The 71,870-nt window shown below is 45.4% G+C and overlaps 1 protein-coding gene across 5 annotated transcripts; it reads right to left on the reverse strand.

Moving 5' to 3' along the window:
* Positions 1-6,326: 6,326 nt before the first annotated feature.
* Positions 6,327-48,152, reverse strand: MRAS (muscle RAS oncogene homolog). 5 transcript variants are annotated; one of them, XM_062004828.1, is made up of 7 exons: positions 48,060-48,152; positions 47,651-47,822; positions 25,829-26,039; positions 15,885-16,038; positions 12,589-12,688; positions 11,214-11,293; positions 6,327-7,279 (listed from the first exon to the last, which is right to left on the reverse strand). In XM_062004828.1, exons 3-7 carry the CDS (start codon positions 26,019-26,021, stop codon positions 7,180-7,182), a joined length of 627 nt encoding a protein of 208 aa, XP_061860812.1. In that variant the 5' UTR covers positions 26,022-26,039; positions 47,651-47,822; positions 48,060-48,152; the 3' UTR covers positions 6,327-7,179. The 5 variants fall into 5 exon arrangements, with proteins under 5 accessions (XP_061860812.1, XP_061860809.1, XP_061860815.1 ...); XM_062004825.1 differs by having other exon boundaries at positions 25,829-26,042; XM_062004831.1 differs by lacking the exon at positions 47,651-47,822.
* Between the last annotated feature and the right edge of the window lie 23,718 nt (positions 48,153-71,870).

A 71,870-nucleotide genomic window follows, 5' to 3' on the forward strand; every position in this document is an offset into this window, starting at 1 on the left:
ATTTGGCAAAGAGTAAACTTTTTCTTCCTAAATGAACTTGCAAGCTTCTCCATTTTTCCTCTTGTCTCTACTACGTGAACAGTTGAATCCCCAAGTAGTAAGGACGTGGATTGTTTAGGTAATAAAAAAAATCTGGGATCTGTTTGAAAGCAGCCTATGTCTAGCAGGTATTTACAGTTTTTATCAAGAACTGAATCTCTCAAGATAGCTGGCCTTAGACCTCTTCTTTCAGCATTTAATATTTATTTTCAGTTAAGTCTACGCTAGTTGTAGTTTTCACAGCTTGAAGCAAATTGAGCACAACTCCCAGCAGTGCTAGGTGTTTGGGCATCTCACCAGCTTCAGCTCTTTCCTTTTCTATGCTTCAGATCTCTGTGCTTTCATTTCTGCAGCCTACAGAACAAAATCTGCCATCTCTGAGTGTCCCGATTGCAAAGTGGTTGTTGGATTGATTCATGAATGCTTTAAGATCCTGAAATGGAAAGTCATTAGTGCTACTTCTCTGTTCCTACAGCAGCAGGTATCGTCTGAGTTTTCCCAGAATAATTGTCACATACAAGAGTAAAACCACCAAAAACCTAGCAGAGTGCCACCTCTGACTTCAATTATTTCATGCTGCTGGCATGACTGCTTTGCTTTCTCCATCTCCTGCTGCACTTCCTCTTCTCCACAAACCACCTTTGGCCAAAGGCTGCCCAAACACTTGCCCACCAGCAAGCCAACCCTTCTGGCCAAAGTGTGCTGAGAGAGACAAAGAGACCACTGAGCTGAGCAAAAACCACATGGGAATGAAACTGTGAGACCAGTTCTGTGGGAAGCTTAATGCCAGAAACCAGCTTAAGCTCTCGTAAAGGTTTGGAGCCAGGGATGAGGGTGAGGCAAAGCAGGAAGCTCCTGGAGGGAGGGTGAGCAGCACACTGTCCCCTGCTCACACCATTGTGCTTTGTTCGACCTCCACAATTGTGTGAGTGGAGCCTGGCGCATCAGCCTTCACTTTGAATTTCCTGCTTTTTGTCAGCTCCCATCCCAGGAACTGCTGCTGGAAACACAGCTCTTATTATGGGGCTTGCAGAAAAGAAACTCCTGCCCCATAAGCATGTGCCCAGGCCTTTCAGTGGGTTCCCAGTGCCTGGGCTTCTGCTTTAACGGGATGTGGGCTATTGAGATGCAAAGAGGCATGCCAAATACACCACTGGGGCTCAGGCTGGTTAGGCTTGAGTACTGTCATCAAGAGGAGCTGCCGTCACAGAAGCCACACCATAACCACCTCTGCGTGCCCAGGTCCAAGGACCACCTCGTGACTTGTTCAGTTGGGCTGACTTACCAGAGATTGTCTTAATCACTGACTGTACAATGTCTCTTACCCAGATTTGCAGAGGATTTGGCTTTACAGAACAGGGTCCCAATTCACAGAGCTCCTTCCTCCTCCTCTTGCTCCTGCACTCTTATTAAGCGAATCCAGGACTTTACCCGAGTGGCTCCTGAACCTGACCACATGCCCAGTCTGAGCTCTGAGGCTATGTTGTACATGCCCTGGTCTGCAGGAGACAGACCTGGGAGAAGGCATGGAAGTCAGAGAAGTACTAATGCTTGTGGCAAGTCAGGCTGCTGTGTTGGACACAGTCCTCCAGGATTTGACAAAGGAAGACCTCAAATCAAAAGAAATAAAGCAGCTGTCTCCAAACTGCCACTATTATGGGATTTTGCCTGTCTGTAGTCTGCACTGCTGGACAACTCCATCGCTGTCATGAGCATTGAGCCCTGTGCTCACCAACCTGGCAGGTCTCAGGTGCTAAGCGTGACCCTTCCTTCCCACCCACTCCCCTTGGCACTGCACACAGTAGTGATGCAGTGCCCACACGCTTCTTGTGCCTCGGGAAGTCTTGGCCTGCCTGACCTGCTGGCTACTTCTGCATGACTTCTTGGAGCTGCAGAGATTTTCCAGAGTGGTGGGAAAAAAATCCCCCCAGACCAGAGCATACCTCTGTGCTGCTGCTGCTGCTCCTTGTCTCTCCCTGTTGTGGGATGCAGCACACGCAGAGCCATCTCCTTGCTCTGTTCTGCTACAAGCAACAACGTATCATCCCAGAAACTGTCTGTGAGATCGCCTATGAAATATTTACTGCCCTTGCATGCAAGTGGAAAAGAAGCAAAAAGCCTGTGTAATATCGATGGAATCCCTGATAGCCAAATATTGAATTATTTACAGCCTAATTGTGAGTGATACTCATGAGATCACTTAGGCTGCAAGATGCAATTAATGCATTTTGCAAAACTGGTGACCTCTACTTCAGACTTTGTTTTGATGCATCGGTGAGTCCTTAAAAAAATAGGTGAGATTCGCAGAAGAGCTGGAATATCCACAGACACTTGAAATATCCATGGACTTTTCTCAGAGTGCTGCCGTGAAATAGCTAAAGGGGTCTCAAACCAGCAACTAGCTGCCTGAAGATACATGCCTGGAGCCATTTCATATGCTCAGATGAACCTTCCCTGGCTGCTAGTTGTCACCCAGAAGGGCACAGATCTCCTGTAGGTCTTTTGTTACACCTGAAACTCCCAGGCAAATGCCCTGGGATACCCCGAGGCATCCCAGGTGGCATTAAATACATATACACAACACAGAGAATTGAGCGCTGGCCCCAGCAGAACTCCCAGCACAGGGAGCAGCAACCAAGGACTGCAACACTCCCTGTGCTGCAGCATCCTTCCCTCATCTCTTCTGCTGTAATGTTTGCTGTGCAGCTGTAACGCAGTACTTCACATGTGCCCTAAGGGTCCTCCTTTCTGCCCAGCCTACAGTGGACTGGCCACTGATTGGCCCCAACTCACGGAACCCAGATTTCCAGACACAGAGCTTTTCTGTCCAGTTCCAGGTACACAGGTCGGTGTGGCAGCTGTCACAGGGGCTGGGCTATTTCTGTAATGCCAAACCTCTCAAGTCCTCTCTCTCTTGTTAGTAAACACGTATCTGAACCCTGACATCTGGAGTAGTCCACAAGTTGTCTCTTAAAACACTCTTAATGTTCTGCATTCTTCATTGTATTCCATTCCTAGCAGAGCTTTGCAGGAATCGCCTGCTCCTCAAGCAACATTTAGTGACTATCCCTTGAAAACACCTAACAAGGCCCTGGGTGCTCCATTTTGGCCTTAATATGGCAACAAGCAAAATAAAAAGGAAAAGCCTAAGCTGGTTCTACAATCCTATCTTCTCAGTGCCTAATAATGCTCATTTCCCTTCAAGGCGAGACACATCACATATGCATAAAACCCTCAGCCTATCTCAATTTACAATTTCTAGTACAGCTGTAGGTTTAAAGAGCCAGACAAAATTAATTACGAGAGATAAGGAACAGAGAAATATACTGCAATGGCCTCTTGTAAAACTGAAAGATCTGATCCAAACCAAGCAATTTCAGTCCCTCATTAAACCTTTGCTTGTCTTGTTCACTATCTCTGGCATTTTTCTGCTGAGCACCACCATTTGAACATGGTTTACCCAAACTGTCGTTGAGCAGCTTTGCCAGGGATAACACTGGCCTTGGTGGGGATGGCCCAGAAAGCAGGTTTGTTGGTATCTGATCACCTCCAGGCTTGCATGGGTGGGGTTTTATGCTTCGTTTTGTTGTTATCAGGCTTTGTTCCATTTAGAATTGGCAGGCAGAGAGCGTCAATTAAAGCCTCTGGTCATGCTAGAGGAAAATGTATTTATCTCAGCCAGGTACTTTTCCTTCTCTTTCTCCATTTCCCCTTCCCTTTCTGCCCCCGTCTTTTCCTTAAATGAAATAAAAAGATAGACAGACAACTTTGCTTGTACAATACATCTCAAAAGCTGCTAAAAAAAACAAGCCTATGTCTGCTTTATAGGCAGAAGAACCTGAGGGAGGAAACAACACCACTATTTACCCGATAGCAGTGGTACAGCTGGGATGAGATCCCAGGTTGTGGAGGTGATTATGCCTTCACAAAGCTTACATAGCTTAAGATTTTGTTGTTTTAAAAACATAAACCCTGTGTCTAAAACAAAAAGGAGGCCATTTGGTTATAAAGTACAAGTAAATCTGCATGGTTTTACCCCCTAGTCTTTGAAAGCAGACATTGAGAGCAAAGTGGCCATGGCTAGATTTACCTCCCATTTAGTAGGAGAGGAACCAGACTGCCCCAAGACAAGTGATTTACCTAGGGGCTGAAGATGATGTTAGGTCATGTGAATCATCAGCTCTTTGGAAAATAAGCCCCAAGCATATCCTCAAAGATCCTCTCCAGACTGTCTCCATCCACAGGAAAAAAGTCCCTATCCCCTGGATGCTCCATAAAAAAACATGAACCACCCACCAGCGTGGCTGGTGCTTTCTGTAGGGTACTTAGCACCAATTGGTGTCTCACACCCCAGGGAGCTGGTTTCCTAACAACCCTGAATAGGAAAGGGTGAGTTAGATGGCAGTAGGCTTTGTAAACCTCACTATTTTGAGCACCCTAGACTTGTCAGAGATGCAATTCCTATTGGAAAATGCTCCTTGCTAGAAACCAGCCGATGAACACAGAATCCATTTGCCACTATCCATATTCAGCTGTTAATCTGCTTTCTCCTCCTCCTCCTGTTACTCTGCAATAGCTGCTAGTTGCTAACGAAGCTGAAGAAACAATTAAGATGTTTCAGAAAAAGCAGATAATTTCTCACACGCAGTGCTGAGTACCCAGCAGATGTGACTCAAGATACACACATGCTGTTCTCAGGCAAGTGTTCCCAAGGGTTTAGATAAAAATAATAGGGATGAGGGGTTTCAGTAGAAATCAGGTTATTTTTAAGTGGAAAGGCTCTAGGGGGTATTAACAGGACTCCCTGAAAATGCCATCATCCTCTTGTGTGAGGGATCCTATAGCATTAGTTGTGTAAGAATAAAAAAAATAAGCCAGTAGTCAGGCTAGACAGAAATTCTGGCAGGAACGTGCTAACGGGGCTTCCAGCAAATGGGGTTGGTTGCAAAGATCAGACACCTTCTGATTTACTAGAAGTTTTACAAGGGAGATCGAATGAGATGCCTACAGGGAACTCTTCACCCCCAGAGGACAGTGGCAAGTCTCAAGAGCAAGGAAGTGACCCGGAGCTTTTCGGTCACCACAGTTGAGCCAACAAGGAAATGACTGAGTGGGAGCAAAGCTACGACGGTCTGGAGCCAGATCTTGGTTGACACAGGGTGTTGCAACTTTTCTGAAGCACGTGGCCCACAGCCAGTGTAAGAGTCCATGAAAGATACTTCTTTCCAACATCTCTTTCCTTAATCCATCCCCAGCATCTGTCATCACACAAAAGGGGAGGGAGGCAGTAGAGCCAGCATTACAGTAAGTGGCTTTCCCAGCCAACCTCAGAAATTTGCCATCTTCTAGCTGTGATGAAGATTGGGGAAATTAGTAAAATGTTTTCATTAGCCTCCCTCACCTGAAAAATAATCAGCAGCCAGTTCCTATATTAAAAGTTGGCCTGGCAAAGAACCAAGAAACAAAAGCTGGTGGCAAAACGGATTGCAAAGACAAACATAAACAACAAAGTCTGCGATGATCCCCCATCTTGAACAGATCTTCAACATCCAATACCAGCATTTTCTGCGCTCAGACATATAAATCTCAGGCATTCATATGCTGCCAATATTTTAAGTCATGCCCATAAAGCATATTTGAATAGGATTCAAGCTGATGAAAAGCAAGTAGTTACTTTTAAAGGGCTTTGGTGACCCTGTGAATTGAGCTGATGGCTTTGGCCCAGTGGGTGACAATCCATTAAATTAAACTTTGCCACCGCAATTCTTAGTGCCAGGAAAGGGGTGAAAGAGAATGTGTCCCCTCCAGGATGTGCACAATCATATTTCTGGTGCCACAGATGGTGGCCTGAATGGCTGCAGGTTTTTTGCCTTTTCATAAGGCATAAGGAAATTTAGTCTGCTGTTTTCAAGGAGACATCATAGATACAGCAGGCTTATGAAGAGACACATTCCACTTGAATCATTCTCGAAACACCTCTTCCTTACAAGTCATCAACTTTCAGCGAAGGAGGGAGAAGAAGAAACAAAGAAACATTGAGCAAAAGCCCATAAACAGATTCTTTTTGTGTGAATATGAGATGAGCCTGGGAAAAGTAAAACAATTCACCTACCCGAGAGTGGCTTTACAGAGAAAGGTTAAGGAGTAATAAAAGAGAGATTTAGATTGCAGCACTTTACATATGTTTATGAGGGAGAAATTCAACACCCAGAAAACAAATTCAGTTCAGGTTTTACTTCCTCTCTCCCTTTCTCCCCGCAGCCCTTCCCCCACAAGATGACATACCCTTCCATTTGTAAATTGCTTTAATTTAAATACTTCCAGGTTAACAAACCGTCTTGACGTTCACATGCCCCAAACTACAAAACAGAAACAAAATCTCTTGACGAAGGGTAAGGGGAAACAAAAAATATAATCCAAGCCCAAACCTCCTTTGCTAAGCTGGAGTTTACGGTCTGTGAGCTGGCTGCCCTCCAGAGTCTGACACAATGTCTGGAGCACCCAGAGCAGCTGGAATTCATTTTCTTCCTCCAAATCTATGCACTCTCATACGAAGTCGTGTTTTGGCACTGCCGCCTAAGAGAGAGTTCAGTGCAAAAAATCTAACCCCGGCCGTGTTTCTTTGCAACCCAACACTCGCTGAGCAAACAACGAAAAAGGAGAAGAGGATTAAAAAAACCCCCAAAACATTTAGAGAAAGAAAGCAAAGCTCTTTCCCTCCCTTCCCCCACACATACACAGGCGACTGTACCAAACAGGGGTCTATTCATGGCTGTGCAGAAATGGGTCACAAGGAGAAATGTTTGCAGATAAAACCAACATTTTTTCCTTTGTTTTTTCTTTTTTTCTTTTTTTTTAAATAAACAACATGGAGGCCCCTGGAAAGTGCTGGGGATGTTGGGAGAGTTGAGTGAGGTCCTGCTGATCCCTTCCGCCTCCTGTTGGCGCGGCTCCCAACGTGCAGACCCTCCCCAGGGAGCTCTGGACCCCATGGAGCCACCTCCTCCGAGCCTTAGGGGATGGGGGGAGCTGTGCGGGCATCCTGCTGCTGCTGCTGCTGCTGCTGCTGCTCCTCGCCTGGGCTGGCAGTGGGGCCGGGGGGGAGGAGGGAGTCGTCCAAGGCACTCCCAGGTGGTCCCATCACAAAATCACACACTGCAGTTTGTGGGAGCCTGTGGCTCTGTCCCCTCGCCACTTAGTCTTTTTCTTCTTCTTCTGGCTTTTCTCTGGGATCTGTTGCCTGTTTTGGGGGACAGAGAGGAAAACTTAGCAGGTGAGACACAAGGCTGGGCACTGCCTTCGGCAGTGAGCAGAACAGCATCTTGGTGGTGCACATGTATATAGAATCTTAGAATCATTTTGGTTGGAAAAGACCTTTAAGATCATCGAGTCCAACCACTAAGCTCACATTACCAAGCCCACCACTAAACCATCTCCTCCAGCCTCTCATCTATGCATCTTTTAACTGTCTCTAGGATTGGGGACTCCACCACCTCCCTGGGCAGCCTGTGCTAGTGTCTAACAACCGTCTCAGGGAAGAAGTTCTTCCTAATCTCCAAACTAAACCTCCTATGGTACAACTTGAGGCCATTTCCTCTTTTCCTGTCACTCATTACTTGGGAGAAGAGACAAACCCCCACTTCACTACAATCTCCTTTCAGGTAGTTGTAGACAGTGATCATGTCTCCTCTCAGCCTACATCTATATTTGCGTATACGTTTCCATACATCCTTCCACCACCATGAGGCTTTTCATGCCACACAGCTAACAAGACAAGCAGTTGCATTTTTAAGGAAGAAGGAAAGAAGCCATAAGCAAATATTAAGGCTAACTGCAGGGATGTATGTCCTGCTGGGGCTCTATGCCTCTGGTTACCCTGGGTCAACCGCTGCCTCCTCCACTGCCAGGGTCCTGCTCTGGGAAGCAGGGATGCTCTAAGCAAGGCGATGCCATCCATCCCACTGCTGCTAACACTCATTAGGGAACTGGACGAAAGAGATACAGAATGCAGAGAGAAATAAACTCTTCTGGAAAGACTGTTTTTGGCTGGTGTTGCTCTTAGGCAGCTGCACTGCTGTGGACTTGGTGATGGCACAGGTGGCAGGCAAAAAATAATAATGAAAAAACAGTCTGCTGCTAGTGGGGTTCCCCTGGAAGTTGTGAAGAATGAGCTGAGCCCAGGAAGATGTCCCTGGCTGTCTGAAGTCACAGCCACCAGAAACACCTGGCTGTGAGCACTCCTGCACTGCATCGTGGCAGCCTCCATGAGTCGGGTCCTGAAGCAACCTCTAGAACGTTTCATGAGCAATTTCTGAAATGCTGTGTTGAGGTTCTCCCTTTCCATTAAGATGAGGCACTGCCCAAATGCCTGTTTGCAGCTGTACCTGTTTGCAGCAGCCGCTCAGCTAACGTGGCAATGCAAACACAACAGAAGGTGGCTTTGTAGTTCAAACTCCCAAAAAGCAGCCCATAGACTTAGATTTTATTGCAAGATAAACGATACAAACAACAGCAGCTTCTGTAGATTCAAATAGCATCTAAATAACCAACTTGAGAGTTTCCAGAGTTCAAAACCAGCTTGTTATGTAACATGCCAGGCACTAAAATAAGCGTTTTGACCAAGTTATCCTGACCAAGATGAGGCATATCTGAGGGACAAAATCAGCTGCTTTCTTACAGCCTCAGCTCCCAAATGCTTGCAAATACCTGAAAAACTCAGCTTTGATTAATAGGATGTATTTCATGGAGCATGAAGACTGGAGGCATGAAAAACCTAAAACTTTAAAGATCAAGACTGGAAAATTGAAAAAAAACCCACTTCAAAATGAATTGGGATAAACATTATGGGGCTGCAAACTGTTCACAAGCGTTCTGGTGCCATTTGAGAGGCCCAAAAGACCGTGTCCCATGCCTGCTCAAGATTTCTGCCATGTCAATCCTTGCATGTGCACTGTGGCAGGACAAAAGAGGTATTAGGAGATTTAAAAGATCTCTTGGGTGGACTCAATCACTCCACTACTTTCTTCTTACTTCCAGGTGACAGTTTCTCACACGAAGCACTCCATGAATGACACAGTTATTAAGGGGCTGGAAACCTAACATTTTATTTGAAAAAGTTCACTTAAAAAGAGAAAAGCTGTACTTGTGGGTGATGTCATCCTATGGCTGTGGGCAGTCTGCAATAAGAAAAGACCAAGCAAAGCTCTGTGGCAAATGACCAGCTATATCACACAGCATCTCTCTGCTCTCTGACTTGACCCGAGTTCCAGCTCTTGTGAACACCTCTGGTACCCTTGATGCCACAGTTTCACCTGGCTGGAAACGACTTGCATGGTCACTGCTCAGTGAACTAAGGTACATCACCTATTTTTGAGGTTATTTCAGGGCTCGAATTTAGTGATGTCTCATTACAACACTCCTTCCAGACTGTCTTTTGGCTATGCTATTTTCTTGCCCCAGAATAGAAGAGATGTTGGTAAGAACTCCCTGTGACACAAAAGTAATATCTAGCCAGCTAACGCAGAGTTACGGAACAGTTGACAAATAGCTTGGGACATTTCCAACTCAGCTTTGTAGTTCTCCAAAGACTTTCTGCCCCCTGCTTTTGAGACATGTGGGAAGAGTGGGCAGTGCCATCTGCTTTTGATGGAGCCTGACTGGAGGCTGCGCTAAGATATTCACAAGTACAGATACGCTGTGAATAAATGCCTCATGGTTTAACTGCCGAGAGAGGCACTTTGCGTGGCAGGGAGCAGCACGATTTCAGCTCAGCACCCTCCCAAAACATGAAAAATGAGGGCCTGGGAAAATCTGGCAGACAACTGATGCCAGCAAAACAAATCTCGAGGAGATGTGAGGTTATCAGCCGAGACGTGCGTGCGGCTCTTTTCCTGCAGGGCAGCGGGGGCTTTGGGAGGCAGTCCCTCCCCGCCGGCAGCCGCAGCACGGCTTCGCCCGGAGAGCAGCCCTGTGCCAAAGCGAGAGAAGCCAGCTCATGCCAAAACTGGGAACAGATCTCTGCAGTCTGAGGAGGAAACCTGTGGCTTAGCCATTAGGTCATGCTGCTTCTCATATAAAGAGGCTGATTTTTTTCCATTTAGTGAGCAGGAAATGCTAGAAGTCACCTACAACATCAGAATTCCGTACAAGTTTTTTTCGCCAGTCCTTTGTAACCTTTAGCAACTGAAGATCCTGAGAAGACAAGGCTATGAAACCCCAAATGACTGGGTTGAGAGCTTTTAATGTCAGCCTTTTAAAGCTGATCATTATAGTAGAATCATAGAATGGCAGGGGTTGGAAGGGACCTTTAGAAATCATCTAGTCCACCCCTCCCTGCAGGTCCACCTAGATCAGGTCACACAGGAACGTGTCCAGGAGGGTCCTGAAGACCTCCAAGGAAGGAGACTCCACACCTTCCCTGGGCAGCCTGTGTCAGGGCTCCCTCACCTCAACACTGAAATAGTTTTTCCTTATGTTTAAATGGAACTTTTTGTGTTCCAGCTTCATCCCATTACCCCTTGTCCTGTTGCTAGATACCATTCAAAAAAGTGATGCTCCAACCTCCTGACACCCACCATTTAGATATTTGTGTTAATAAGATCCCCCCCCCCAGTCTCCTCTTCTCCAGACTAAACAGCCCCAGTTCCCACAGCCTTTCCTCATAAGGAAGATGCTCCAGTCCCCTGATCATCTTGGTGGCCCTGCACTGGACTCTCTCCAGCAGTTCCTTATCTCTCTTGAGCTGGGGAGCCCAGGACTGGACACAGGACTTCAGATGAGGCCTCACCAGGGCAGAGTAGAGGGGAGCAGAACCTCCCTTGACCTGCTAGCCACACTCTTCTTGATGCATCCCAGGATGCCATTGGCCTTCTTGGTCACAAGGGCATACAGAAGTATGTTCATGGTGAGTTTATTATCAACCAGGAGTCCCAGGTCTGTAGTAGGCTTTGCATTGTTAGTTGAATAATACTTTTTCATCATGGTCACAGCTAATTCTCAACCTGCCTAGTCCTGATGTGTTGAAAGGGTAACTAAATGCTAGTAACATCTCTATGCAGACACAGGACAAGAAATCTCCCATCCCCAAGCAAACCACCTAGCCCCTGCTCTCCAAAAGTTGGCTCCTGGCACATCCCACCCACAGACAGTGAGGAAGTGAAGAGTGTACAGCTTACCTTATTACCCTCACGAGATCATGGAAGGCCTTGTCAACGTTTAGAGGTGGGTCCTTGGCACTAGTTTCTATATAGGGAATCTGGAGGAGAGAAGTGTGTCACGGAAGATATTAGTAACAGCCTACATGTTGGTAGCAAACCAGTTTCAAAATGAAAAGCCCTAAAGGGTTGAGAAATGGGGTGCCTACGAGACCAGGGAAATACAGGTAAACAAACTGTTGTCAAGACACTGCTAACAACACCTTCACACTCAAAGCAAGGTCAGAAAGTGGTTTACAAAAGGTCTGGAATAAGCACTAGGCAGACCAGCTGCCACTGGAGCTCTTGGGTTTGGGGAAGAATAATCATGGACTTCATGTCATCAGATGTTCTCTCCCCCTAAATTGTGCTTGCAGACACGAAAATAGCCAAAGGTTGTTGAACACTTGCCAAAAATTTTTGCTTGCCACATTTTATTAGGACTACTGCATGAATATTTCATGACTACAATTCCCTTTCAGTGCAAAATGATCTTCTCCTTCAAAGCCTGACAGCCAGATGGGGCCTCCTAGAGAGCTTGTCCAGCATGCTGGCAGATTTATACAACTGCCTCTGATAAGGTATTTTTGTACACGGCCATTTCCAAAGCATGCGTGTACAGATGGGTACAACATGTTGTGTGTCAGTCTAGGTGTCCTGGCTCCTACAGAAACTTCCTGCCTTCCTTGGGGAGGAGAGGGAGTGAACCTGCCTTGCCAAACTCCCATCATGGCTTGCTTAGAAACACTGCACAGCTTGCCGAGGTCTCAGGCTTGTTTGCCTTCACCTTTCCATTCAATTCCTCCTACTAGAGTTGTTGTCTCCCTCTGGGTATTCGGGACTTCTGGCATTTAGAGGTGATTAGTGGAGTAGCATGTGATCTACACCCATCCAAGACCAATTTCTCAGGCTAAATGCATGAATAATGCAGACCTAAGATGGTGGGCCAGATTTATATAGGCTTAACCATCCTGTAACTTCATTATCTTTAACAAGTTCACTCCCTACAGACACCTGGGTATACTTCCTAATGCCTGATTCTGCCTTTTCACTTTGGGAGAGCACTTTCTTCTCTCATTTTGAACATTTCAGGTTTCTTACCACTTGCAGACATTTTACACACACTGCTTCATGGTAGCCACAGCTTTGCTACAGTGTGGTGCACAGCAGAGGTTCTAGTTTCAATAATGAACTGGCCCTACTGAAAGGAAACTGCACACCTACTGCTTTGTAGTAGTCAAAAATGTAATTGCAAATGTTTGACTGTAAGAGAAATAACTTTAATTCAGCTTCAAATGAGAAGACAATTCAATTCAGAATGCCTGTGATGAGACTTACAACAGCCCCACAAACTTACATTATGTTTTGTTGCCATTTCTCTTCCCTGCTCTCTTGTAATTTTCCGTAAATGCATTAGATCAACTTTGTTCGCCACCAAAATCATTGGAAAGGACTCTCTGGAAAAAAACCAAAACCACCACCCAATTATTAACAGACTACAATAAAAAACACTGAGAGTTAAGTTTCACTTTCTGATGCCAACAGCATCTAACATTTTCGGCTACAGACATACCACATACGTGTGAAGAAATATAAAGAAAGACCAAATGAACACACATCAACCCCCAGGCTGTGCTACACATATGTTCATATTGTAGAAATGTACTTGACAAGCTGCACATATTCATTCTTATTTGCAGGCACTTAGTGTCATCGTTTTTGCAATACCTGATGAAAACTGAGCCTGAAGATCCAACTAGACGCAGAAAGAACTGCAAAACTAGTCAGGAAATTAATGGATACATGCAGAAAGATCTTGAACAGGAGTTTGGGGCAATATTTTAACATTAAGGCATCTCTGTAACTGTATATTTTGTCAGCTGCTCGCCACTGCAAGGTAACAAAGTGTGCTGGAGGAGCTAGTGTCAGCTCATGTCCTGGGCATCTACTGAGAGGAACCATGGGTGAAGAAAAGATGGGACTCTGGGAGCTGGTGCTTAGAGGGACATCGAATTGGGGAGAAAATGACTGGGAGGAAGGATCTCCATCAGCTGATACCTCTGAAAGATTGGCAGCCATAGCTGGAAGGAGGCTGGAGGGAACCAAAGAGTCTTGATAAGCTTTCAGATGCTGTTACATACCATCTCCTGCTTCTAATACCAGGTAAAAAAAACATGCTGAACAACTGTCCTTTTGTACCAAAACCATCTCTCTCTGTCATAATAGTCAGGACTCCTCTAACTTTACCAGGCATGCAGATGACTGTGTCCAGCCACTGCCTGTGAAAAGATCCATAGATCCACAACATGTCCAGTGCAAGGCTCTTCTAATCAACTGTGAAGGTCAGGCTCTCCCCCGGCAGAAATCCCCATAGCTCTGGTGTTTAAACAGAACCAAGGCAGCTCGTGCCCGGGAGGTCCTGGCAGAGCAGCTGCTGCCACCTCCCATACAGGAACCTCTCCTCTGACTGCATGAGATAGCAAAGTCATGTTGCAAGGCCTTTACCCACTGCTAGAAGGGAGGAGGTCCCTTCTGGTAACTGTCAGTTATTGCAGTATTATTTTCCCCTAAAACGATTCCAGTGTTGTTCTCTGGTGTAACAGAGCCGATTTTATTGGGGTAAGGAGCAGCTGGCCCTATTCATTTCTGCATGAAATTCCTAAATAAATAAAATTCTACTTCTCTGAGTAACTCTGGATTTTCAAACAGCATTTCTGTGTCATTTTTCATCGAGATAATAAGGGCTCCATCTTCTCTCTGGCATGTTGCCCCACTGCTCTGGCTGGAAAAATACCGTACTGCACTCTGCATTTTAAATGAGTCTTACAGTTATTCACTCTGATAAAGTGGCTTTGATTTAATTTTAATACCTGAGCATTGATATATCTTGACTCTGATCATTCCAGAGCAAAACACTTTCTTGTCTGGATTATTTGACTTCTTTTTGGCTTGCAGCACATTGATAAGAAAGGGATTACGTTTGGGTAATATCTCATTTGCCTTGTTTACATCAGGCATAAAATTCTACAGGGACTTTGTTCCCTGTTGTAATCCGTCAGACAAAGCTACTATAGTTGAAAGTTTTACTGTCATGAAGGTTATGGAAAGAAAACAGGAGAAAAGCTTTGAACAGCTCTGCTAACACAGCAGCCTGTAATTCCCTTGGATTTTATGTTGCCAAAACTGACTGCCAGCTTGAAAACCAGGGCAATGCTCTGGCTCCTAGCTCCCCTGCAAGTCCAGCAGGATGGTTTCTTTACTCATGCTGCTCCTACTGCTGTGATTTTGTGACCAAGCTCAGGTTTTGGAGGAAGTGTTAAGCTCCTTGTGCTCTGCGCTTCGCTGGTGTTGAGCAGGGAAACAAAAACAACCTCAGCAGCCTGTTTCACTTCCTGCTTCTCACACGCCGGCCGCGGTGTTTCCACGGCGTATGGAGGGGCAACAGTTTCAGTCCACAGTAAAACAACAAACACCACATATTATTTTTCACAATGTTAAAATTAGATAAACCCCACATTTTTGAGTTTGGGGCAGGTTACAGGAAACGCTGTCCTGTCTTCTTGAGATTGCAGAAACACTGAATTTGCCCCAAGCTGAGCTGGCATTGAAGCAAACAGTGTCGCGATCTGAGAAGCAGACCCCAGTGACTGCCGTTTTTTTGCATTTAGCTGAAATCAGAGGGTGGCTTTCCTTTAACTTTTCACTCTTGTGGGCTCCGCTTTAGATGCTGTGCTGGAAGAGCTGTCAGCTGTGAACCTCACATGACATGAGTCCACCCTTCCTGTGGGGAAGTTATTCAGAGCTGTGAAAGGAAGCCAGCAACAAGGCCTGAACCCTCTGGTGGCTTTTCTTGATGACTTCCATAATTAAAAGCCATTATGAGCGGAAAAACTGTTTCAAAGCTACAGAGGTATAAGGTCTTAATTCACACCCCACCCAGTGAGGATGGATTCACTGCCTCTGGAACTAAGAAGGGAAGAGGGAGTTATCTTGGAGATAAAAAACTGGCAGCTTCCCCTCACTCTGTCAGGACACATTTGCTTACTGTGATTAAATTCTCAGCACTACCTTCCCCTATGCATGCACAAGGAGGGAGCAGACGACTCTTGCAGAGATGTTTTATTCACTGAAGATGGTTGCTGCAAAGCATAATGCATTAACTGCATTACACCCCTTGTGAGTTCCTTCTGACGTGAGGTGCTTTCCTCTTCAGACACTTGTTACAGCCCCATATCACGCAGGACCTTCTAAGGTTTGTTTGGCACAAACTGAAGCCAGGGAAAGGAGGATGCTGTCAGGATACACAAAAAGACTCCCTGGGGGTGTTCTCAAAGTGCCTGCGCTGTGCACAGGGCATCCTTCCTCCCTTTTCAGAGCCGAATTGGTTACTTTCAAAAGTGTCTGATCTCTGACAGACCATTCAAGCAGGAGTTTCTCCATTTCAGACTCCAAAACAACACTACTGAACTTTTTCCATGTTGAAAGCACTACCTATCAGAAGAGGTAAAACACATCTTATTCCTCATATGTAGGTCCACAAATCCACCCACAAGATTTGCCCCGGGACACTGGGGAGGCAAAAGGCAGGGCAAGACATGCAATCCCCCTCACGGCACGGTCCCCAGAGCGGAGGGAGCAGGGATAGGCACCCACCTGTCCTTGACTCTGAGGATCAGCTGGTGGAAGCGGTCCACGTGCTCAAAGCTCGCCTTGTCCGTCACCGAGTACACTATCAGAAAGCCATCCCCGGTCCTCATGTACTGCTCCCGCATCGCACTGAACTCCTCTTGGCCCGCAGTGTCCAGAACTAGGATGGAAGAGACAAAGGGTTTTACTTACTGTGAAGACCTGCAGCTGCTGTCACTGCTATATGTTCCTATGTGGTCTTTGTGCCTCTCCTGAGCTTGGTCCTCTCAAAGGCTGAAAGAATTGACCAAAGCATGTTGCACAGACGAGCTGGTTTCTTGTTACAAAACAAGAAACACTCCCAGACCCAACTTACAACCAGGTGCCTATGCTGGGAGCAGATGGAGGGAAAGAAGCCTACGTGGATTTTACTTTCCTTTCCCAGTGCAAATGCTGACCACTGAACTTGGGGAGTTGCTCCTCTGGCAAGATATAGCTTAAAGTATTTCACAGTCCTCCATCTTTCCCTCTCTTAGCTCTCTCTGTTCTTTGCATGGACAAACTCCATGAGTAAGAAAATGCCAGTTTAAGTGTCAGGGAAAATCTACAAACTGCATAGTGAAACAGAGCTAGGAGACAACCCAGACTAATAACTACAGGCATTTTCCTTTCCTCAGTACCTGGGTATTATTTCTACACAATGATGTGCTTTCAGAGCAAGGTGCTACAACCTCTAGAAACTCCCCATAAATATTTAGCCCAAGCGCTGTGCTGATATTGAGAAGCTAATTAGAACAAGTGACTTGCATATCCTATATAGCAATCGTGTTTCTGTGCATTGACAATGCCTAAACCTATGCTCAAATCCCTTGAAACACTCCAGTTGTGCCAGCAGCTGTTCTCCTCTCTAATGTGACCATCACTCACTGGTTCTGCATCACTCTGCCTCTCGGTGGATCCAGTTGGCTACATCATGGACTACATGCAGAACAAGCTACACTAGCCTTCTCGGTAATCTTGACATACTGAGCAGTGCCAGTTCTTGGGCCCTAGCTTTGTACACTGCCAGGATTTTGACTGGCAGGAGGAGGGTACAAGAGGAGTTCACCAGTCAGGGCTATGTCAGTACAAACATGGTGTGAGCTCAAAGTGCAAAGGCTGCTCAGAAGTAATAGTCCTAATGCACCACTGTATCCTACAGGCAAATGTGGGACATCAATGATGACTAGGAATGTTTTCACCTCCTAGTCAACTGGCTGGGTGGGAAAACTGTGCCTCCACTGTGCAGCCACAGCATAAGCATTCACTGCCCACAGGTGATGGGGAAAGCCCAGGGCACCGGTGGATGGAGACTGTGGCAGCAGCAAACTGCTGACAGAGCAGCAGGGCTTGATACGGGTTTTTCTAGTCTGAGCAGGCCCACAGTCCTAGCAAGATGTTCCCTGTAGGAGTAAGTACTGAGGCTGCTCGATTCCCAGATGGGGCCAGGATAAAGACCACTTTGGTGGGGGTGTTACTTGCTGACTTGGCACAGGTGGCCACAGGCAGACATGCCACGTCCCAGGGCACCCATGAGCCCACACACCTCCACTGCATGTCTGGAGGAAAGGAGCTACATTGGAGGATCTGAAGGCCTTACTAGGTGACAGCAGGCCCTTTAAAGCTTTTGGTCGCATCTGTTCGCCTGCTTTAGCTCATCCTGAATATCTGTTCCCATAAGCCCTAAGGTAAAAAAAGGCTTCTAGGCTCTTGCAGAGACCCCGAAATTTAGGTTTGTTTGCCAAGTATTTGGGGCTTGCTAGAAAGTCATGGATATCTCTTCATAGCCTTTTATTCTGCTTCTCCCTTTTAAATCTAGAAAACAAGAGTCTCAGCTCAAAGGCATCCTGGCTATTCTTAATGACTGTACAAAAAAGAAAAACAATTAAAAAGAAAATAGGAGACAACCCAAAGACACTGCATGTATTGGTGAATTTCTATGCCCTGGGCAGAATTGCTTCCATGGAACAAGGCCAGGACCACGTGGCTGGGATGGACTAGATTAATCCTTCCTACCCACCCAATCTGTAAGGAAAGGTTGGGCTGCCCTCATCTGACTCCTGCACCAGCTGGACATGATGTCAGGGCAGGGCTGAGAGCTGACAACCCACACATACACAAACACACACTCCCTTCCCCTCTCCAGCATACATACCCAACTTGTGGTGGAGTGGGACAGATTCTTGGAGGGTGCTGGGCTCTCCTGCACTCCCTCCCCCCGAGACAGGGCAGGTGCCCAAGCACAAGCCGTGGGCAGGAAGGTGGAGATGGATGTGCTGTATCCTGCATGGTAATTTGCTTAGGGACTTCCCCTTCCTCTGGCACATTTTCAAACCTCCCATGAAACACATGAGGAGCATCCAACTCTGCTCTTGCATGTATCAACCCATCCCCAGCTGCTGCCCCTCCAAAGGGGCAAGAAGGCAGGGCATGAGCCCTGGGTGGAGGTGGCCTGTGGGGATACCCACGGGACAGCACAGGGCTGTGCTCCTGCCAGTCCTATCTCACCTGGATCCTGGCCATGGCATCGCACTACACACAGGCAGAGCAACTGCGTCAGCAGCTGCTATTTAAAGGGAATTCACTTGCAGCATTCATAGAAAGGCAAGCAAGTCCAGGCAGAGTTTAAAATGGCACTTTGAAAATGCAAGTAGAAGGCAGAGAGTAGTCAAGATTAAGGTTAATCTCAGCTGGGTTATTAGTGCAATGTTAAGCATCATGTGGATGGCCAAAGAAAGTCCTTGTTTTAACTTTAAAGGTGCTCTTTGTAAAGACCTCCCCATCCTAACAATTCTGTGCTAGGTGAATTGTAAACAGAGAGTGTGACCTGGATCATAAGCAGGACAGGATCACATCCTGGAAAGCACTGGCACCAAAAAACATGTAAAAGGCTTTGCATCTGCCGTAATCCTGTGGCATAAAAGCTTCAGGAAGACTCTTACCCACAGAAATGGGAAAGCACCAAGGAGAAACGTTGGGAAGGTGAAACTGGGAAGCTGATTTGACTGGTTTCCCAAAGGGGTGAGTAAATTTAGGATGTTTCCAGCATCCACCTTCTGTTCAAATTCCCTTTTCTGCAGACAGGATGCCAGAAGACACAGAAACAATCATGAGCAGAGAAGAACTGTGAGCTCTCTGTTCCCCTGGTACACTCTAAAACAGCAGTTGCCTCTTACTGGTGATTGCCCCACTGGCAGCACATAAAAGCCAGTGTGGAAACAAGGCTGGACCAAAACACAGTGGGTTTCCCCTACCTCATTCTGCCAGGAGCTGAAATCAGACTCATAGGCTATGCGGTGCACAGCCAGGGACATCCAACAGCAAACTGGCTGAACTTCCCACAAACTTGACCGCAGAGGATGCAAGGAGGAGCATTAACAAAAGCATTTGGGTAAAAATCAAGGAAAGAGAAGCCAAGACTATGTCTCATGTAGGAACCCAAAGAGCACAAAGCTGTTTTACAGAGCTATCACGCAATCAGCTGGAGACTAAACTAAGAGCAATTAGGCTGTGAGAGCCCAGCAGGGAGGTCTCTTGCTTTGCAGGTAAGAGGTTGCCAAGTGAAGAAAGGGCCTTTTCAGCTTTCCAGTCAATGTGACCCCAACTGTTGTGATGAAGTCTGTGGTAATTGAATCCTGCCCATCAGAGCTCTTCACACCATTTTCCTGTGGATCCTGATGTGCTGGAAGTGCTTAGAGAGCACTTCCAGCTATTTCATGTGGCAATGTCTCTGCAACTAACAGTGCTCTGAGTGCCAATCCAGAGACACAGACATGTAAATCTAAGCCAAAGGCAGAGATGTACTACAGAATCTAAGTGACAGCACTGTGTTTTCTAGAGCCTAGGCCGGATTCAGTTCAGATTCAAACACAGCCTTCCCAGCCTTCAGGGAGCTCAGATCTGGTTGCACAGGTGAGTTTCTCTTCTCTTCTCTTTTAATATCTAGGCAAAATTCCCTCCTACGTCTTTTGACTCGATGATCTTAAAGTTCTTTTCCAACTGAACAGTTCTATGATTCAATTCTATGATTCTGTCTTTACACTGCTGGGCAGCCAGGTGTACAGATCAACTCAAGAGAGTTTCTCTGCTATCCATGCCATTGAAGGGAATGACCTGACAGACAGGTTTCTATCCCTTTTCTATCCCTCAGCCCTTGGGTTCCACTGCCCAAAACACCAGTAGCTCATTCCAAGCACCAACTGCACATTGCTGCAGCCAGTCCAAAAAAGCAGCTCAATGTGGCTTTTGGAGTGCCATGCCTGCCAGCATCCAAAAGAGTGGCTGCACATCACGAAGGGATAGGATGCAGTTGTTTGGGCCTACCTTGATCTCATGCTCAGAAAGGCAAGCACAATGTGTACAACTTGACATTTGCAAGCAGTTTCCAGTGAAATCCCTTTGGCTGAGTAAGTCCAGCACATGTGCAAGCCTTTAAGGGGCTGAATGGGTCATCAGGCAGATAGGAATGTGGGTTCACACCACCAAGGAGAGGAGCAGCGTAAAGGAGGCTGACTCCAGCTGTTTTCTTCTGCTTTGACTTCTTAAAATGAAATACAGGAAAAGTCATAGAATCATAGAATGGTAGGGGTTGGAAGGGACCTTCAGAGATCATCTAGTCCAACCCCCTGCAGAAGCAAGTTCACCTAGATCAGGTCGCATAAGAACATGTCCGGGCGGGTCTTGAAGACCTCCAAGGAAGGAGACTCCACAACCCCTCTGGGCAGCCTGTGCCAGGGCTCCCTCACCTGAACAGTGAAATAGTTTTTTCTTATGTTTAAGTGGAACTTTTTGTGTTCCAGCTTCATCCCATTACCCCTTGTCCTGTTGCTAGATACCATTCAAAAAAAGTGATGCTGCAACCTCCTGACACCCACCATTTAGACATTTGTAAATGTTAGTAAGATCCTCCCCCAGTCTCCTCCAGACTAAACAGCCCCAGTTCCCGCAGCCTTTCCTCATAAGGAAGATGCTCCAGTCCCCTGATCATCTTGGTGGCCCTGCGCTGGACTCTCTCCAGTAGTTCCCTGTCCCTCTTGAACTGAGGAGGCCAGTCCTTGCAGCAAACAGCAGAACTGAGAGTGCTGCACTGTCAGGGGATCACAGGTTACAGAGCTGGACTCCTCATGGTGCTTTTCTATCCAAGTCTTGCTTTGCTCTTGCCATGGCAGCTCTGCTTCAGAAGGTGAGGCTGGAGAGCAACACCATCCTCAGCTGCCCTGCAGCTTGATAGCTAAGCTCAAGGGAAACTTGAATTGACAAGCCAAACTAAAGAGTCTCAGGCTGAGAAAAGCCATTCCCACAGTCTTCATCCTTCTTTCACCAGCAGAGAGGTAGGAGAGGGAACCCCTTCGGCCAATGGCTTCAGCGGAGGAATAAACACTGGGTGATGGCAGTGCAAAGATCATGGCTTACATTCTGTATTCTCACATCTCAACTCACTCTGAAGAGGTGCCCATACTATGTGCAAGGTGAGGCAGATGCTTAATCCCTCTGATGCTTCTGCCCCTTCTCAGATACAGTCACAGTGCCCTTGGCCTGAGAGCCTTCCTCAGGGAAAAACATGCAACAGGGGAACACTGGGGCTTTTATGAGCCCTTCTTCTGTGCCCTAACTAAATACACAGATGTTATAACATGGAAAACTCAAGCACTTGAATTCTTGCCCTTTCTTTAAGGAAAAAGAAGAGAGGGGCCTTCAGAAGAAAGGCTTCCACATCAAGAAACAGAATAAAGATGCAGGGCATTAAAGGACCTCTTTCTCTAACAAAGGGCAAGTATTCAAAGCCTTGTGTTTTCCATGTTGCAACATCAGAATCTTCCTGGCAGGAAAAAAATCCCCACAACCCAAGACAAAAAACCTTTTGAGGTTGCAAAATCCCAGCAATTAAGGGAGGGGAAATATTATACACACAAATAAAAGAATGAAAGTATAAACTTAATTTGAATTTTAGTTCTTTCAATGATGCTACCTGAAGTTTAAATTTAAAAACAAAAAGCAGCAAGCCACAAACCAAGTCTTCTGCCTGCAAGTCTGAAGTGACCTTTGATCTCCCTCTGGCCTCCTGTCTGAATTGTTCCCAAGTTTCCCAAGGAGAAAAGCAGACAAGCAGCTCGTCCTGCAATGACTATCAGCAAAGCCCCTCATCATGGGAGACATGGGTGGAAAGGGCAGAGAGGGGGCACAGCGGAAGGAATGGTGCTTGCTGTTACTTCACAGGGGTGCATATGAGGGTTGTGCAGGTTGAGCCCAAGGCAAGAGTCCAGGGATTGAGAGGGGGACTTAGAATGAAGACAAATAAAATTGAAAATTGAAGCTCAGGAGCAGGATGACAACTTCCAGGTAGTGAGAGTATCATCTAAATCATATCAGGAGAAGGAACAGGAAGAGGAGAAAGATCACAGACTCCTTCCACCCAGCACACAGGCACAATTCCTCGCTTTGTTGGTACCAATTGGCACAGCCCTACTGACAGCTAAGAGCTTAGTTCAATTCATCAATTGTGCCCAAGCCATATGCTAGTGGCCATATTTTCCCCTCCTTTTCCTCGTTACCTTTTAATCTCTGTGTGGTGTATGAGCTGTAAGGAATTTTGACCCACTGGGAATTTTTGCCATATTAAGGTATTCCACTTTTGGCTACGTGCCCAGACTAATAATTCCAGACTGGTGTTTTGCAGCCACACCAAAAGAAATTCTCTGCTAATTGCTGAGTTAGCCTGCACACAGAAAGGAGTATACAAAATTAATGATAGCAACACAACTGGAGCAACAGCTAATCAAAGCAGATTAACCCTGGCCCTCACTTAATTCTGACCTGATGTATCTATACAGCACCTGCGTGTGAATGCATTTAACCAAGCCCATCACTATACTGACTTCAGCATGAACAGCAAGGGATAAATGAAGATAACATATGCACAGAAAACTGGAGGCTGATCTTAAAGCCTTGTTGGGGTGGCAGAGACTGAAAAAAATAGGGCTAGCCACAAATTGCCTGTGCATCTCTCATTCAGGTTAAGTGCCCTGTTCCACTCTACACCACTTGTCTTCCAAACGCTGCATCGATGGTCATATAAAGCTGGTGTAAGGCCAACAAAAAAGCAGTTTTGTGTAATGTTGGACTTGAACACGCTAAGCACAGATCCCACTGTCTTCTGGGAGGCCAGGAACTGCCACAGTCTAGTGAGAAAATAGACACAGGTGTGCCCCAAGCCAGAGAGCAAGTATGTAAGAAGAATTTCAAACACAGAGTTTGTTTCCAAGGTCTAAAATATTATATAAAAGCATATTCCATCTAAGTCTCCTTTCAGTGAGAGATTTCAGCAAAGGAAAAAAATGCAAGTCAAACGTTTCATCCCGCTGCCAGTTAGTGCTATTGAATAAATGTGGGCGGAGGTCTTCATGGAGGGAAGCCAAATGCTTTATGCAAGCTGGCTAGCACAAGGGGTTTTTTACAACATAATGCTAGTGCAGATACCAAATGCTAGAGATGCTTTGTACAGAACTGCTCAGGCAACAGCCTGGAAGAGGGTGGACTGTGTTTGGTTTGGGTTTTCTTTAAATTAAGTGGTTGGATGCCAATGTATATGTCTCTAATTTTTAATACAACAATTTCTGCAAACTTAGAAACTCATGGAGCCCCTCTCACTCTGTCCTCACTTGGTAGTCTCACCTTCTAAAACTAGATCCTATTTTGGGTGGGTACCCACTTCCCACCAAGTGCTGCATGAGACTTCATGTTTTAAAGGATTTGGTCATAACGGGCAACTGGAAAGTCTAGAATCTATCATGATGTATCTTTACACTTCCTATCATTGTTTGTCCCTAATTTTGTATCGTGATTCATGCACCCACATGTAACCACAATAAGGGCAGCTGTCCAAGTATATGGTGACCTGAGAATAGACTAGATCCAAAGCCTATGACAGAAAGCTGTGGTAGAAGACACGTGTGATAGTCAATCTTTATGCTCTGCTTCTAATGGGCAGATGGTAAAGCTCACATGCTTTTCCAAGCAAGGATATTGCCTTTCATCCCGGATTCTGATTGTTCAAAAACTCAAGCAATAGGAAAGAGAAGGAGAAACTGCAGTTTCAGTTCTGTGGCTGCAAGGCATCTGTGGGCACATGAACTCTGAAAGTACTGGATTCCCTAGATGCCATTCAAAGACATAGCTGAGTTCAGTTCAGACCAAAGACAGCCACTAAAATCCATCTGAGCAAAAGAAAGGCTTTTTTTTCATTAAAACAAAGGTTAAGTTTCTGCTTGTTGGAAAACAATCTCTTTCCCCACCCACCCAGGTCAGGGTTGTTTTTTGGGTTTTTTTTTACTAAACAAAAATTCCAAATACTCAGTGAAAGAAGCCTTTTCTACTTTCAAATAATTTACAAAACACAGGCTGTTTCAGCTAACCCAAATGCATCCAGCAGCTCAAACCCTTATATCAGAACACAGGGCACATCAGTGAAGATAAAAGTTGCTCACTTTAGAGGTCTGGATTCCAGACTAAAATGAAAGATTTCAATCACAGTAGGATTGGGTTTTTCTTTTATATAGCACTGGCATTTTAAAACCAAAGGTGCATAGGTACATTACGTGATGGCTAATTGAGAGCAGGTATCACTGATGGAGATGACAAAAACACACACATTTGGGCACCAATTTCAGAAATATTTCCTCATATCAGCTATCAACTACTAACATATTTTATTTGGTTTTGGTCTTAAATACTGAGCAAAGGGTGTTCTTTAAGGACCTTGGGGACATCTGTACTCACTAAATTGTGCTTGATAAGTCCTTGAGAGTGCAAGTAAGATTTCACAGTTTCCGGATCAAGCTTAGAGTCTTCAAAGCAAACAGCACCCAGCTTCATGTCCCACGGCTCATGCCAATCCCTCAGTTTTCTGTCCTCTCACACCACTGATCCATACACAGAAACATCAAGATCAAAGATCTTGAGTGTCTTCATGACCAGAGGGTAGAGGTAGGAACTTGATGTAAGTCACGTTAAATTTAGTTCAGCTGTCTTAGTGGCTACATATATGCACTTGGGTAATTAAGGCAAAACTATTTCCTTGCTTTTATGTGCTACCAAATTATTGAACAAAGCTAAACAAAAATTACAACATTAAATAGCAAGATTCCCCTTATGGCTGTGGTCAGTTTGGCTCTTGCAGCACAAACTAGTAAGTTGCAGCTTTAGGTAATATAGGACTTTCCTTCACCTGCAGAATCAAGACGGTTTTGCCTTTGGTTTTTGGGAGTAGGCTGGCTTGGAGGTGTTGTTTTTTTTTTTTTTTGGTGGGGTTTTTCTTTGGTTTTGTTTGGTTTTTGTGGGGTTTGGGTTTTTATAAAGCAGTTTTTCTCAAAGAACTAAAAGATCTTGGTTACAGCTCCAGGCTGGTACCATACCTGCGTTTAAATGAAACAGGTAACTAGACCCAAAACATCATGCATGAACAGTGGGAGTTAGGGGGTGTTACAAATCTTTTCTGTCAGTGGATGACAGTTTTGATTAAATGTCCTTCCTGGTTATAACCCTCATTCAGTTACCCACTCACTGTTATTTCCCAGGGGATGGGCCTAACCACAATGAAGTGTTATCATTAGCAACAGCCACCTCACAGTGCTATAATTCACCCTCCATAGAAGCCTACCCCAAATGTCTATGATGATCGATAGGTTTTTACACTCCTGCAAGAAACATTTCTGTGCAGAACTGGAACCACCGCAACTGAAAGCAGAAGCTTTGCTAAAGATCAGCTGCAGACCACATGCAGCAGCTCACAGGCCAGTCTGCACTCAAAATTCCTGGCAGCTCACTGTGGAGTAGGAGTGATATGTGGGCACAATACACTGTGGGGAGGCACTGAGGTCTATCAGCACTTAGGCTCAGCTAGAAGGGAAAGGGGACCGTAAGAGTAGCTTGCTTACCATCAAGAATCGCCCATTGCCCATCTATCTCTGTGTGCTTCAGGTAGGAGTCTTCAATAGTTGGGTCATAGTCGGGCACAAAAATCTTCTGGAAAAATTGAATGGTGAGAGCGCTCTTCCCCACGCCACCATCTCCAACCACCACCAGCTTGTACGTGGGGAGGTTTTCACTGGGAACCGCACTTGTAGCCATGCTTCCAGTGGGCTACACCTGCTGGAGAAAGAGATCATCTGCAATCACTCGTTAGCAATGAAAAGAGGGCAACATGCACAAGGCAGCTTTTAGCCGCTGTCTAAGAAGTGAGGATGAAGACAGTGCTGACACCCAACACAGAATCATAGAATGGAATCCTTTTGGAGTGGCAGTACCCAAGCTCCCCAACTTGGCCTCACCACTTGCAAGTGCGGACAGCCCCACCGCTGTGGCTTGTTCACTCCTGCCCCTCCTACAAGGATCATTGACAACCACCAAATGTGTGTGTAAAACTTTTGTCATCTGAATATCTTTCCTGTGTGGGCTGGGCCCGCAGCACAGCTGTCAAGCTCCAGAGAATTCCCAGTTGCCAGTGACCAAATCCCATTGATAAGCCAGAGCTGTGCTATTTTTCACTGCTTAACCTGAGGTACAGGAAACATTAAATGGTGCATTACATCCTGGGGCCAGATCTGCAGGCGGAACCGGTGGTGATAGATGAAACCAGAGTTAAAGGTCCAATCCTGTCTCCGCTGGCAGGCAAAAATTCACTTAGCTGCTTTCTTCTCCCTCATTTTCAAGTTTGAGAAGTAAAAACAAGAAGGCAGCAGGCCAAGAATGACAGGTGGTTTTAGTTTGGCTTTTTTTTTTTTAGAAAAAGCAAACCCAAAACACGACCCAACCCTGCCATGGCAGGAAGACTGGTTTCTGCGGCTGTGACAAAGCGCAGAGAGCCGGGAGAGGAGCTTCCCCTGTTTCTCGGGTGAGCTGCAAAGGAACTGCCTCTCAAAAGAAAGAAGAAAAAAATTCAGCTGCTGCAACCAGGCAACAGCACACTTGTGGAGAAAGGAGAAGGAGTAGCCATTGCTGAACAGCCCATTCCAACACCCAACAGCAGTGACTGCTTACTGAAGAAGAACCCAGGTGAGCGGTTTGGTATGCATGCTATGGAGGGCAGTGCCCTCCACTCTCTCATGGGCAGCAACCACACTTACTCAAGTCACATAGGAAATGAGTGGCCATCTCCCAAATTTGAAGGACCATTGCATTTTCAGGGATATTTTTCAGACAGTATAAAAATAAAACATCTGTCCTAATGACACGGCTCAAGAGAGGGCAGTTGATTTCCTTGGTGTTGGATTCCTGACACAAGCCGTCTAGTGCGGGAGCAGCTGTGGTGATGCTTTCTGCAGGCACCTGCTCCCATCCATTTTGGTTTTGCTCACGCCTTGTGAGAAAAAGCTTTCCTTGATACTTTTTGTCTCTGATCACCACACCATAATCCAACTAGTACCACAGAACACAATTCTGGGAGTTACATTCCCACCTAAAGTCATAGCTCAACCCTGAAAGAGAAAAACCCTCAATTCTCTCAAGTGAGAGAATATCCTCTCCTCCATTCTCTCCACCACATTACATATGATGACAAAGTACAGCCTGCACTTGAGGGATTTTGGGAAACGTAAAAGTAACTTCCCATATACATAATCTATATGTTGTGCAGGTTAAATGCCTTGACCCCCAATTAAGGTCAGGTTTCTCCTTGAATCAAACATATAGGAACGGTCTTAGTTTCTCCTCCAAAAAGAAAACCCCATTAAGAGGAAGACAGAGGGTGATCACAGAGGTGAGATTGCTGAGGATAGTGAGAACTGCAAAGGCTTCTTCTCCAAGTTGAAACAAGCCAAAATTTTCAAAGCAATAAGCAATATGAAGAAGTCTGCTTGTTTCTTTGGAGGAAATTCTTGAGAACAGTAAGAATTTCCACTGCAAGCAACAGCTGCTGGATGAGGAGAAGGAGACCAAGTACCAGCTGATGTCTTAACCAGTCTTATTGTAGTTCCTCACCACAACCCCAAGGAAAATTTTCTTATACCCAATTTTGGGAGAGTAAGCAACTTTCTCATATTTACAAGATCATGATCAATGAGCAGCAGGCTTGGCTACATAGAAGCCAAAAAATCTCAACTAGATTTCTCACTTTTCCTTGGATGACCCAAGTTTTCTCTCCACGTAACCCCACTCAGACGATCCTCACAGGCTCTTTGTGCTATAGGACAGAGAGCCTGACTAAAACCTGCCCCTCCCCACATTTGACAACAATTTTTGCTTTGCCCGTGGCCAAGATTTCACCCCATCCTCCTTTACATGGCGGAGCATCTCTGGCCAGGCAGTATGAAAGGCCAATTGTTCCTGATACGGCCACGGCGAGGCCATGGATGTGAGAACCATACCCCATTTGTGCACGATTTTTGACCTCACTGCAAAACCACAAGCTGCTGCTTGGCAGACAAGCATTACATTTTCATTGACGTTTTGTACCAGTCCCTTTAACTCACCCCTAAGAAGCCTTGAGCTTATCTTGCATGAAATGCTCCCCAAAGTACTGGGATAATATTTAGCCCATTGTACAAACTGTGACTCTACCCAATATGCTTCATGAGTTGAACTGGGGCATTTGCTTCCTGTCATTCCCAGAAGTCTGGCTGTTCTGTACGTGTAAGCTACCAGACTATTCTGTAGCCTTGGGAGAACAGCAAGAACTGAACTAATGAAAAAGTAATTAAAAAAAAAATACAGGCAAGAACTGTAGGCTGGTCTGTGGAGCACAAAATCCCGTATTTTAGGCAGTGCTAGTGTGAACAGATGAAACCTTCTATCAAGTGTCAAAAGGCAGCAAGCTTAGATGTTTCTGCAGGGCTGTTTTCACTGCTGATGGGAACACCCCTCCTTCTACTGAGATGACAGGTCCTGTGCTCCCAACATGCATGTATGTAAAGAAAACCCTTCAAAAGCCAAGTACTGCCATCCCTCTACACCTCCACCTGCCCTGATAACCAAAGCAAGAAGACAGCTCGTGTCTTGACAAGATTATCATCTGAACCAGCCAATAAATCAAATATTAAAAACAACCTATGTCACCTCCTGGAAAACATTAAACACTCCCAAAGGCGTGCAGAGCTTCCGTGCTGGCTGGTTACATCGCTAAGGCAAGTGCACAAGACTTGGGCTGATTTTTGGCAAGAGTACTGACACAGTCCTCCTCAGATGGGAGCAAGAAAAAGCGTGTTTGCTGTGGATCTGACAGAGAAAAATGAAGCACAGACGTTTTTATCCATTGTCTGAACACAAAGCAGCATGTGGTAATACGCTAATAAGCTCTGATGATAATCATCTTACAATTGATATAGTTGTTTATTTTGAAGGAGCCAAGAGAAGATTCCATAACCCACACTGACGAATGCTGTCAGGGCTCTGATTAAGTCACTGGAAGAAGGCTGATTTATACGGTCGTCTTCATATGCACCAGTAAGATCTGTATCCTGACAACATAAGCAGTGCTGAAACAGTCAGAAATTTGACTGCTTCTAGGGCAGATGGCAAGGAAACACTGACACAAGAGTGTCACTGAGGCTGAGCCTCCTCTGGAGGCAGAATAAACTGTATGAAACCCCACTTACCTATCTGGACATGGGAACAGAGTGGAAGGGTTGAGCTACTCCCTTGGAGCAGACAAGCAATATAAAACCACCAAAGATGAAGAAATTCAGCCTAGTTTGTGTGGCTGGACCACCAAGCCCCAACAGAGACTCACAACATGTAGGTGGTGGATCTGATCTCCATTCCTGTTGCAAAACTTTCCCTGAATGCGGTGACAGATCTCAGCTTGTGTAAATCATTATGATTTCTGTTCATCTGAGCAGAGGTATGGCCACACACAACACTAATAAAACTGATCCCACATATTTGATATTTGATGTGTGAGCACCCCTGTCCCCAGTTCCAGCTCCACTCTCCTGGAGGCAGAGCTCCCTGGGCAAAGCCATTACAGCAAGTAAATGAGCTCAGAAACAAACCCTGGACTTTCAGGGGAGGTTAGTGCTATTAATGACATCAACTCCCTGACAGAGAAGCCCAGTGTGACAGTGATTTATGGTCTCCATGGCAACATGCAACACAAATTGATTAATTCTGTTATGAAACCTCAAGAAAAAGATGCAGCAGGGTCTGTGTGGGAGCCACCAGCTCCCTCCTTTTCTGCTACAGCTCTTCAAAATGGACTACTTTAGGGAGCCTGTGGCCACTATGGCAATAGGCTGAGATTTAGCATATCCTTAGGTGTATGTATGTATGCTGACCAGTTCCATTAGCCCATGGCCAAGGGATTTTTTTCTGTCATTGGCTTGCTTTGGTCCATGGACAGTTCCTCACATACGCTCTGCCAGAGCTCCGTGTGCCTGAAGACACCAACCTCACCTAAGGCAGAAGAAGGGTATCAGCCACCAAGGCTGCCAACTACTCCTACAGCTGCAATTAGTAACTCTTCTCCTAACCACAACTCACTCGATTACACCCTTTTACCCGGCCACTCTGCGAGCATTAGCAGCTCCATGCAACGTCTCCAGGGCTGAAACTCTCCAAGATCTGAACACTTCCCTCTCTGTTCCTCTTGCAGGCTGCTGGCTGCAGCCACACAACCACCACGACACACCCAGAGACCTTCGCCAGGTACCAAAATAGCTCAGCCTAATGTGTTACAGGCAATCCCGTGGAGTGGGAGCTACTGAGAAACATGAGACATGCTCTTTCAGGAGGCAGTTGCCTCCCTTGAGTCATGTCGATCAGGACTGAATGAACCTTAGGAGTTTCCTCCTCAAGTAGGCATGACTGTGTCCCAAGCCTTCAAGAGCCAAAGCACTCACAGATGTATGAACAACCACCACCAATTACTAAATAAAGATGATTGAATCTTAACCAGGTTTTCTCCAGTCTGACAGATTTCCTGTCCTGCCCTTTAAAAGGACACACCAAGCAAAAGCTGCACCACATGCAAATCTTCAGTGGGAAGTCTGCATGGAAGAGATCCATCATGTGGGAAGCCAGAGCATGACGCCCTTTGTAGTCCTGGCATTAAGTTGTTCAAAACCCAAGTGAAATTTCAACTCTCTGAGGTTTTCTAATAAGGAAGATCCTGCCGGGCAAGAACACCCTCAACTCCCATCAGCTTCCATGAGATCTGATGGAGCCCTGCACCTGGAAAGACCTGCACAGGAAATTACAGGCATTTCCTTTTGGAGCAGTGATCAAAGCACTATCAGATAGCTACTAAAGAAGAGGTAAAAAAAAAAAAAAGTCATCAACTAACCGTTGTTTAAAAATAAATTTTCAACCCAGCAATAAAATGCTGCAGCCAATTGGGTTTCAAGTTTGGGAGATGTAGCTGCGGGTCCTGGAAGCGGCCATGTGAAATTGTCCTCCAGTGCCAAAGATGCTGTACCCTGAGGGCTGGGCTCCCTGAACTCCTCACTGGCTTCCCCTGCCAGACAGACCTTTTCTCCTTTTCAACCCAAGATCACATCTCCTCCCCCACCACACAGATGCTGCTCAGATTTACTGTAAGAGAAAAATGCACCGGGGGAGTAATGAAGCACTTGAGATTCACACAAAAGGCAGCTAAAGGCAGTAGCTGCCTGATGAATACTTGGTAGTTATTTCAGGAAACACGGAATTATAGTCTGAACAAATAATAATAACAAAAAGCCACGTCACTGGAAATTGCTTAGGTGGTAGGCAGCCCCTTGTCTCCCCCCGCTGCAAATCCTTCAAGGATAAGGAGGAGACCTTGCTGTAGCACTGAGCAGCAGCTTTCCCCTGGCCAAGCTGGGCTAGGAGGCCTCACTTGTATTTACTTGGAAGCACCATGCTTGTCAGTGTCCCGATCTGTATGTAAATGCAGCACAGCATGCCTCAATCATACTGACAAATGTCATCTGAAACAAGTCCTGTTCCCTCCCCCAGCTCCTCCTCCACCTCCCACGACAACTTCATTAATCTTCAGCCTGTTCCTCTTGCTGATGCAGTGCCCTTTTCAAACTCAATGAAGATTCCTGTCATGCTGATGAGCCAACTCAGATCCAGAAGACAGATTATTATTATTTTTTTAATTAAAAAGAACACTCAAGTCAGATTTGGGTCATTTGTAGAGCTGCAGCACTGCTGCTACTAGTTTTATAGGAGAATCTAGATATGTGACCAGAAAGCAGTTAGGAAAGATCAATTCCTCTATCACTCAGACCTTGACTAGAACTGTATGGGTGCCAGTTTAGGGATGTTCACTGGAGTCTGATCCAAGCCTTTTGCCAAGGTGTGAAATGAGAGCATCTCTACACAGTAAATGAGGCCTGTGGAAGCAGATGGCTCAGCTACTTTTACTTCCATCACTTCTTGTGTGTTTAAATCCACCATTTCTTTCCTTACTCGTTTATTTCCAAAGCTCTCAGGAGTCATCAGGGGATGAGAGATTCCTGTATTACTCTTGAAAATTCTTTGCTAGTGAGGCCAGGAATGCCTCTCCTATGTTATCATGGAACCTATGAAGCTGACCTAAACACACTGTAGCAAAAAAAAAATCAGATAGGCAAGATGTTCCCCTGCCCTGCCCAGCCACAGATAACAAGAACAAATTTACAGTGGAGGAAGCAGCTTCAAATTCCAATAGCTGCCCTTCCTGCTCGCACAATCCCTGGAAATGGGCAGCTTCCCTCCTACACATCCCAGCCTGCTGACACACCAATAAAAAGACCCCAAAATCCACTGCCCTGGGTGGTTCTGCTGCTTTTGTACTTCTCAGCAAAGTTTCCGAAGCAATGGCCCTAGACTGCGGCAGTTGTCCGTTTGCAAGCAGATGCTCTGCTGCCTGCACATGGCCCTGCTGCTGGTGACGCAGCCAGATGTGCATGGCACAGCCCTCCTGGCCTTGGCCAGCATCACCTTGGGCAGGCAGAAGTGGTCCATGTGATAAATTTGTGCAGCACAGCATGGAGCTATGCGGGAATCAGAAGCAGTATCAAGAACTTCCCAGCATGGACTATCCTTATGGCTCCCCACTGCCTTTCCCACCTGCATCCTCCTGACAAAGCAAGGGGTGCTCCACAGTACTTTGCCAGGCTTGCACCCACCCCTCCACCCAGCTCCTTGATGGCTCATTGGCTGAGTCAATGCACAGACTTCATGGCACCTACGGTTGTTTTGGAAATGGTTTATGTATAGAGAGGGTACAGGTCCATCTCATTCCACTCACCCTCCTGCAAATCAATCAACACGTTTGGCTCTGAGTTTGTCTTCCAGTCAGGCTCAACTCATTATTTAATGCTTTTTACACCCTTAGTGTTATTACTAGATGTCTTTCAGGATGTAAACTGCTTTTTAAAGACTCCCTTCCCTCCTGCCAAACACACTCTGCATCTTTTCAAACAGCTGTAAAGAGCTAAAGGCTGTGAAGGTCCCTGGTAATAGCATTTCCAGGAGGGCATGGGCAAATCCTATCAAGTCCCATGCTGATGCTCCCTCTCTTGGGGCAGATGGAGGAAGATGAGAAGAGTGGGCATCTCCAGGCTGTTCCCATGCTCTGCTGCAAATCTCCAAAACTTGACTCAAGACTATGCCCTTCCTAGGCAAAAAGACTATTGTTGTTTCCATATCCCGTGGAAAAACAGACAGATTGTCCATTCCCTCTCTGCATCATAGTGTTTCCTGCAATTACTTGTGAGATACAGGGCAGCACAGATGTTTCTACATCTCCGGGCAATGGGCAGGCTTGTAGGGTGCTCTGCCAATTTTTCAGGCTCCTGGATTGAGGGCAATCCTCTTGGTTCCCTGAAACCCCAATAGTACTCATTTAAAGGTAAAAAAAGAGCCCAGTTTGCAAGCCTGTGACAATGGAGAGTACGGAATTCAGAAGATGAAGCAATAGCCATCTCCCAGGTTTACCCAAGTAGGCTCTTGTCAGACTTTAGGTAGAATTTCATGACTCTAAACCTCAGAACCATATGGAAGGCTATTTTACAGCATTTCTCAAGCCCATGTCATAACTTGGTCACTTGGAAGACTCTTAGGATCTCACCACAGGCCCAGGAGTTCCTGTGTGACCTACTCTAGGTAGTCCTGCTCTGGCAGGGGGGTTGGACTGGATGATCTTTCAAGGTTACTTGCAGCCCTTAAGATTCTGTGATTCACTGAACAGTAATTTTTTCCAGGCTTGTTACAGTGTCAGCCAAGAGCATGACCCTCTTATTCATGTACAACATGCTGGGGAGGTGACTCTGAACTTGGCGAATCCAATGGGCTTGTCTGAAACAGGAGTTTGGGCAGAGCTTGGGGCTGGGTATCAAGGTGAGCAGTGCAGGCGGGGTGGGAAGGGGAACTGCACAGCCCCCTCCTCTGCCCTACACATCGTGATGTATGGCTCCGCAAAGCCACAGTGTCCCCATGAACCTGCCTGAAGACAGAGTGCACATATCAACATCCCTGCCATGTGCCAGGCCAGCTCTGGTGCCTCTTCTGAGACCTTCTCTCTGGTAACCTTCTCAGCTGTCAGTTTCCTCCCTGTTGTCCTCCTCTTGCTACCTGCCAGCCTGACAAGCTTTCCCTCTGGCAAATTCACAATGTGACACTCAGACCAGTGGGCAACTGGCCAAACCATCCTTGAACAGATCTTACCCATGCATGTCTCAAGTCTTCCCTCCTATCAAGTGCATTTATCTTGAAAGCACCAGAGAGAAACATCCCATGAAAATACTCCTTCAGAAAAGGTGTACTGGGGTCCCCAGCTGATGCTGCTTGGTACCTGTTCTTTGCTGTTGAATGATCAAGTTTCTTCTCTGGCGTCACAAGCGGATGATTCCATATATCAGAGAGCAGCAGCTGAAATCATAGAATCATAGAATGGTAGGGGTTGGAAGGGACCTTTAGAGATCATCTAGTCCAACTCCCCTGCAGAAGCAGGTCAACCTAGATCAGGTCACACAGGAACTTGTCCAGGCAGGTCTTAAAGACCTCCGAGGAATGAGACCTTTGAAAGCACCCCATGGGTCAGTTCACTCAACTTTAGACCCCTGTGGCTGCCTCTCACGCCCTTGTTTCAGCACAGACCTGGATCAAGATGCCCTAAGCCTGGTTTCTTCTATGCTCACTTTAAACTCTTTGCCTCAACTTTTAAATCATTCTACTTGCAGCTATGTGGGAGGATATATATGTACATTCATTAACACTTCCATTATGCCCCGTGGTTTGGCAGGTGGTGCTGCATTATGGATTTAAACAGTGCCAGCAAGCGAGTCTACAGCACTTCACTGGATTAGCATGCTATGGGAAATCATACCTCAAAAGTGTTTTGCACTCTCGTGAAGCACCTCCGATGAACGAGGCAACAGCAGGGCTCCAACCACTACTACCTCTGTGCAATCACATCACAAATTCACTCACGACTTCACGAAAAGATAAAACTCCTCAAAAATCAATTGCCATTTGGGAAAAACAAAAAAGAGAAAAAAGAAAATGCAATGGCAGAGTCTCTCCCTGGTTAAAGGAACAGGGAGAGGCACATCCTCTGCTGCCATTGCCACAAAACATCTTTCACACACACCAAACAATAACATCACCTGCTTTTGCCATATAAACTGGTTCTCCCATTTGCATGGTTATGTTCATTTCAGAGGTCAGCCTTCATGGTTCTCAGCCTCAGTGCCACACGTCAAAGGTGATGCCTTCTTTCTAATCATCAGGCTGGCACTAACAGATTTCCAGAAAATGTGCAGATAGCTTCCCCAAGGGGATGCTGTCCCAGGGAGATGAGGAGATGTGCTGGGCTACAGCCAACCCACCAAGGACCTCCTTCCCACAGCAACGCAGACAGCAAACACACCGCTTGGTACTGGCAAAGGGGCAGATAAGGACCTTTGGGACAAGAGGATGAAACAGTGGTTACACACAGAGATCACCACACTGCTCATCATTTACTGAAGTTGGACATGCTCGTTTTTCCTTAAATGTGAGTGTTGCTATGTGCAGTTCTACCTGCAGTGGCACAGAGTGCTGGCTTCCACAAGCATACGGGACTTCTGCTTTACCTGGGCAATGGGAAAGGTCATTTCACAGGTAAGACCACACCTGAACTTAACAAAGCAAAGTAACTGGACAAAGTTTCTGAGTCTAGACTATTGAGGTCAAATCATGAGCTACTTACAAAGAAGAAACCCTGATCCTCAATTAGCTCTCCCAGAGCACTGATGTGGTTCAACTACTCTGCTCTTTTGCTTGAACAGGTTTCCTTGCTTAGATTCTCCTGAGTTTCAATCCCCTACAGACCTTCACTGAGAAGTTTCACAGAAATGTTCAGGCTCTGCCATCAGAACCCAGGAAGATCCATTTTTAGCTTCCATCCACTACAGCTGTGAAGTACAGCTATCGTGCTGCAAAGTTACAGTGGAGTCAAGACATCAAGGTCTTTTCTCAAAAATAGTGGGATGCAGCATTATGGTAGACTACCTTATGGTAGACCTCATTTGCCATTCCTGTGCCTGTATGGTAATGTTATTTTTAAACACCAAGCAGAGAGATGTTAGCCTTAGCCTCGGCAACTCAGGCAAATCTCTCATTTGCATCACATTCTACATACCAGACTTACACAAAGAGCAAAAAATTAGGATTTGGCCCTTCTTTGAACTGTTGGGTTCTCCCTAAGGGACATTCACTCCACACTGAGGTCTTTTTTCAAATGCTTCAGCAGATTTGAGGACACTGCCAAAATAAAATTTGAACTGAAAGACAACTGCAGATATCCTTATGCTTTATCTTGACCCTGTGAGCTGTAACGCAGCATGGGATGGTTTACCCTGATGGTGTCTTGACATGTTTCTGCATATAAAAGTATTTCTATTAAAAGCACAGATAGAGAGGGCATGGATTGCAGCCACTTGGGAAAAGAAATAAATAAATAACGCCCCAAAGCATTAAGGGCTGGTAAGGGACATGATTACTTTCATCCTGCCACAGCATGTTTCAATTTAACCACTGCATCCCTCAGCACTTTTGGTTCATATTCTTTTACCACACAGAGACACAAGTTTGGTATACGCCCAGCCTGAGGAAGGGGAAATGATATTTTGGGTCATCAGTTCCACCCACCACGTCCACCCACCCCTCCACTCAACAAGGCTTTTGAAGTGCACAGGTCTCAAACCAGATTGAGAGCACATTAGCCTAGGGTCAGGAGGGCTCAGGGAGCCAGAGCACTCCTGACCTTGGAAAGCATTTTGAGAGCTTGTTCGGGCCAAATGGCTTTGCCAGCAAGTCCTCACCTTCTCCTGCCCAGGAGGACATCCTGCCTAGGGCTGCCTGCACCTCTGCCCCCACCACGGACACTAGCAGGCACTTCCTCATCTACCTATTTACTGCTGTGAAGGTGGCAGACCTCCACCCAGCCACTTGCTTTCAACAACTCGTCACCACTTTGACTTAGATGACTCCTTTTTGTCCCTTCCCGCCTCTTGAATGGACCCATCAACCTCTGTGTGAGCCTTCCTAAGCCTATGTGAACTGCAACTACTGTTATTTTTCTCTATTTTCTTTTTTTTCCCCCCAAAAACAGATGAGGCAATCTGACCTCCAAATCAGAGAATTGCTCCCAGCACTTTGTGCAGCAAAAGGATTTATTCTTACTCTGCACAGAACCAAACAGATACTTGAACGCAGGATATGCCTGAAAGCACAATTTTTCTGCTTTGCTTTGACAACCTAACGTTTATTCCCATATTCTTGTGAGGCTGGTATGTAAACAACAGGGAGTGACCTGCTGTGCTCAGGAGATCTTAGAATAAGAGTTGTATTTCTCTGCCCTCATGGATTCTGTAAGTCCTGAGGTTCAAAGAGTTTCTGATGTTCACAATTTAAAAATTCAAGGATTAAAAGTGGGTTGCTGGAGATCTTTCCCAACAGAAAACTAGATTGAAACCATTCCGTTAGTTAATAATTCAAATCCCAGATGCTTAATTAAAACAGACTTGCCACATTGCAAAAAGAATAAGAAATTCTATATCCCTTTAGCTAACTTTGCTGATTATTATGAAAGACTTTTCATGCTCCACAAGTGTTCAGTCTAAGTCAAGCTTTTGAAGATGGACTTAATACCTCCACGGGTAAATCTCATGTAGCAAAATACTTGCCGCTCACTGGACAGGGGTGATGCAGCATCTTATCAGCATCTCTGTGCTGCGTGGAGCCATCTGCCAGAATGTGCAGAGGAAATGATGCTCAGCAGAGCATTTTAACAGAGCATTCAGTATCTCTTCAGTCCAGACCAAACCTCAAGAAAAGCAAATGGTCCACTCAGTTCCTCATGCCTCCTATTTTGCCTGTCTGCGTATTAAATTTGAAAGCACTCACAGCATGTAAAGGAAACAGGGAAGTCTCCCAGCTTTCTACCCTTGAGCTACAAAATATTTTTTGCTGAGAGCAGAGCTGCAAGTACATATTCAAGTCCACCTCATATGTAAAGGGTGGGTGTCAGGAGGATGGAACCAGGCTCTTATCAATGATGGCCAACGACAGGACAACGGGCACTGGGTCTAAACCGGAACATGAGAGGTTCCAAAGAAATACAAGGAAGAATTTCTTCACTGTGAGAGTGAGGGAGCACTGGCACAGGCTGCCCAGATGGGTTGTTGAATCTCCTTCTCTGGGGACATTCAAAACCCACCTGGACAAGTTCCTGTGTGACCTACTCTAGGTGGCCCTGCTCTGGCAGGGGGGTTGGACTAGATGATCTTTCAAGGTCCCTTCCAACCCTTAAGAGTCTGTGATTACTACAGTTCATCGTAACCTTTGGACCTTAAATCCAGAGATAAGATCCTTGACCAGCGACCACCAAGGCCCCTTCAGGTGGAAGTGAACCCTTCAGGCCAAAGGATAACGGACACAAGCTGGAACACAAGAAGTTCCACTTGAACATAAGGAAAAACTTTTTTACTCTGAGGATAAGAGAGCACTGGAACAGGCTACCCAGAGAGGTTGTGGAGTCTTCTCTGGAGGTTTTCAAAACCCGCAGGTTCCTGTGTGACCTGATGCTTTAGCAGGGGAATGCACTGGATGATCTCTAGAGGTCCCTTCCAACCCCTACCATTCTGTGATTCTGTGAAGAAGGGTGTAAACAGGATGGGCGCAGGCTGTACCTGCCTCGTTCTCCAAGGACAGTTATGTCAGATGTAGATTTGTGGCTAGGCAGGTACCTTAACAGCGAGATCACATGGTGTGACAGCAACACTTGAGTATGTACTGTTTCACAAAAACAATTTGCAAGAGCTTAGGGTTTTCCCAGAGCACCAGGGCATGTCTCCTCCTTCTCGGTTAGCTGGGGACCCTTGTTCCCACCGAACATCAGCAGTCATCAAATCAACCTCCAGTCTGAGACTGCAGCTCAGCAGTGAGCACCACTCAGCTGAAGGTATTCCTTGAGTGATCTCCCTATTCTCAGTTCATCACCCCACAGTACAAGCACTGTGAATACCCTTCATGACTCCTTCTAGGATTGAGTGATGTGTACTAAACCCATTCTTCACAAAGAGTCCTACTTTATAGATAGATTTTCCCCACTTGGCAAATCTAAGGACAAGACTGGTGTCACTGATGCTTCCATACCAAGTATTACACAAGACAATAGCTACATTTTTTCTGAAGATCACAATCTCTACTGAATTGCCAGCTGTCTATGCAGACCACTCAAGAGCTATCTGGGTATGTTAAGTACAGATGACAGACCCGATAACAGTGTCTGGATGTGCCTGAAAGATTAAATTCCATCTGCATCCTGTTAGTTTTTGTCATTTGTCCTTTTTGGAGTCTCTGTGTCACAACAAACTGGCAAACAGCTTGCATCATGGGCTCATAAACTTACAGAAGAAAATTCTCTAAATGGTTTTTTTTTGGAGTGACCAGGTGCCTGGAGACAAGCTACAGTGGCTGTTTAGTAGCCCTTCAAGTGGGAATCCTAGTTCAAGAAAAAAAATAGATGAGATTCCCACTCTACCAATGTCCATTAACATCCTTTTAACGTGGGTTGGGTGGGCCTTTGTTCCAGCTATTGTACATGAGACTCACCATTAGGCTTTGTGCTTCCAGCAATGCAAATAATAGATCCCTATCCAAAAGCTTTTCAACCCCTTACATTTGCAAGATGAGCAGGTATTTGTTTCCACAAACCAGATCCAGTCTTACACTATTACAGCCTTTTCTGCTTTCCAATATATCCTTCAAAAACATACAGGAGGAAGCTTAAACATGCTCATTTTCATACTGATATGACTAATTCTTAAAAACAACAACAACAAAACAAAACAAAGAGCCCAACAAACCTGAAGATATCACTTAAATAATTATTTTCCTCTCGCTTTGAAAACTCCTCCTCTCAATTAAGTGGGCAAACCAGAGGAACTGCAGAGCACCTTGCTGTTACCAAATCTGCATTTTTTAGGCACACCGCCCTGTCTGGGTTTGTTTGTAGTGATTCCATCTCCATCCTCTGTTCTTGGCTCACCCAATAGTGAAATCCCAATCCTAGTCCTTCCTCTGCCTTTGACCAGAGCTAAGCCATGCTTGGAAAGCTGAATTCACTGGCACTCTCAAATAGAACACCATTTCCTTAAGAAACTCTTAAATAAACAAACCCCAACACTTGCACTTTGTAATTAAGTGCAAGCCAACTAAATTAGTGTCAAGACATGCCATAAAAAAGTATCAGAGCCCTGACATCCCTGTGTCCCTAGCAGGCTCCAAAAAGAGAGCTCTAGCAGCCTGTGCCATAGCAAACCCCAACTGTACCTCCCCTTGGGGCTACAGCTCTTGAAGAGCAGCAGGCAGAAGCCAAGAAGTGCCCAGGCTGTGCCTGTTCCCACTCAGGGTGCAGGTAGCTCTCCTGTGGTGCTGTAGGTACGGCCTGAGGCACTGGGACATTCCTCCCCTGGCTGCCACCAGGTGTGACTTTCCAGCAGACCTGTTGGGAGGGTGAGATCTCTGCTGCACCCTGCAATTCACTGAGCTCCAGCCTGAGTGTCAATAGAATTGAGTGCTCCCAGTTTTTTCCAAGGAGAGTATTTCCCTGTAACCTGCACAAGGTACAAGATGTGGAGCCCAAGCGAGGCACAGCGAGACTTATAGCTGACTTCAGCTGGCTTTAGTTTGATCTGTAAATCCTCTAGCCACTTCACAAGAGTGTTGCTCAGCTCTCGCTGTCTTCAGCCTCACAAGAGGTGGACACAAATACTTAGCATTAGCATAGCTCCCCATGACTCATTTTTTCTCCTTTTTAAATATAGCATCCTGTAAAAGTGATACATTCTGAGCAAAAAACCTCATATTGTTATTGTTCACTGTCCAATCAAACAAAAAAAATTCCTCCTGTCTGCTTTGTAACAATGTCCTCCCCCAAACCCAGAACACTGGTGCCCCTCACAAGGCCAGGACAGAAGGAATGAAGGTGGCTCTCCTCCATTAGGAAGTCCAGGGGACACAGAGAAGTTGTGCAGATGGCAGCAGATGTGGATCCAGTGGCTGGGCAGAACGCTTCATCATCAACTCAGCCACTCATATCAACTTTAATAAAAGGAATGGAACTGGGTCTGAGCACAGGAAGAGCAAGGATTAGCCCTGAGCCATGGAGTTTTGAGAGCTGTGAAGTACCCTATGCCATCATCAGAGAAGCCAGGCTTGCTGAAGAAGTGGTGGTGGCATCTCTAGCTGGGGGATGCTCCCCATTTCCCATTTTCCCCCAGCCACATATCGTCTTCCTCTCTCCATTGCCAGGCTTGAGCTTCCCTCCTCAGAAAAGCCAAGACACACCTTGTCTAGCCAAGCAAATGCCCTAATCTGCTGCAGAAGCATCGAGGAAGAACCTGATGAGAAAAGCATGGACCAGAGCTTGGTGGCTCTCATGGGAACTGAGATTCAGTTCCAGTACCCTCATGCCTGTCCCGTTGCAGACTTTCCTGTATGGTTCTGCATGCTGTCTTTAGCTTTACTGAATACTACACTTTCTCAGCTGTACAAGTGAGATAAAGGTCTCTATCTCACAGGTATGTTGCAAAAGACATAGTTTTTGCATTACAAGTGTTACAGGAAGGCTTTAAAAATTGGGCAAGTATCAAGACTGATCCATCACTGCTGAAAAAGGAACCTAAGATTGATAGCAAATTAAATTCTTACCTATCCAAACATAAATACTAGAATATGCAAGACTGGTTTTTTTAGTTTGTTTCTTCTGATAACCATGTTTTCCCTGGTGACTCGAACTGTTCCAGTCACAAGTTGTTTGAATTCAGTGCACCAAATCTTGCTTGGAGAAACGTATGTTTTACTCTGCTCCCAATGACAGCTGAGATATCAGTCATCCTCCCAGCTGTCCTACAGACATAGCTGAAAATACATTCCCACGTTTGTCCTGATATCAGGGGACTGAAGAGTAGACATTTTTATGTCTTGGATCTCTCTAGTAAGATTACCTAGAAGAATCTATTTTCCATAGTATTTTTCATACTGTTACTTGAACCTCCTTATTTAACATCTGAAATGAGTGGCAGAGCTGCCATGAACTGTCATTTTAAAGACATGATAACAGAACCCTTTTCTTAAAACTTTCAGCAGTATGTGTGGCTTAAAAAGCTGATTCCTGTTTGTAATAATGACTAAGACTCTTAGGAATCTAACTCTCAAAGTCATACAGGTAGTTTTGAATATGTTACCCTTTTGCAGTAATTATGCCATCAAAGTTCCAGTCAAAAGCTGATGAGCGTTACTAATATATGCCAATGAGCAAGCCTGTAAGCAAAAGACCTTCTTGCTTTATTTACACTCCAGTAAATGAGAAAGCACACCAAGACTTATTTTCACCTACGAGAGCAACAGATTTGACCCCAGGAGACACTTACTGAGGTTAACCCACAGCCCAGGGAGCAGGTTTATGTAAACTGGCTGCAAGTTGACGCAGTTATACTTGTTTTCACTGGAGATGATGGAAACTTGGAGCAGCTGTTTGGTGGACTAATACCAGTCACTATATAACCAGCAGTCTGGCCCACCATGTTTGGTCATTACAAGTCACCATTCCAATGGGGAATAGTCCCCAGGAAAAGTCCTCAGGCAATAGCCAAACACAGAGAACTGAGACCAGCAAGCCATTTGGTAGCGTTTCCCTCACCTTTTGAAAAATACATAGATTTTCCCCTTCCACAAAATTAAGCACTCACTTCAGGTAGGTTTAGCAAGTTAATATGGGAATAAGAAATGCTGTACATTCAAAAGAGAGGCTTTGTATGAAACCATGTGGAATTTGCAAACAAAGAAAGCTCAGAAAGTCGAGGACTGAGAGAGATGAAGGAGGACTAAGATATGAGGTTTTTACCACACTGAATAAAGTTGTACATTTGGTACAACATTCTTTCCACAGGCAGACCTTCTGGAAGAGAAGGCAAGGCAGGTATTATACTATCTGGTAGAAGGCAAAAGGGTTTAAGCTGCTCTATAGTAGCAGAATGTACAAGGAAGTAATTCAAGATCATAATCTCAAGCCTATCAACAGCAAACAAATTCTGAGACAAAAAGATTTAGTAAAAAATTAATTAAAGAAACTCAGTTGTAGAGGCACTGAGCAATTCCACTGGTCATTTTTAGCCAGAAGAGAAGGAGTAGGAAGGGGAATTCAGTCCAAGAGTATCTCAAATACTTGGATACCTTCTGAAGTATCTTAGCATTTGCTCTATCTATGCTCCCAACACACCCCATAAAAGAGACATGACTATCCCATTTTAGAAAGAAGAAAAAAAGAGGACTCGGTGAGAGGCATCTTACAGTATCCCTAAGAGTTGCTGACTTTAGCCTAGCTGCCTTTGGGCAGTCTGTGACAGACAAGATACCTGGGGGCAGGTTTCCCATTGCTTCAGCTAGCTCCAGGCACTGCATCGGTCTCTCTGACGGAACCCAAACATCTGTACAGGACTAACCACCACTTACTGAAGAATGAGTGTCTGAAGCAGTAAAATTAGCAGGAGAGTCAATAGTAAGTATTGTAAGTACTTCTAAGTACAAGCAAAGTACTTAAAAATATCCTTAACCTGCCCCCACCTACTCCCTCAATCATTCTTTCAGGAGACATATTTCTAGATAATTATTTCACCACCTAAGAACGGGTGGCCAGTTTGCCAAACCTCTATGCAAGACTTCCATATGCGCTACTCCTCCACTGACATTTTCTCACATATACATGCATGCATGGATCAGCAATTGCTCCACTACATTCTCAAAGGGAGAATAAGTCATAAATCTAAAAAAAAAAAAAAAAAACCAACTCCAAGTATGCAAAAAAAAATCAGCATCTGAAGTCACAGCTGTTCATTTTTCCTCTCTGTTCAGAAAGAGCCAGTCGTGGCTTATTGCAGATGTTATTGATGCTGATGGACTTGCTCTAGATTTCCATCAGATACACCCATGATGTGACCCATTGGAGCACTGGACATTTTTTTCCCCATGGAGAAAAACACAGTCAGTGACATTCAAGTAGAACAGCAAGGCTGCATTCCCCACACCACTAAGTATCTTTCTCCTGTAGGCAACAACGGGAAAAAGAAGCAGTAACTCCACCAAGGAGCAGGCTAACGTTCCTCCCATCTGCCAGTCCCACGCTCATTCTGTTTTCACTGTTTCACCAAATCCTCCCAAACCGTTCTGCTTTATATTTCATTAAACCTAGGTACCTCAGACATCAAGAATAATACTGTTGATCTATAAAAGGTCACTTTGAAAGCACATTTCCATATCTTTTGACACCACTTTTCTTCCTAAGCCCTGTCTATAGTACTGTCTTGGAAGCCTGAAAATGAATTTAATGTTTTCCATATTGAATCTGTCCCCTCAAATCCAAACAACTTATTTATGACTCTAAAAGCTTATGCCAACACTGCCACCGTGCATAAACACTCCTCTCTTTGTTCCTGTGTTCTTATGTTAATATTATCCATCTCCAGAGTCTGGAGTACACTCTGTGTCGAGGGCTGTGCAATCCCACACTGAGCTGCAATCCCTCCTGCCTTCACCTCTGCAGGTAAGAGAGGTAAAGGGATGCACAATCGTGTAGAAGCTGTAAAGCTGAGGCAAGTGCAGCTCCAACATGCAGGGGCACCAGACTACACCAGAGCCCCTACACAGGCTGCAAAGGCTGAATGAGGCTGGAGCAAGGAGCCACTGGGAGTGACAGTAGGGCTGGGGCAAACAAACCTCACAAAACCAAATCAAGGCTGGTCCAGCTGAAGTCTGGAGCCTAAAACTTTCAAAGGGCAGACTGACTCATCCTAATGAATTGACTCACTTGTACCCAGCAGGTCAGAAGGGATGCCCAGCTTGGCAACTGCAGGCAGGAGGTAGAGGCTCTTGGCTTGAATCCAGCCACAAAAAAATATTTCACACAAAGAGGGAAGATTAAAAGAGGAAAGAACAGAAATAGATGAAATCAAACAGCTTTCCTCAAGGAGCCCTCCACAATTAAGAACAGAAGGGAAAAGAGTTTCTGCCCCGATGGTCTCAACAGCAAAACATCACTGACAGCATGTGGTATAAGCTAAAAGGCCACGCTGGTCTCAGATACGGGACACTCTTTCTGTCTGCAGCTAATGAAGAGCTCTAAGGAATCACAGCACGATGTCAATGGTAATCATTTATCACATTCATTTTCCCTATATCCACTTTCCCTTACATTGCTCTTGTGTACTACTTTGACTATGACAGCACCAGCTCATATACAGGACTCAAACTCCTGCTTTCCAGTCTCCAAACACCACATTTGCCTCAGTGCCAACAAATGTGTGGGGCTAAGAAAAGAAGTAGAGGATGCAGCTTTATTCCTCCCCTTTGTTAGCCTCATTCCCAGTTCAAGAAAAAAAACACCCAATACAACACACACCAAAAACTCCCTCTGTGGAGAAGGCAAGCTTTGTTTCTCTAATTCTTAGTTCCTCTGCAAAACAAATTTTAAGCTTGTGAAAACACCCAACAAAAACTTCAATAAATAGAAACTGCCTTTCACATCATTTCTGAAAACAGATGCTGGGCCAGCTCTGACCCTGGTGCAGCTGCTCTGGTTCGGGAGTCATGCTGGTGGGATGTTTGGCCCTCTGCAATCTGGGCTACACACTCTATCATATGGGACATCTCCTGGAATGGAGGAGCAAAATCAAAGAAGTCAAACAAACTGATGCAAACAAACATGACAAACACCTGTTTTTTTGTGTGCACTACCATTTTTCAAGAGATTCTGGCAGCTTTCTATTTCCAGACTCAAGTACACAGAAAGAAATCCTATCTCTATTACGCAGTCCAAAGCTATGCTACCAAGAGGTCTGGTTTTTAAAGCTATGACTTCATAATTTCCTTGCTACACCCTTGTTCTCTTTCTTATCTTCTCCTAGTTTTTCTTAAACTCATAGACTCCGTTTTTGCAATGCCCCTTGCAAAATAGACAAGTACCTTTCATAAAGAAAAATGACATCTGACCCATGCAACGTTAGACCTTTGAAATGCAGCTCTCTTTTGCAGAAAGAGCCTGAGCTAACCAGATGACTTCATAGTGAAAACTCATAAAGCATATCTATGTCCAGGTATGACTATAAAGTTGGTGCACTTGTTCTTAGTGCCCACTAGTCTACAAACAACAGTTTCCAGGTAAGACATAGATTAAATGTTTCCAGTCAACAACATAAGACTGACACCAAAACCTGAACTTGGATGACCTAAGGAGTCAGTGGCTTAAATTCTCCCACTATCATAACATTAAGCAACTGACCAGGGAAAGTGACAGCTAATGGGTTCAGAAGGGCTGCAGTTAGCTGTGCTGGGCGTGAGCCTCGCTCAGGGGTCAGGGCTTCACTCTGCGCTTAGCTCTTCTCACAAACTTCCAGCTCCTACTCAGAACTGCTGCAGTGTAATCTCCCCATCTGTTGTATAAAGTGATCAGCTAGGCAGGGAGGGTCACGAGAGCAGCCAAGCACAGGATGCTGAGACTGGTCCACCCATGGTCTCACTCTTAACTTGCTCCTCAACTTGCAGCCAACGTGGCTTTGTCTTAGTTTCTCTGCCTGTGAAACAGAGATTTCTAAACATTGTTTCTAGGGCTCTTGAGCAGTTAAAGAAAAAAAAAAAAAGCACAGAAGAAAAAAGGTACAAGTTTTCTTTCTAATCCCCAGTAATCCCAAGCACAAGAGCTGGAAAGTCCTTGTCCTTCAGCTTTGGTTCTGTTCGTTTTCTTAAAGCAGAGAAAAAGTAAAATCAGATGAAAAAAAAAGTGCCTCCTCCTCTCCATGTTTCTTTGTAATTAAAGTCTATCTCCTTCTTCTAAAAGCCTAGCAAACAACTCAAACGCATCAATCTGGAAGCTTTCACAAAGTATTTAGTGGTCCAAGAGCCGTTTTAATGAGAAATTAAAAATCTTGCGATACACGGCTCAGAACATGCAAGGGGGTAGGAAAGGGAAAGATTAGCATGGCTCTGATTCTGCTGGGGGTAAAATGCCTCGACAAGGGAAAAAAACCCAATAATCCAACAATCCCTCAACTTACAACAACCTTTCACTACGCAGCGTAAGGCGGCATGACCCCCTCTCCCCCATACACAGCCCCAGAGGAAGGCAGGAAGCCCACAGCGGTCCAGCCATGCCTCCATACATTCCATTTCCCAAGCGTTCGGCGGGGAAGGGGAGAAAGCCCCGGGCCGGCAGACACCCCCCGCGCAGCGAGCCCCGCGGCACAAAGCGACCGTACCGTCGTCCCCAGCCCGGCGTCCGGCGTTGCTGCGAGCGGCGGCTCCGCGGCGACAGCCCTTTCTTCCCGACAGCGATGTGCGGGCCGGGAGCGCGGCGGTGCCCTGGGGGCGTTCCTCCCGGCGCGGGGGGGGGTCATGCCAGAGCGGGGCACCGCATTTCTGCGGGAATTACTGAGGGAAGAGCAAAGGGGAGAGGGGAAAGCCCCGCCGCGGTTACCGCTGGGTGTCACAGAGATCCCGCCCCTCTCGCGGGCTCTTCACGCGTGGAGCGCCGTAACTCCTCGCCTCGCCGGGCGGCGCGGCACTGCCCCGCTCCCCTCCCCACGAAGAAGCGAAAACAATCTGTGATTTATTGGGCTGGGCTCGCTTCTCCCCGCACCCACGCCCCGTCCCCGAAGCACCGCTCACCCGCGCTGCCGGCCCGCGTCTCCTCAGCGCCCGCCCATGCCCGCCGAGAGGCGCCCGCGGCCGGGCAGCGCCCCGGCCCCCGCCCGCTCCCGCCGGCGGCCGCGGCAGGGAGCCCGCGCCCGCCATCCCTTATATCGCCGCGGCGGCGGCTATAAATAGCGCGGCCCCGCCGCCGGGGGCCGGCCCGGGCATTGCTGGCGGGGGCTGCGCGGCGCGGCGGCGGCCGAGACCCACCGGCACCCGCGGCTCGCTCTCACTTGGGACTCGTTTCTGAGGACGCGCTCCGGCGGGCGCGGGGCGGCTCCCGGGGGGCCCGGGCCCGCCGACCCCCGGCGCGGCAATAGGCCCGGCCGCGGCCGCCGCAGCGTTAAGGTGGACCGCGGCGGCGGGAGCGGGCGGCGGCACCTTAAGCCGTCGCGGCGGCCGGTGCCGCGCCTCTTCCCGCCCGGCAGCCCCTTGCCCCGGCGGGGCTGTGGCTGAAAGCGAGCGGACGGACCCTTCGGGCGCGGGATCTGTGCTGCCGCCAGCGAACCAGGAGGAGAGGAAACAAGCGCTTCTCTGTCGGCTCCGCTCGATGGACGGGGCAGCAACCGAAAGGCACCGGTTACACGCGCAGTTCGTGCCACATGAACGCGGCATAGACTGTGCCATTGATAGCCAGTTGCACTCGTAGATGTGCTCATACTAAATACGAGGATGCCTTATCGACTTTTATAATAGTAATGGAATTCATGTGTAGTACACCAGGGCTCAGCCCAGACGGGACTTCAGGGAACACATGGGCAGTGGTCACTTACCCTACCTTCCCTTCCTGGCCTTGGCACGGGGAGACAGAACCAAAGACGTGCTTCACATCTTGCTCCTTCACGTCAGGCTCCTTTGCCTCCTCACACTTTGTCTCTGATGAAGCAGGAGTGCTGCTTCTGCACGTGCACACGTTTGTTTACACACACTGCCCTCACAGAGGATGCAGGCACCAGCCACTGGAGAACGATCCATGTCAGTAAGGGCTGGTTGGTCTGGCAGTGCCCTGTGTCAATACCCTGAGAGCATCTTGGACACAACGCTACAGAGTGCTCACGCACATGCCAAGCATCTCAGGGGCTGTATTTAGACACCTGCTAATTCATCATGCTGGTTTGCTTTGCATGATGTGTATTGGTTCTTACAGACAAGTGATCAGCCCCAGCTGCCGGCCTGTGCCAAACTGGCATTATGTACAACCCAGTACTACCTGAAAATGTCTACCCAAGGCAGTCTGGCACTGAACTGTGGCCCGTATGAAACAAGAGAGAGCTTCCATGCTGTCTTTCCCACATAAGGGGCAGAGAGGAGCACAATGCCATTTTACAAAAAAAAAAAGATATACAAGTCTGTGCCTCAGAATCTGCATTTCCAGCATCGTAAAGGAGGTAAGAGGGATCAGAGCTACAGTAAGCAGTCACAGTGTTCCTGGCCACGGCACCCATGATGGCTCACCCTGCAAAAATTCTTCACTAATCTCACTCTGTCTCGAGACACAGAAGACATGTCCAGGAGAACTCCCACAGGCTTTCCTGGCTGAACTGTGGGATGGAGGTATTTTATTCACATGAATCAACAGCTGGCTTTATAAGACACATATTTGTCAACAGAAGTCACAGGCTTGCACGTGAATTTGGTTAAAAACTCATCTCTTCTGTGGGCTGTAAATTTTCCTTCCAAGACAAAACCATCTCCTCAGTTTCCCAATGGCAGCTTTTGTAGGCAACTTTGTGTAGCGTGGTGATGGAAGTGGCTGGCTGCAAAGAATCTGGGTTTTTTTTGCAATCAGCACGTCTTATCACTAGTGAGGGTAGCACTGGCAAAGCTGCCGATAAGTGGCATCCCTTAATGAGTCTCGAAACACAGCAGATCTTTTCTACACCCTCGGTAATGTGGAATTGTTGTCACTAGATGCTGGGGACAGGGCAGCCCTGGGACGGGTAGGCCAAAGGTTTCAGGTTTAGATCTTTAAATCTGAGCATCTAGCTGTATATTTGGGTTCCTTAAACAGATCACCCTTCAGAGTTGGCACATTTCTGTTTCTGTGGCGATAGCTGTATTTCCAAACCAATACACCCAACACCCAAACCTGAAAATCTCTGATGGATTTTACACCAAAGTCAGTAACATTTGAGAGGAAGAGCCCATGGCTCCTGCACGTCAGGTCCCTAGGGTATTCCTTAGTTCTCAGTAGCCTTCTCACCAGTAAGAAATACTAAAGTTATGTAAGGAGGAAAGCCAAAAACCTCTTCTTTCAATTCCAGCCAGTTTCTGGAACAGCATTAAATTTCTTGTAGTGTGTATTAGTTAACAACATTGCTAAAGGGGAATTGATGCTGTGGTTGAGCACTTACACAATACAATTCCTATTTTAAGTGCATTTTTGTATCCTGCTGAGTCACCCCAAGGAGCCCTCCAGCAAAACTTCATGTTCAGTTTGACAGCAGAGGCAGTGGCATGAAGAGAACCCCCCTTAACTAGCCCTCCCCAGGGGAGGGGGAGCAAGTGCAGGATAGGCAGCGCTTCAAACCATGGAACAGAATGCAAAGCTAAAAGAAAAAAAGTTCCTTAAAATTTCAGGCAACATTCCTCCTCCCTACCCCCCCTTCCCCCCCAGCTTTCATCACATGACATTTCCAGTATATTTCAGCTTCACTTAACAGATTAAAGTGACCGTAGAGTCTCTGAACTGCTCAGGTCAGACTATACTTCTGGCAAACTATCTCTATATAAGAGAACACATTACTTTGGTAGTGTAGTATTTAACTGTTAGGGCTAGATGAATGTGGCTGTTTATGATCCCATTTTAAAACTGAGCGAGTTAATGCAGCACAAGCCTCTTGGCTTGTTTTACTGGCAGCTGCCTTTGGGGCTGGCTGGGGATCCATCCTTCGCCGACCACTGGCACACTGAACACAAGCTGAGGTCTGCAGCGGGCAGCTGCTAGCACAGGGGCTTGCACAGCACAGCAGCAAGGCAGGGACTGTGCACAAAAAAAGCAGTATTTTCTCTGCAGGAATGGTGCAGAGGGTAAGATTCTTGCTTGTAGAAGTTCTTGGTGGTGCCACGTAGCTGGGGATATGAGGCCAATGCAGAGAAGGCAGAGGGTGGAGATGGGGTCATGGGTACGTGGTGATCCTCCCATGAGCTAACCCAAGATGCTGTTGGCATCACTACTTGGAGGGCAGGGACCTGTACCTGACTGCACCCTGCAGAGATGCAAGCACCATCCTGTGCCAAATCAAATCAAATCTCACTAGAGCAAAGCCCTACAAACTTGACCTTTGGTGCCGAATCTGGAGAAAGGCACAAGGAGACCACAGCCTGAGCCCTGCCTGATGCTCAAATAAGGTCCAAAGGAAAAAGCTGAGGTGCTTCTATGACATGCCATATGGCTCCAAATTTGCATAAAACCAATACAATAGCTTTGTTGTCACTCTAAATCCAGTTGGTCAGAGGTAGCAGATCACTCCTTCGGGCTACAGATGAGAATATTGCTGTGACTCTATGGACTGGGAACAATGAGGCTATAAAAAAAAGGCAGTCTAAACAGCTGAGCTTCTTTTCACTGAATTTCTGTGTGGTGCTTGGCACAGGCTACAATAAAGCTACTTAGCAGTAGAGGACATCTAGTGATATCCACGTGCAACTACATAAACCCGGCAAGAGTTCATATGTGACTACTCACTAGCCAGCGTGGCTGAAGACAGATATAGTGTGGCTCTAGCAGCTGCGAGAGGATTGGAACAGGCTGACCACACAGCACCCTCTATAAATAGGTCACAAAGAAAAAGTCCAGAGAGGCTTTATACATAGAAAACATTCAGTGAGAGCATAGACAAAAAGCTCAGGGGAGCTTGTGGTGCTGCACCTTTTAACAAGGAGACATTACAGGGAAGCACAGTCCTTTTTATTTCTACAGCAAAGGCCCTGTAAGTGAGGACACAGAGATTAAAATCAGTAGTTCTCTTTCAGGAGTTTTTGCTCTTATCTCAATTTGCCTTTCATGTGACTCACCCTGAGCACACATTGTGAACATCAGCCTCAAGATCAAGATTTTTTTCCTCTCCTAGTACAAAAGATCAGCCTTTTCTCCTTACCCTTTTGCAGCCTGCTGCTCTTTGTTTTAGGATACTTCCCTCTTCCAGGTTATTTGTAAGAGGGGATTCTCTAGAAATATTTTTCCAGACAGGCTGCCCAGAGGGGTTGTGGAGTCTCCTTCCTTGGAGGTCTTCAAGACCCACCTGGACGTGTTCCTATGTGACCTGATCTAGGTGACCCTGCTTCTGCAGGGGGGTTGGACTAGAAGATCTCTAAAAGTTCCTTCCAACCCCTACCATTCTATGATTCTATGATTGCAGGCATAGGATGAGGAGTTTGGCTGTGAAACAAAGAGACTGACAATTTGGTTTCTAGAAAGACAAGGGTCAGCAGAGCTTTATAAAAGAATACACTTCCCTAACAAAACAGGCTCATTTTATCTGCTGCTTCCTTTGACTGGAATTACTCCTGTTAAGATCACCATTAATTTAGGAGTAAGGGCTTTACGTTTGAGGCCTCACCATCTTGCACTTATTTCCATGTCAGATACACTCAGTTTTTAAGTACTGAGGAAAGGCAGGACTTTATTACTCCTAATAAAACACAGAGAAAGTAAGTTTTTGCTGGCCAGATTAGATCCTTGGGAATAGTTGTGCAAACCTACAGTAGGCAAAAGTTTGCGACACAGCTGCCTGAATTGGTTTCAGCCCAGCAAACAGATCTGATACAGAATCTGAGTGGTACCTGGCTATTAAGTGATGGCAGCAGACCAGGTCTGGGAATAAACTCTCACCAGTGCAAGCAGAGAGCAGCCACAGCATCAGCAAGTAACCAGACAAGACTTTCACAGAATAATTTCTTTGGCTTGAATTACACATGGAAGGCCCAATCCTGGATGCTAGTCACAATAAGAACTGAGTATCAATTTGTTGCACAGAGATACTGACTCAAGATGCAAAGTATGTTGAAAGGTGATGTTGAAAGGCCACAGGGACACAGGCAGAAGAACAGAGGAAGAGCCTGTATTAGCTAAGACAACTCTGCAACAACTGTTGATTCTTGCACCCTTCATGCATTGATGTTATTTATCAATGGACTCTATATTGAACAATCATAAGACCAGAGTGTGGAGCAGATCCTTGCTGGTGAAGGGGCTCTCTGGAGGGCAGCTGGTGGCTAGCAGAGGCTGGCACAGCTCTGAGAACTCTGCGGTAGCTTGTACAAGGCAGAAATAATTTCTCTAGCACACTGAGTCATTGTAGGAAGGAGACCGAATCTTACCCAATTTCCAAAAGCAGAACAGCTCTGAACTCTCTTGTGATGAAACAAAAGCTGGCAGAGCACATGCTGTTATGCAGCAGGCAGGGAGGCCACTTGAGACACTTTCAGGAGGTCTTCGTGTGAGCATCAGTAAAGGACACTTCAGAGGCTGAAAGCTGCTGGTGTTGAGCAGGGAAGGCACAGTGCAGCTGCTTCAGTGATGGAGAGCTGCAAATTAATGTATGATGTGAGTTTTAAGGCAGAGGAGATGAGGAAACCAATGACCCAGACAGAAGGGGAGATAATGCCAGATGAAGCCTGATGACGACATTTCCAGGCAGTTTGTTCACAGTGCTGGGTGAGCTGCATGTGGAGAGATGGAACAGATTAAAGATGACTGCTTATACTTTGCCCAAGAGCAAGATTGTGAGATTCACAGTTGCAAGGGCCTCTCTGGCTGTGCTGCCTCCATGCAGAAATATTAATAACTGATTCTCTTAACTAACAAAGCATTAGCTCCAGCTGATTTTACCATTTCTGCATGTAAAAAGGTGATTGCTTTCCCTCTTAGGGATCTCATCGGAGGGAAGTACGATGTTACAGTCAGTTATGTGTTCACTCGCAAGTACAGTCTGATGAAAAAGGCAGGCTCTTGGGGGAATTTGAACTCCATGAAACACATATCAATCAGAACACTAACAAAATCTAGCCATGAAAATCTTATTCTAAGAAATATTATAATTGCCATTTTACTGGAAAGAGAAATGACAAGGGCTTCTTACGTCACACTGGCAGTCCAAAAGTGGTTGCAGGACACTAACCTGCAGCAATCTGACATTGAATAGGAAGGAAAACTAGCTAATCTATCTAGTTAATGTATTTAGTTAATGCTCAGGTTTCTGGTTGGACACTCAGCACACGTCAAGAGCCAAGGCAACAGAATTAAGCATGGGAGAAAGACAAGTGGCCTGGACATTGGCTGCATGCTGCAAGATGTGAAGACGGTGCGGCAAGCAGAAAGCAAAGTAAATCTCAGCATTGATTCAATTTTAGTCATCTCAGATCCACACATACAAGAGAGTTTATCCTCTTGGTGTACTTGAGCTTAGGACAGGTCAGTTCAGCAACGCACATGAGATGCGGCACCACAGCACTCTGGAGCACACTGTGCCTCAGTCTGCAACCCCAGATACAGGGCAGGAACACACACTGAGAAATATTATCTTGGGAGAGCTGAAGCAGCTGCAGTTGGTGGTGGCTCTTTGGTGCTCTTCTCCAGCACATCCCTACATGTTCTTTTTTACTCCCTAGGTTCATTGCAGCATCTTATCCCGTGGCTTTCTGCATCTCATGGGCGGCTTCAATATGATTAGAACATAGAAGAGGTGATCTCTCGAGAGAAGATGGGCTCAACATGGAGACTAAGAAAGACTAAAGGACGGAACCAGGATTTCTCAGATCTCTGTCCTTGCTCTTGGAGCTTATTTCTCTTTCTGCTGCAGACAGGCCACAGATATAGGCACAGCAAGTTCCACACATGGGCAAACTACTGCCCATGTGCTCTGGAGTTGTCAAGGCTAGTCTGCCCTGCCATTCACTGAGGGCAGAAGCAGTTGAGCTTGTAGCGGCTGTCAAACCTGCACAGGGGCAGCGACTCTGCTTTTTTTACTTGTCCTTATTGGCTTGTATATGGAGCAGAACGCTGTAAACAGAGTTATAAATACTCCTGTGCCCACTGTATGCTCGAGGTCAGAGCAGATCAGCATAGCAATTCCTTCTGGCTTTAAAAATAAGCTGTGAATCAATGCATTCATTGCAGGCCGAGTATCCCTGGAATGAGGCTGATGGTGCTGCTCCAAAACATTGGCATAGTGTGCAAGAGCACTGTAGAGAAGAAGGTACACGGTAGTGAACAACACAGAGAAGGACATGAAAGGTCCTGAAAACCCACCTCTGCCAAGAAGTGATTCAGCAGGACACCTGGATGCCAAACCTGGAAATACCTGTTGGCTTGAGGAAATATTTATAACCCTCTGAACGGCACTGACCTGTCAGGTTACATTTCAGATCTCTGTGTTAAATCTCATCCTCTACACTCTCCATGTGAAATTCACTTTATCAGCTTATAGCCAAGGAAGCAGGACAAGTGAGAGGACTGGGAAGTGACCTGGAGCTGGAAAGCCAAACCTCAGCCCTAGGCATTGCCAGCAGGTCACCACTCTGCAAGCCCAGAGAATACAGTTGCAGCCGAGAAGGCAGTGTGCATCCTACGCAACATCAGCAAGAGCAAAAGCTAATGCTCTTAAAATTCCTTTGTGACCAAACTCTCTACACAGGGAAAAGGCTTTAGGTCTAGAATTCGGCTTTAGATTCATCCAGCTTTAGCCAAGTAGGTGAACTAAGGTCCATCCTTTTTACACACCTTACAGGAAAACCCTGTAGTTACACCTAGAAGTGATGCATCCTCTGAACCCAGCTTGGATGTCCCCTGCAGGGAAACACTTCTCTGATTTTTGAAAGACAGTTTTATGTGGAAAGACCAACAATCTTCATTGACCTCTTCATGCTACTGGCCCAAAGACTACAGTAGCCAACAAAGCTGGTGAAGAGTCTAGAGCACAAGATTTATGAGGAGTGGCTGAAGTAGCTGTTTAGCCTGGAGAAATGAAGGTTCAGGGTAGACCTTGTTACTCTCTACAGCTACCTGACATGAGGTTGTAGTGAAGTGGGTGTCAGTCTCTTTTCCCAAGCTACAAGTGATTGGACAAGAGGAAATAGTCTCAAGTTGCACCAGGGGATGTTTAGATGGGATATTAGGGAAAAAAAAAATCACTGACAAGGTTGTCAAGCACTGGCACAAGCTGCCCAGGGAAGTGGTTGAGTCACCATCCCTGGAGATATTTAAAAGACTGCAATATATAAAAGAGTACCGTAGAAGTGTAGATGGGGCACTTGGGGACATGGTTTTGTGGTAGATGCGGCAGCATTAGGTGAATGGTTGCACTCAAGGATCTTAAAGGTCTTTTCCAACCTAAATGAGTCTATGATTTTTACAGAAAGGCATTTCAGAGAGACTCTCCTTTGGATTCTCTTTCAAGCTCATATTGCTCTTCTCCCCCTTTTGATCGACTTTAGAAACATTTCTGTGGCTGAATAACACTTTTGGTCCACTGCCTGTTGCAATCAAGGAAAACCTTTCTAGTGACTTCTGGGACAGCCAGGCCCAGCTATCAGGGAAACATAAAAGCATTTGAACCTCACACTACTGGGACTGTGTGTGTAAACAGCATTACTTCCCTCCTCCTGTGGTTGCTCATGAGATCAGCACACAAAGGCAGCCTGTCTTTTGGGAGCCTTCATTCCTTTAGAAGCCTGTTTGACTTTCTATCTCATAATGACAGTGAGAAATCCTTAAGGGTTTTCTAACTCCTATTCCCAGCAGAGAGCCCCAGCAGGCAAAGGCTTTGTCAGGCAGCATATTAATGAAACAGAAAACATGACCTGAATTTTTATAGCTTGTACTTAGTGGGTCATTTACTTGTCATGAAAAGGGACATTTTGCATTGGTTGCCAATAATAGCTTCAGGAAAGCAAGCACTTAGCTCTCATGTTTAATTCCCATGAGGAGGAAGGGCAGAAGGAGACCCAGAGCTGCTCCCTTTTCCCCATCCCACACTGGGATTTTCAAACTATGCAGAGCACTCTCCTAAAGTTTAGTTGCAGGAATGGAGGTGCTTGTGTGACCTTGGTAGCAAAGCCCACACATCTGGCCAAGCTGAGCCTCAAATCTCAACCAAGAAGGGTGTCTCATCCTCACATCCTATGCAGCAACAGTCCAGCTGAGCAGCTCTTTGCAGAGCAGAACTTGCCATTTTCCTGGAAGGCTGACACTGTTCTGGCTGGTCAAGTTAGCTCTCCAAGTCAAGGCTGGATCAGCAGACCCAGTCAGAAATTGTAGAACAAAAGTGAGTCTCTGCATCCAAACTAGCACATGTACCACCTGCAAGACTGAACTGAGCACAAAAGCAGTCCAGGCCTGTGCCAAACCCAAATCATTAGATGAAGGGCTTTCAGGCTGTACAGAAGGGACACAAGAGCTCATTTCTCTCCTCACCTGATGATGTAAGCGTCAAATAATAATAAGAGTTGGTATGAACCTCCTCATAGCACCTTGAGCACCTTTAGTACACTGGTTGAGAAGAGAACAAAACTTTCTCACTGGTTCCAAGTACTACATTCTCAGCTGTGCAATATATTTTTTGTTTCATGGAGAAACCTTAAAATCTAAAAGCAAAAATGCTTGTGATTTCCACTCTTCAACTGGGAAAAACTTCAAATGGAAAACTCTAGAGACTAAATAATCTCTCCAGTTGTTTCAGGCTGCTTTGTTCTCCACTCAGTATGTCAGTGTTTTGGCTCAGCCTTGCACTTTCTGTTGTCCCTGTCACCCTAAACCTCTCCAGTGTCTTCTGCTTGATGCCTTTGACCAGCTGCGCCCTTCCAAAGAAGCACGTTAAAGACCGAGGAAGAAAAAGAAAGCAATACTACAGTATTGTTTCCATCTCTCTCGTGATTCCCTGTACATATATCCAATATCTTCTCCCTGTCCTTAGGTCTGTTTCTGTGACACTAGGAAGCAAACATTTGTGCATTTGCAACATGACAGGGCTCCTGGGAAGAGTCACAGACTCATGGAAAGGTATGTTGGAAGAGACCTATGGAGTTCTGTAGTCCACCCTCCTGCTCAAACTGAAAGTTATGGCCAGCACTATGTCAGCCAGCCATGGTTTTGAGCCCAGACACAATTGAGTGTGTTAATTACTGCCTGCTGCACTCTCACCTAGATGAACAACGTGACTGCTGGTCAATGGCAATAAAATTGAGTCACAATATTATTAGGTTTAATTCATTCTGTTCCTACAGATTACTTCTAAGTCTTGCTGTTATCGACACTACAAAAGAAACAGTCTGTACTATTAATGAACTAAAATCATATGCCCATTTCTCTGGAGGGCATATAAAGCTAAAGGCTGATGTTTTTATGCCCTCACCAATTAGTAGTACTGCAGTTCATCACTGATTGTTGAATAGCCCTTCGCTCCAAAAGAGCCAAGTGTCAGAAAACTGTCCTCACCAAGAGGTAGGCAGTACCCTCAAGAGCTGAAGCAGACTAAGCATTAGTGAGGACACATGACTGCATGAGGTAGAATCCAGGAGTGCTGACATGAAGCTGCTCTAACTTATGTAGGTCCACACGCTTCATCATACATTTATTGCTCTGAGGAACAAATCCACGCCTCTGTCAAGCTCGTCTGAGCAATGCCACTCACACATGAGCCATCAATTGCCAGACCTGCCTCTGTGCAGGGTCTTTAAGACCCTGGTATCCAACTGTGTTCACCAGGGCATTGAATCATTGAATTACTGAGTGCACTCTGTACAGGATATTTAATAAGGGCATGAAGAAGCGACCAAGATGCAGAGATCACGACCCTGCTTCTGCTAAATCAGTTTAATTTTAAAATAAAAATCTCTAAAGAAATATTTGAAGGGACTTGTAAACATGGATAGCATGGTTCATCAGATTAATTACAGGACAGAGTGCATTTCAGATATTGATCTGGGTCTGGAAAGGATTTAATAAGATTAGTTAGGAGTTACTAGCACAAGATGGAGATATTAATCTAGTTCATAGCTTTGCTGAAGTCAGGGCACTCACACTAGACACAAGTGCCACTGTGAAATCCCCAAGCTGAAACTATCACAAGCTACACAAACATCAGTAATTCAAGCCTCAGAGGAACTGTTATCTCATTTCACATGTGGGAAATTGGAAAACAAAGGCTGTTTGCCCCACAGTTTTACAGGTAGTTGATAGAAAACCTTTAAGCACAGTAAATTTTAGAAGATGACAATCTACTCTCAGCTCAGTGACTCTGCCAGGCATTAGATCAGGTCACAAACAAACTTACACTCCTTACTCAAGAAAGAACTGTCTTGTAATGGAAAGTCACTAAAATTGCAGTTATGGTTGGTATCAGTTTTCTCTGTTTTTGGTGCTTCCTGAAGGGGAGTTGGTTTTGGAACTCTTTTCAAAGACAGACTAATGATTTCAGCCTCAAGAGTCACTGTTCCCCCAGCATCTACACATCATCTGGAGACCTTATGGGGATGCTGTTTGGATTGCTACTTTTCATACTACTGCTTGTTGCCAGGTTCTAATAAAAGTGAACTATTTATTTTCAGAGGGAAAAAAAAATACATGTTGCTTGAGTGAGGAAGGACTCAGCCTTTCTCCCCCATCCCTTTGCTCACTAGAACTGAGTGGTGTTTGTGGAAGACCATACATTTTTAGAAAAGCTGAGGGACATAGACCTTCAGCAGAAGTCTCCTGATAAAGGCTTCCAATATTCTAAGAACCTCAGCTTGAATATAGCTGCATGGATGCATACAAAGCTGCTTGCAGCATTGAGGCTCCACCTCACCCTCAGCATATTGCCACTTTGAAACCATTTGGGTAAAGGATGTTGCTTGTAAAAGTCTTCATATCTGAGGGTGTAATCTTTTGAATTCTGCAACAGTCTGGGTTCCAAGGAATGATCCAGAGTTTGAGCACGTGGGGGTTGTTTGCACTAACAAGAAGTTAATTTGATCTAAAGAGATGCTTCAGCATGCTCCAGTAATTCAGATTGCATGCTAATTCAATCCCTGGCCTCCTTTCTTTTGAAAGTGTGTCACCAAAATTTCCAGTATTCCATATTAGTTGTACCCCTTTAGAAAAGAGAAACTGCCAGCCCATTTAAAAAACAGCTGTCAAGTAATGTCAGTTTTTGCTCCAGTTTTACACTAGCCAAGATCCAAATCAGCAAGATGAGAAATAAAGGCTCTGCAGTGGGCTGCTAGCTGGGACCTATCCATTCTCCATCAGCTGTGCAAGGATGGTGAACAGGTACATGATTTGGGAGCCTGGGCAACGTTTCTCAAACAGAGAAGCCACAGCAAAGAGAAGTGCAAGTGTCATGACCTGAGACATTTGAGAAAAGATCATAATGGAGTGTGAGGAAAAATCAGTCTTGAAGAAAGAAAATAAATTTTGGATCACTGGGGCAGGGGGACCTAATTCACCCATGGATTGTGAAAGGTGCTCTGGGCCATTTGTGAGATATTTTCCTTTCTTTTTCTGCTGGAGGATGACAGAAGCAACTGAGTGCACTGCATCATTGCCTAGAAGCAGACATCCACTTAACAAGAGTGGGAAATCCAAGACTAAAGAGAAGATGGTCTTGATCTATGATAGCACGCTGGCATTGAGTTTTAAAATGTTGCAATTAAAAGAATAACCTCAGAGAAAAGCAGAAAGTGACACAGCGGACTGAAAATAAAATACTTGGAAGAGTACAGACTCGGTCACAGAATAAAGGGATTTAAGGAGCTGACACATCGTGTGCACTTCAGTGATCAGAAAAAGGCTACAAATAAAAGTAAGCATTCCTCTGTAACTTGTACTGTTCTTTGTGGGTGAAGAAAAAAGTGCCTGTCAATTGTATTGGGGGGAAAAAACCTCTCTGATCGTGTTCCTCTTAAGAAATTAAGCTAACAAGGGATTTAGATTTGAAAGGAGGAAAGGCAATCCTTCTTGCTTTCAGATTAAATACCTAACAATGGCACTTCTGCCTGGAGTGCTTAAAATCTGTGGAAGTGTTCACATGTACACAAAATCCACAGGAGATAGATCTTGGGGGCTGAGATTGCGCAAGCTGGGTGAAAAACAGCAGTCGGGTTCCTTCTCCTCCCCAAATTCTCCTCTCTCCTCACTTTTTCAGCTTTGATGTAAAATCACTGTTTCCAGGATGTGTTCTTGGAAGCTCATAATCTGATTTTAGGGGAAATCCTCCATCCACGATGAATCGTTTCCATGGAGATAAAATATTTCAGTTTAATTTTTTGTGCTGGGAGCTTCTACAGAAGATTTACTTGCCAGTTTTCATGCCACTTAAAAGATAAGAAAAATCTCACTCCACCTGTGCCTCTGCTTACTGGATTACAAAAACACTTATAAAAGTAGTGTGTCCTATTTCAATACAGGCTACTTATTCATATCTCCTGATTTCAAAACAGATATTTGCATGGCTTGGCAGGGCTTTGGCCCTGCTCCATACCTGCCTATTTGCACAAGTCTGAATTCAGAATAGATCTTCACAGCTTGGGTGTCTCTTTCACGTGTTCCCAAACTTGGTCGCTTTAACCAGTTGCAAGGTCTGTGATATAAACTCTCCTTTGCTCTTGTCTGAGGCCATCTGAGGAGACTAACTAGCATCTTACTCTCAGAGCAGTGTGCCCATCAGAAAGCATGCATCCAAACTGGTCAACAGCAGAGCCAGAGCAGATGGAAGCCAGCACAGTAACTGCAGAAAACTGACCCATGCAACAGCCTGAAGCTGAACGCTTACTTGGCACTGGTCATGCCCAAATGGATCCTTCTCCAAGGCAGCTCTAGAATCTAAGTGCTGTTGTTTGTACCATTCATGTCTGGATGGACCCTACTTAAAAACAATGATGGAAGACACCATCAGATTGTAAGCAGAACCTGAAAGATTTGTCATAGTCCTGGTGCTGATCAAACAGTAGTCAGAAAAGTTGGGTTTTTTTTCCTCCAGAAGTACCTTTTTTTCTGTGTGTGTGTCTTTGTTTTGAGGGGGAAGAACATTCAAAATATGTTTCATCAAGATTTCTCATGCTTTCACTTGATACCTTCAACATTTTTAACCCCAGAATTTTCCAGGGGGGTAAGAAACCACAAAAGTCAATGATGACAACAATATGTAAGGAGATCTTCCTGGCTGTCGTTCTCCCCTCTTCCATATTAAGAGTGGGAAAAAATTTAAAGGTGCTTTCCAGACAACTATGTTGGTGAGTAACCAGCAAGGAGTATGAGACTTTGAGAACACAGAAAACACTTGTTATGTTATCCCCTCCCTACATCAACCTGTCTGGGAAGCCTGCTGCAGCATCTGTCCACCTTTTTGTTGTTAAATAACACCATCCTTTAAGGTATTCAGTAAGATGCTGGGTTTGTACACTGAAAAGTAAGCAAGCACTGCATGAGCTAATTTGAGCAGTGAGGGGAATGGAAGGGGAGATCCTTGCTTCCAGCTGTTTTGTTGTGCGCTGGCACATTCACTTAGTGATTTATAATTTGTTGCTGGTGAAGCAAACCAGAGCTCCTGCCCATTGCTGCCACATGAAGATCAACAGGGAAAAGCTGCCTCTATAGGCTTCCTGTGACACAAACCTTCCCATTACTGCCTCTAGGACCAAAGCACATTTGCAACACACTGCTTAAAGGCTGAATTTGACACCATCTTTCCTTTTAAAGAAGCTTTAAAGATGATTCCTTCTATTTAGCAAGTACCATTACTTTGAAGAAATTTGGTTCCCAAATTCGGCTTGTAAAATGAATCTCACCATTTTCCCCAACCCCTGTTACCAGCTGGAGTAAAATATCCATGCTGTTTTCTTGATTAAAAGATTGTTGCAATCAGCAATGAATGAACAACTGTTCTCAAGGGTAAAATGGAAACGATCCCTGATGTGAGCATGAGCTGTTACAATTTTTTCCATGCTGAGCTTTCAAAATAATTATAGCAACTCCACATAATTCAGCTTAGGCTTTATTGTATTCCACATCAAAACCAATAATGGTTATTTCTAAAATAGCAATATTCCTTCAGTACAACTCACCCAAATAGAATCAGTTGTCTCAGTGTTCCAAAGAATTACAGCATGATTTACAGCTACACAGCAAATAGGCCCATTGAGGCAGTCTTACTAGTATAATGAGTAACAGGCTCTGCTGTAAGAGATTCACCTAGTTAAAGATAGAATGTATTTCACACCTAATACACTAGTAGCAGAGAAAGTACTGGTGTTGCTCTCACACTACATCCTGAAGGAATAAATGCTTTTGTTTTTTCAGCTCTGGTCCTGATCTTGCACACAAAAGCAGCTCTGCCAATCAGCTACCAATAGCCACAAGCTGGATCCTAACAGTTCATAAGAAAAAGCAGCAAGTTAGAGTCCCATGTCCTGAGATTTGGCTGGACAAAGAAAAGGAACGAGGAATTATATAGCAAAGGAGAAAGATCAAATTAAGCTGGATTTAAATAGACTTAAAATGTTGTCAGATACAATTGCACAACTTAATGCTCAATTGGACAAAGGTTGGAAGTCCTAGAAAATAATTAGAGGACTTGGGACTGATGAGTATTGAGGTTGGGGAAGAGGAATGGGAACTGAAAGAGGTAATCCTCTTATTACACTACTAAATTGTTGGTGGAATTACTGGGTGAAAGTCTGACATGAATTGATATATTCAAATATTCCCCATTAACAGGAAATTTTATCCCTCTGGAGTTTACCCTAGCAGGGAACTGTGGTACTTGAATGACTTGCTGCAAACTTGAACTAGAAAAGTTTCACAAAAGAAGTAAGACGAAGCAGTCTAAACCAAAGCCAGTGTTTATCATTGGAACAAATCCCTGGTGGAAGGGATGGGTTTTATCCCATTGTGCTTTTGTGTAGAGACAAGATGCCTTTGTATAGCATCTGAAAAACCCCACAGTTTTTGACCTTAAAATAGGGGAACTTGGTAGAAGTAGGATCATCTGAAATACAATGTTGTTCCTTCATGAAAGACTTCAGTTTTGAAATAGGTTTTTGTCTTCCTCCAGCTACAGAAGTAAAGCTTTCAGGATTCAGAAGCCCCAAAGACAAAAAAAAAAGATTCCCCAGACAATTAGTATGCCAAGGCCTGAGGCTGATTTGCAACATAGGTCAATCCTTTCTCAGTCCAAGCTGGTGAAAAAGTTTGGGGCAAGCACCTTGTTCAATGCAATCCCTGTTTGCATAATATAAATGCTGCAAAGAAATTTCTTTAAGGTGATCAATAGTTATATTGAAGTTATATCAAGCTAGTAATAAATAAATTAATTACATTTATTAAAATAATTTGCATTACAAAGAGACTCATTTCAGATTTGAAGGACTGGGCAAAGTGGAAGTGTGAAGATTCCCCTGCAATTCCACATGGTATTAAATGGCATGTAACACACAGGCAATCTTAGTACAAGAGCTAGTGAATGTGGGCCTTATTATTTCCAGCTTTAGACATCTAGGGAGTAAGATTTTATTAATGAGCTAGATGAAGTTTAAAGGTAAATACACTATTACTAGATCAACAGGGACAGGTGAAAAAATCCAGGCAGGTAGCTCTCCTTCAATCTGAAATAAACACAGAGATCTACATGAAGTTTCCCAATTGACCATTTAGTTATTAGTAAACACGTGAGGGAGGAATCACCTTCAACTTACTGATGTTTTATAGAATCAGGACACAAAATGATACTATTACAGTCTGTCCAGTAACTCATTAGCATATATGGTGTGGAAGCATTAGCACTCATTTATCCACCATGGGACACCTGTGCTCTTTGGATCAGAAGGGATTCCCAGGGATTTTCAGCTCTACACATGCTGCACAGGCTCCAGAGGAGCTAAGCCAAGCCTCTGAACGTGTGGGTCTCCATGTCACAAAGTGTCGGTTGCATCCTAAAACCAACAGGATTCACACCCAACAGGTATCAAGAAAGATGCTGCCAACCACAAGGCACTTGGTCGGAGCCTAGAGAGGGCTTAATTCTGCAGATTAATTCCTTATCTAAAACACATGAGTACTTGATTTTTACTCTCTGTCACTCCTGAAACAAGAGCCCTCCCCTTTTCTAGCTGATCCAAAAAGCAAGCAAGTGAGGACACTAAGTGGAAAGTCATATAATAACACCCTCCTGCCCAGGGCAGCTTGAAAGTGGTTCTAGCTCTCAGTGGAAGACAGTTTCCCTATTCAGCAGGAGACCAGTAAGCTATATCCCAATTTTAGTGGTCACTGGAGTTGTCTGGGACCAGACAAAATAGCCAGATGGTCACACAAGTGTTGAGACACACAGCACTAGAACCACCGACCTCCAGAAAAAGCACACTAAGATGCTGCTTGAGTTCAGTACAGAATAAATGACAAAACTTGATCTCCTTGCCAGGCAGTGTAAGTGTGGTAATCCTTGTTCTTTCATGCTCCAAGCCCCATTTCTTCATACTAGTTCAGTGTGCTGGCCAACTTAATATTTCAGTTTATTCAATGTAGTATTATAAGACATAGCATTAACTTTTTCATCTTTTGTGAGTGGTTAGAATCACTATGCTGTTATCAGGGAAAAAATTTTTCAGCACCTTCTAGTGGTGAGTCTAAGAAAGGACCTGGAGACTTCTATCAGCTGGGGGAAAAGATGCATTATTGCTCACTAGTAGCTGGAGCAAAGTGATTTTTGTAGAAGAATGTGTAGTAATTTACATCGTTACTCTGGAAAACAAAATCCTTCATCTATATTAGATGCCAGGAAGCTGAAACAACACCCTGATGTCTTTTTTTAAAACAACTAGCCATATATCTTACAGAGATTTGTATCACTAGTTTTTTTAGTCCCTGGTTTTTGGCTCCTCTGCTATGCCATCTGTTTTCACTGCAAGCTGGGACAAACTGTTCTGTAACCTGTCCTGCTACCATATAGCTGAGGTAGCATAAGAGGTAGAATAGGAACAGTCTCAGACTAAACCAAAAGTTTTTCTCCCATGGAAACAGTTTTTCCAAGGCTATTATCATGTTTGCAAACTCTACAAACCATGTTAAAATTAAATTGCAAACAACATTTTTTTTTCAGAGAAAGATCTTTGTAGCACACAGGGCATTTGCAACACTGCTACTAAAAATAAGAGCATGGTCTGACAAGACCATTCAATTATTCATGGGTTCACAAGTACAGGACAGGCAGGCTCACAGCCTTCAGAGCTGCCACCAAACACATCACCAGTACCATCTAGCTCTGAAGCCTGTCACTGCAATGTTATCTACTGGATGCACTGCACCCTTCTGCTAAGAAGGAGACAAGTTTTTATCTAACAAAAAGCAATGAAAGTCCAAGAGGAAAGATTCTTGGGTTCTAAGAAAGCCTCCACAGCGTCCAGAGACTCCAATAGCCTGCTCCTGCAGGCACTTGGGCTGTCACTACCACACCAGCCCCTTCCTCTCAGAGAGAGACCTATTAGGCAGCCAGCTTGTGAAACATTTACTCTGCATCAATGTCACATACTGTGCACTTTTCTGTCCCAAGCTATAAAAAATGCAGCATGCCTCTCTGCCTTCAGTTAAAGCAGCTAGCTGGTTAACCTTTTCTTCTGCATCCTTCACTTGAAGAAGACTCCCTGCTGTTTTACTTGAACTCAGAAGGAACCCAAGTGTTTGAGGCACATTGCAGCAGCAGAACAGTTCTGTTAGGTGAACTTCCCTCAGAAATCATCAGGCTGGTGGGGATTTCTGTGAGCAGTGAAGTGGTGACAGGTACACCTGACAGTCTTCAACTGAAGCCTGGGGCATTCTTGAGTCCTTTGGAGTGTGTTTGGGAGAAGCGGAGGGAAGATGGAGATGTCTTCTCTGAAATGCTATTAATCCTAAATGCATCTTATCATTACTAAGATGAGACACCAAAGTTTCTCATTCTGCATTTCACCTCTAAATGGGACATTAGTTGATCTATACAAAATCTGTACAGGGATCTGTTAGGGGGGATGTGGTGCGGTTTCCTGAATCCCTCTGGATTGGCAGCACAATCCATTGCAGACAGAAAGCTGTGGGTTGAAAGGCTGTAGTTCACCAATAAAGGCTGGATGATTGTACAGTAAGATGCAAGATGAGGTTATAGACTATCCAGTGTTAGTAAAGTAATTTTTATGGATGAGGAAGCTTACCTAAATTCTGCTTTGCCAATCTCTAATCTGTCTGGAACTTTCTATCTCTGGTCTCATGTTTGAATGAGTTAAAATATTAATTAGTAACTGTATCAAAAGAGCCTCAATGGAGAATAAACTACCAGGTACTGCAAACACACAGAGCACAAAAGCCATGTCTATCTGGGATGCTTTGAATTAGAGATGCCCTGGTCAAGGACAATCTTGTATTACATGGCTGCACACTAATAAAGACCACCCATGTCTCTGGCAAGGTCTCTAACTCATAATGACAGCAGAGGATGAGAAGCACTGCCAATTGTAAGATTAAAATGTAGTAGCCCCTCAATAACCACACACCAGTTACTTCTATTGCTGCTGTGCCACTGAACAATTTTGAATTTGCCAAAAAGAAGCCGCATTGGTTACGTAGGAATCAAGTTGTGAACAAATATCCTCTGGCTGCCAGAATCACAGTGGTACCGTCCTCCAGGTATGAGCTAGAAAGTTAAAAGAGATCCAACTGAATCCTGTTATCTATTCAAAAGCTAGGTGTGAGACTGATATGGTTTGTAGCACCCATGCTTGTTGGTATTTAGAAATTGGGCATTTTTCCTCCAAGCAGTTTCTAACTAGGAGTTAATTAACTGTTTGGATCTAACAAGGGCTACATGCAACTTAACACTTATGATTATAGTGCTATTGAAGCTCTCTTGACACACAGACACAAACTAAATCAAAACTCAAAAGGCTAAAAATTTTAACACTGCTTGAAAAACATTCTCCCCATCCCCCAGAGGACACATAAAGCCTTTAAAATGGTAAAACCTCCTGAGAGCTGCAATGGTGAAACAATAGGTTCAACTCCTACTTTGAACAGCAATGTCTGTAGTACAGACTACAGCTGATCAAACTTGCTCAGTGGAGATGTGCTCTGGAGGGTTGGGCAGTGGGGTGGGATGGGAGCTTAGATGCCTCAGTTGGATTTGCTGAGGTGGAAGTGAACCAGCCACCTTTTGTGCTAAGGAATCTGCAATTCAAACAAAGAAGAGTTCTCTTTCATCACAAACTTCAAAGTGGTTTCCAGTATTCTCATTGACTGACTTATTGATTCTGCCTTTTGTTCTCAGAGAGGAAAAAAATCCAAGTGAGGCAGCTTGCCTTAAGAAACAAAAAGCTGTACAGTGGGTCTCATTTAAGTTGTCTGTGATTATTCATTTTTTTTGTCATATTGTTTCAAAATATCTTTTCAGCTATTTTATAAGCCTTTGTTTCTAATGCTGTCCATGATAACCCTGTGAGGTCCTGACCTCATAACTCAAAGCTTTGTCCACACAATAGAACTCAAGGGAACTTTTCTGTTACTCTTGAATGTTTTAACAGCAAACTCTGATAGGTGGCTGCAAGCATGGCATACTCCATACCAGTCCTTGCTGCATCCCACTGCCTTTCACACAGTGTAGAGGTGAGTGCAGAGCATGAAAAAATGGCACTTAATGGAATGCAGGGAAGGCCAGGGACATCTTCCTCTCCTTGTGCTCTGCAGAATAATCTCTAGTTCTACCAGAAACTTTTAATCTACAATTATTTGCTGGCAAATTTAACTGCAAACTGGCAAGCCTCTGAACTGGCTATCAGTGCTGCAGAGCAGCATTCACAATCTGAAGATGAGTACAGAGTCTTGCAAAGTCCAGCAAGTGGGATGAGGACTTCCCTCCTCCTTCATTTATTAGGGTTCAGCACCACCTAATGTGTGACAGCCTCAACTTCAAGCACTTGTCAGTGCAGGCAGAATGCAAATGTCCTAGCTGGAGATAGAGAAAGCCTGTGGCACCAATAGGCAGTAAGATTTAATCTCTTGTCTACACAGCTCCTTAATCTTCCCTTACTAGGGCAGAACGTTTTAAGAAGAGATGCGGGCAGCTCTACTGTGAGTACACCTGGGCAGCAAGGTTAATCCCAGCCTTCTGACCACCTTGGCATGTTCTTTGGCCACTTGGGCCATCCCATCCAAGGAGACTAGCCTGGGCTGTTCAGTCAGCCACCCTTCCCTTCCCTTCCCTTCCCTTCCCTTCCCTTCCCTTCCCTTCCCTTCCCTTCCCTTCCCTTCCCTTCCCTTCCCTTCCCTTCCCTTCCCAGCACCAGGAGACATGAGCTCCATTGACTGTCATGAAAACCTGCCATGAGACTCTTCATCTTGATGGGGATTTGCCTCTCTAGCACTTTTGTGAACTGAAAACCATTACCTTGCCTGCACTCACCATACTTACTCCTTGCAGGGTCAGCTGCAGCAGGGGCAGGCACAGAATGGCAGCAGCAGCAGAGTGCGGCTTGGCCCCTGCAGCAGCCCCGGGCTGGGGGACAACTCAGCAGCCTCTTGCCGCCTTTCCTCTGCCTCACCTTTCCCCCAACCTTCCTCACTGCCTCTACTGGTGTTCCTTCCTTGGATCTGACTGTACTGCTCCTGACACAGCTCCAGCAGCTGATAGGCATCATTGCTGCCAGGTGTCTGCTGGCTCCTTTTTTATTCCCTAGGAGTTCCTGGTCCTTTCAATGGGGCACAGCTCTGCTGCAATGACAGTCTGCAGCCTGGCAAGAGGCTGTTTGATGCCAGCTGTGGCACTGTGAGCTTCTCTACAAATTAAACAGAGCTGTTCCTTGTTGACTTGTCCCTGTGGCTGGCAGAGAGATGCCCCTGAACATTAGCAACTGCTCCCTTCAGTTTTATTCACAAGCTCAAGAGGGTTGCACTCATCCAGGCTTACAGGTCACTGATAAAGATATTAAACAGGACAAGGAACTGGTCCTGACTGGTTTTGACCAGCTACAACCGGCTTTCCTGCCTGCTTTCACCTGCTACGGTCTTCTTTCCCACCACCCTTTAAAAAACACCTGGGTGGTTCAGGTGGTGAGGCATGAAGTGGGGTCAGAAAGCCCTCCCCATGGTCAGAAGATGCTGTGTAACCTATAGGACAAGTAGCCTGAGGTGGTTCTCTGTTAAGGCTCCTCCAGTGCAGCTGAGCAAAAGCCCCTGGATGGTCAGAAAGCAGAAGAGGAGAGAAGGAAAAGGAAAATTAACCTCCTTGTGGTGGTCAGGCAGTGAGGCTAGGCCAGGGTAAACTGAGGGAGCAGGGTGGTCTCTCTGCATGGAACGGCCCAGGTGGCCAAAGAACATGTCAGGGTGGTCAGAAGACCAGGATAAGCCTTGCTAGCTGAGCACTCCCAAGCAGAAGAGCCAGGAGAGCATGGAGTCCAAGCACACTGATGGTGACTGCCCACAACTCAGATATGTGGGGAAAGATAATTTTTCATTCATCTGATAGCTACAAATGGGAACACTTAGCAGCCTTCTCCTGATTGTTTTCACCCTGGATATTTAACACTTGTAGGCTTAAAATAATGACTATCTACCTCAGCCATTTTGGGAGCAGCAGCTGGCAAGGGACCTGTGAAGGGTTTCAAGACTGCTCAGAGTCAGGGATCATTTCATACTCTCCAAAAGCTGCAGGAATTGCCTTTGAAACATCTTTGCAGGGCTTGAGAGAGGGAAAAAGTATTTGTGCTACTAAATTGAAGCTGTAAACGTAATGATTCCCAACATGCTGCAGGAGCACGGGGTTAACTTCCAAAGTCTGCTTAGCAAAGGATTATTTTAGCACAAGTAATTCAGTTTAGCTCTAGTGATATTTCTATACCTCTAACTTTTTCTTTGGCCTCCAAAGAGCTGTGTTTGGGAGAATATTGCTTCCAGTAGTATTTTTAAGGAAATCAAAATGAATAAGCCAACAGGTAAACTGTCTCCTCCTTACTCCATAAGAAAAGCTATTACTATTAGGATACACAGACTATGAGGATAACTGGTAACTTCAACAAAACAAGAAGATGAGAAAGTATTTGGCTTTCTGATGCACTTAGATCTAAACACATAAAAAAGAGGGACTGAGGTGCTGCCCAGGTTTGCCAAGTCTCCTTACAGAGTGCCGGGGGAGAAGTAAACACCTAAGAAACACCCACAGCACACAGCTCTCTACCACCTCCTCTTACATGCAGCTCTTACTTGCAGCTGAGCATCTCACCCCACCTTTCTGACAGAGTACAGACAACAAATTCTTCCCATCCCCATGCTTCGAGCTGTTGGACATTTCTTAAGGCTTAGCACTTGGGTCACATATGGTATAAACAAATGTTTTGGCCTCTGGCCTGGCTAGAAGCCATCCTTGGCTACAGAAGCCATTATTTTCTTAACATGCTATGTCTAAAAAGCAAAGCAGGCCAAAGGTTCCATCTGCTTCTCCCATGCAACTGCTAGAAGATACAAAGTAGGCCAAGCTGACAGCTGCTTCTCAAAAGACCCTGCAAGGAGTGATGCCAGGATCAGGAAATAAGGCCTTAAGGTAAAAAAACCCACCAAGGTGTCTTTAAAATGGTGAGACCATATCCTATCCAGCCTATGTTTATTTTTCAGAACAACCCATTCAGAAGGCAAGCCTAGCATTATCCAAGCACCATCTCAGTTTTACCCTGAGTCAGCATCCCTCAGAACACCAAAATGCTGGTTTTAGTCTAAAAAGCCATGTTACAAAAGTGCACAGAGCTCAGCACTCCCCTGCCCAGTCATTTGACTTCACGTGCTCTGTTTCACAGAGTCAGGAG

Source organism: Colius striatus, chromosome 11, assembly GCF_028858725.1.
Source record: "Colius striatus isolate bColStr4 chromosome 11, bColStr4.1.hap1, whole genome shotgun sequence".
Lineage (NCBI taxonomy): Eukaryota > Metazoa > Chordata > Aves > Coliiformes > Coliidae > Colius > Colius striatus.

What these genes read in the sequence shown, in the direction of transcription:
- MRAS (XM_062004831.1), bottom strand. Translation starts at nt 26,021, where the DNA reads ATGGCTACAAGTGCGGTTCCCAGTGAAAACCTCCCCACGTACAAGCTG. An exon ending in ATCCTCAGAGTCAAGGACAG is followed by an intron (nt 12,689 to 15,884) that starts GTGGGTGCCTAT and finishes GTTTTTTTCCAG; the next exon opens with AGAGTCCTTTCCAATGATTT. An exon ending in AAATGGCAACAAAACATAAT is followed by an intron (nt 11,294 to 12,588) that starts GTAAGTTTGTGG and finishes TCTCTCCTCCAG; the next exon opens with ATTCCCTATATAGAAACTAG.